Below are 72,089 nucleotides of genomic sequence, written 5' to 3'. Positions count from 1 at the left end.
TTAGGGGGGTGTGGGGGCCATGGGGCATAGTGTTTGGTTGGAGGTGAGGGACAGGGGGCATAGTGTTTGGTTGGGGGTGAGGGAGCCATGGGGCCTGGTGTTTGGTTGGGGGTGAGGGGGCCATGGGGCATAGTGTTTGGTTGGGGGTGGGAGCCATGGGGCATAGTGTTTGGTTGGCGGTGAGAGACAGGGGGCATAGTGTATGCTTGGGGGGGTGAGGGACAGGGGGCATAGTGTTTGGTTGGAGGTGGGAGTCATGGGGCATAGTGTTTGGTTGGGGGATAGGGGGGCGAGGGGGCCATGGGGCATAGTGTTTGGTTGGCGGTGAGAGACAGGGGGCATAGTGTATGCTTGGGGGGTGAGGGACAGGGGGCATAGTGTTTGGTTGGAGGTGGGAGCCATGGGGCATAGTGTTTGGTTGGGGGTTAGGGGGGGTGAGGGGGCCATGGGGCATAGTGTTTGGTTGGGGGTGAGGGGGCCATGGGGCATAGTGTTTGGTTGGGGGTGAGGGACAGGGGGCATAGTGTTTGCTTGGGGGGTGGGGGACAGGGGGCATAGTGTTTGGTTGGGGGTGGGGGCCATGGGGCATAGTGTTTGGTTGGGGTGGGAGCCATGGGGGAATAGTGTTTGGTTGGGGGTGAGGGGCCCATGGGGCATAGTGTTTGGTTGGGGGTGAGGGGGCCATGGGGCATAGTGTTTGGTTGGCGGTGAGAGACAGGGGGCATAGTGTTTGGTTGGGGGGTGAGGGACAGGGGGCATAGTGTTTGGTTGGAGGTGGGAGCCATGAGGCATAGTGTTTGGTTGGGGGTTAGGGGGGTGAGGGGGCCTATGGGCATAGTGTTTGGTTGGGGGTGAGGGGGCCATGGGGCATAGTGTTTGGTTGGCGGTGAGAGACAGGGGGCATAGTGTTTGCTTGGGGGTGAGGGACAGGGGGCATAGTGTTTGGTTGGAGGTGGGAGCCATGGGGCATAGTGTTTGGTTGGGGGTTGGGGGGTGAGGGGGCCATGGGGCATAGTGTTTGGTTGGGGGTGAGGGGGCCATGGGGCATAGTGTTTGGTTGGGGGTGAGGGACAGGGGGCATAGTGTTTGCTTGGGGGGGTGAGGGACAGGGGGCATAGTGTTTGGTTGGGGGTGGGGGCCATGGGGCATAGTGTTTGGTTGGGGTGGGAGCCATGGGGCATAGTGTTTGGTTGGGGGTGAGGGGCCCATGGGGCATAGTGTTTGGTTGGGGATGGGAGCCATGGGGCATAGTGTTTGGTTGGGGATGAGGGGGCCATGGGGCATAGTGTTTGGTTGGGGATGGGAGCCATGGGGCATAGTGTTTAGTTGGGGATGGGAGCCATGGGGCATAGTGTTGCTCTCCAAGAATGAACTCAATAATAAAGCTAAAACAGGCACAGTTAGGAGATGTACATCCTTTGCTTTTTTGAGGAAACCTGACTCAACGAAGGCCATACTCCTCTTGGTTAACCCAAACAGCAAACTATAGCAGTCCAAAATAACGGAATGTCCAATCAAGGGTCAATAAAATATATATAATTTAATTAAACAGACGATATACAATAACTAAATCGAAATAAATGATAGCAATGGAAAATGTGTAGTACAAAATGTAAGGTTGAAATGCAATAAAAATCGTTACCCCTCAAAAACATATCTTTTTCCATGTGTTTAATACAAATTGGGGGTTGAAAAAGCCTCCTGACATGTCCCGCCTACCGCCCCGCCCACTTTTCGGTCCACTATAGCCCTCATGTAAGGTACTTTCGGCCCTCTGTCAAAATCAGTTGTGCACCCCTGTACTATATAGATAACAACCCTTCTACCCTTTAAGTGCCAAGGGATGCCAAGGTAGAAAGCTACTAGGTACATGGAAGGGCAGAAGAGTCCCAAGGGTGTGATACACAGCCGCCGGGCGGTAGACCCAAAAGAGCAGTGCTGAAGGGAGCAATGGGAGGACTGGTGTCAACTAGATATAGGGCCTGGAACCTGTAAGGTTCATGAGGACCAGGCCACCAGTCTCAGTGGCAGTGGTATGAGTTACCAGGGAAGGGATTAAGTGAAACAGGAACACAAAATCAGAGTTTTCATAAATTTCCGGAACTTAAGGAAGTCCAGCTCAAGTATAAGAGGAGCAGGAACGCTGTTCGAAAGAGAGGCACCAGCCAAAGACAGAGACATGCCTCTCATTCATTGTTTCAAAAAGCATTTGAGAATCACAGTATGGGAGTTACAGCAGCAGAGGGCTTTAGCAGGGCAGTATTTTGGCAAACAAAGTCCTACATAGTGTAGTCCTTGCAATTAGCAGAAGCCAATGTACACATTGTAGGGGTGCAGCAATACGATCCCTAGGCTTTAGGCCAAGGTTAAGTCTTGCAGCCCTATTCTAGATTAGCCGCAGGGGGCATAGACAACAAATGTGGAGGTTAAGGAAAGGCTGTAGTCCAGCCTACACAGGACCCCAGCCACTACATACGTTCAGCTTCTAGGGGAAGGTGAGGAACGGTACAATGCCTGCAAGGAGAGCAAGCTGAAAGCATGGCCTTTTTTTTTACAAGCTTCAAAATGTAAGTAGCAAAAGAGAGAAAGGACTTAAAGATGACCCCAAGGTTTTTGCCTTCACAGGATGGTGAGCGTAGAGGGGCCCAAAGACAAAGGCCATAGGATAGGAGAAAAACAGGACACAGGTATCACAATAAGAAAGATCGCCATCGTCCTGGCATTCAGACAGAGATTGTTAGCTGCACACAATGCCTATGTGGCGATCAAACAATCAGGGATACAAAACAAGGACAACAAATTAGTTCACTGAAGTTTAAGGAAAGCTGCGTTTTACTGAAATTACACTGGAAATGAGAAAAAAAGAAAAAACATCATGTGAACCAGAGGGACGAAATAGATATGGAAAAGCCACATTTATAGGATAAAACCCTGGGGTACTCTGCAGGTACACAGTAAGGTGGTGCAGTAGAAACAGCCCAGTTGCAGCTGGCAAGGGTGGTTAGTGAGGAAAACAAATCAGCCTGTCCATGATGCTAAAGGTATCATATAACCATTTCATAAGGATGCAATGGTTCACTGTATGAAAGGCAGAGGCGACATCAAGGAGCACTATCCTCAATTGTACTACAATCATAAATACCATATACAGTTCAATTATATAATTCCACAATATTACAAATACTGTATACTCCCCCTACAGTATCTATAATTACTATACACATATTACTGTAGTGTGTGAGGCCAGTGGCCAGAATCACGACAATATAATTAAACCGTATAACGTACAATACACCTTCAAAAAATAAAACTCGCCCTGACCCCGCTGCAATTGAAATACTGTCCACGGACACCAAAGTTGACTGTGTACTCAGCGGCATCTTTAAACCCATTTTTCACCTATAAAAACAACTCCATATCCTCTTTATTCCACTCCCCTACCCTTTCCACGCCCTCTTTCAGCCATCAAATAACCCCAAATGTGTTTTCCAAACTGTTCGTTCGTAGTCTTGTCCGCAGACTACTGCAGTGTCTGCGGACAGGGCAGCGCCCGCATCCACTTTTTTCACCTAGGAAAACCGCTCCATGTCATCTTTATTTCACCCCCTGCCCCAACATCTCCATCCCCTCTATTAGCCACCAAATAACCAAAATGTGTTTTTCAGACTTTTTTCCCACCGCGATGTGCGCGGACAATGGTGGCTGTCCGCGGGTCCAACCTGGCGTCCGTTTAAAAGAATATGACACACAACACGCTTTTCAGCATCCAATCAGTGGGCACGTTCAATGTCCGTGGACATCATGCCACCCCCTGATTGGTCCAGAGGAGTGCCCGCAGATCGAATAGGGAAGTGTGTCCGCGGACCGGACCCAGATATCACTAATAATATTTTACCTACTTTTGGGCCGTTTTAAAAGAAACTACCGGATGGATTTACACCAAATTTACAAAAGCACGCTTTCGGGACCAATCCACCACCACTGCCTCAAATTTGGTGAAAATCCATCCTCCAGTTTCGGCTATAGGTGTGAGCAAAATAATGTTTCCATTGTGTCTATGAGGATTTCCACAGGCTGTGTAACATATATATATAGTCAATGAAAAAACGTTGTTAAAGCGACGTTATGGTTAAGTTGCACTAATAAAAACCTATCAAATTCAATGAAAAAACATTGTTAAATGGACGCTATGGTTACAAGTAAAACCAAAAAACCTCAGAAATTTGCCGGTTATGGTAAGCTAAGCAACCATAACTTGCGCCACCACTGTGCACTGCTAAGACTAACACCCAGGACATCAAAGATGACATCACAAATGTGAAATTCATTTTGATGAAAAGTCCCTACAAGGAGTTATGTTTATAACGTTGGTTGCATGATGTCAGTGGTGATTGTGTGATGTTAAACATGTAATAACTAGCTAACAATTCAAGACTTACTACACACTTGTGCTAGTACAAACAATACATATGAAGACCCACAATGCATACAAATCAGAGGCACATACAGGGAAACTAAAGTAAGGAAGAAAGAAACAGCATCATCAGAAAATGTTAATAGAATTAAAGTTTATCTTCATGTATACAAATGAATTGTGTGTTTGAGCCCTACTTATTGCCCCATGAACGTGCACCATGAGCTGAGACCAAACCCTAAGGAAAGTACTTTAAGAACATATGACATGGTTAAAGTCTAGATATACAGGACCTTTTGAATTTTTTTATATTCTGACTGTCAGTGAACAAAACCACCTGGCCTAGATATTTCAGTGAACACAAACAAGTGGGCCAGATATGTGATGTCATCAGTGATGTCATCATTGACATTTGTGATGTCATCTTTGATGTCCTAGTTGTTAGTCTTAGCAGTGCACAGTGTTGGCACAAGGTATGGTTGCTTAGCATACCATAACTGGCGAATTTATGTGGTTTTTCGGTTTTACTTGTAACCATAACGTCCCTTTAACAAAGGTTTTTCAGTGAATTTTATAGGTTTTTATTAGTGCAACTTAATCATAAAGTCCCTTTAAGAAAGTTTTTTTCAGAGAATTCAATGGGTTTTTACCAGTGCATGTTATTTTCCTACAACTTACTAATATCATACTCACCCCAATATATCAACGTTTTTGTCCAACGTTTCACCTTAAAACTCTGCAATTTCCAACATTCTAGCATCATTTGCAACACTTGTATACTTTTTCCACTGTTTTTGGTTCCGTCGACATCCGCGAACGCCTGACGTCATTGTGGACCTTCTGGACAGTGCCACGTGACCAAGTGCTTGCGCGCGGCATGATGACATGTCCATGAACGCACTTGCACTTCGCGTTTGGGTCCCTGCTTCAAGGACAGGTCGGAACTGCATTTTCTACTGATCTAGGAACTTTCAAGCCCAAAATTTACCCTTGCACAGCTCCTACACCTATTTCTACTCATTATCCATTAACAATCTAGTACAAAGCACATACTTGGAACAATATTAGCAAAACTGCTATTTATCTTAAGAATGGCATCAGCTATTGCCATTCCTCCTCCCCAAGACCCACCAGCCGGAGGACCCACACAACAAAAAAAGCACAGTATTTCGAAAGACAATGAAGAGGACCAAGAAGATGAGGTAGAGGAAGTGCCTGCCTCTAGCACCCAGAGAGAATCAAGGGTGTGGCAGTTCTTTACCACTGTTGGGAATGTGCCAAAGACTAAAGCTACAAAAGTGAAATGCAGTGAGTGCAACTTTGTACTCAGTTGCGGACTACCTGGACATTACTCCTACAGGACCACCTCCATGCCCCGCCACACCAAATCCAACTACTGCAATGCTCTCAGAAAGATTTTTCCTTTCTTGTCAAGTAGTAGGCTGCCTTCCTCTACATCCTCTTCCGCAATCAATACTGTAACCACACAGCCTACTTCTGCGGGACACAAAATCCCACCAGCTACCCTGCAAGCAATACAAGAGGCTGTTCATCCATATCTTTGGAAGACAACAGTCCTCTGTATGCACTTCAACACACCACTCTGCAGGGAGAAGCAGTTAGCGAGTGTGTAGTTATGGCTAAGTTGCTAAACTCATAGGAAGACCACTTTTTCAGCGGCTTATAACTTCGCTCCCCCTGGAGGAATCCTCACCACACTTTGCAAAACTTTGACAAAAAAGTATATGGCATGCTCTGAATTTTCTTCGGCAATTATGGTGAGGTTTCGTACAGGGGGGGCAAAGTTATAGAGGGGGTCCTAACTTTCCATAGACTGAATGGGGAGAAACTTTGCTGCATGGATTTGCACCAAATTTATGGCAGAGGCTTGGGTCAGAAAGCGTGCTTTTGTGCGTTTGGTGGCAATCCAACCAGTACTTTTGTTGCAAAGAACTGAAATGTACATCTAAAAAAGGCTCATTGGCTTGCAGTACGCCATGCTGTCAATGAACTTTGGACGCGGCTGGTGGTTGGCTGGAGAGAAGAGTGCTGTGCGTCAAAGTTTTTGGGAAACGCTGCCATGGTGTATCGGAGTATGGTGTTATGGTCTGTGTGCCTAGCCCCTAAGGCATTGTGTTCATGGCTGGCCTCTTGTATCTAACAGTGTGGCAACTAAAAGTAGTCATATCTGCCTCCGCTCTGGTGTCCCATTTCCCTGTTCGCCGCGCGGCCAACATTTTGATTGCACTGCAGTGTGCTGTGACGTGTTGAGCGTCAATAGTTGTCGATAAAGCTGGCATGTTGTATCCGAGGACAATGCAGCGGCGAAAGGGCCTGGAAAACATAGTTCACTACATCTGGTGGTGGGAAGAAGGGATGGTAAGGGTGGGGGAGTGAGTAGTGCTTCATGTGATATGTCTCATTAGAAGAAGACGGTAGTGTGTCAGCGGTCTCCGTGCATATTATGTCAATTCACGGTTACCTCAGCAGGCAACAACCTTGTGTGGTGATTGCAGGCAGCCTTTGTTACGACGTGACAGCTCCAGCGGCAATCTCTTTCTGTGATGAGTGGTGGCAGGCTGAATTTCAGAAGGGGAGTTCATTCCACATGACATGAACCTTTAAACATAGCGTCTACTATGGTGCGTTGTGTGTGGTAAATCCGTAGCCCCTTCGAAGCATGGCTGGAGTCCTTGCACAGAAAAATATGTCCACTGGTTGAAAAGCTATGTCCACTGGTTCCAAGTAGGTGCCACGTTGTTCCTTTGTGTGTGAGATTTGGCTGCATTGCAGCCATTGCTGGTTGCATGGGTGTGGTGATTGTTAGCACATCATACAGTTGTCGGTGTATGGGTGGAGATGCTGCAGTGAGCAGTTGTGCAGTGTGTCCACTGGGTGCACTATTGGAATAGTGTACATATAGACAAAGCTACGGTTGAACTGGTTCTCATATGTACTTGGGTAGTCTGCATAGTGCAGATTAGTAAGTGTTGCAGTGCACTATGCAGTATTGCTTCTATGCACGTAGTAGAGTGTTGGGAGTAGGACCAATGTTTTGAAGATTGTGTTGCTTGGTTGGCATTATTACAATGCTTTCTGAATGGAAGTGGGTAGCGGTGCCAAACACTGTGGTATGTTTGTGCATAATGGTAAGTGGAACATGCATGCTTGCATCCCTGCTTTAGGGTGTGGAGGTTGGGGAGATGTTCTGGTGCTATGGTGCCTTTCTGAACTGTGGCATATGCCTACATGTTCGCCTGCATGGCTCTATTATGTTGTGGTGGGTGTGGGAGTGGGCAAGGCCTAGACTGTTGGGTGCATGGCCGAGACCGTAGGCCATGCACCCAACAACCTAGGCCTTCATAACAGCCACCACAACATAATACAGCCATGCAGTTGTCACCCTGCATGCTTTTGAGGTTGGTGACTTTTACGCAATGGTTGGGGAGGACATTGTAGACTTGGTAGAATAGCAGAAGTGAGCTGCTATGCGTACATTATCATACGTTGTACATCATTGCCCCTGTTGCACAATAGGGAACCACATGTCACCATTTGCGTTTGCTACGGTTAGGCCCTTAACAGACCCTTGCTTTAGGAAGTGCTGTAAGATATTGCAGCATGAAAGGACGTGCTCAGCAGCACGCATGTAAAATATGGCCAATGTGCACAGCCTCCTACATACCGTTCAGCCCACCTGCACCCAACAGCCTAGGCCTTCCTCACAGCCCCACATCATAATGCAGCCATGCAGTTGTCACTCTGCATGCATTTGAAGTTGGTGACTTTTACACAATGGTTGTGGAGGACTTTGTAGACTTGGTAGACCATCAGAAGGGAGCTGCTATGCGTACATTAGCATACGCTGTACATCATTGCCGCTGTTCAACAATAGGGTGCCACATGTCACCATTTGCATTTCCTATGGTTTGGCCGTTATAAGCCCCTTGCTTTAGTGAGTGCTTTAAGATAATGCAGCATGAAAGCACGTGCTCAGCAGCAAACATGTAAACTATGGCTAATGTACACAGCCTCCTACATACCGTTTAGCACACCCAACACAACTTTATGCAGCCATGCATACAAATATGTGCCCAGGGTGAAAGCTGGCAGGCTTTTGCAGATGGGGAGTTCAGTGCACATTACATGAGCATTTAAACATAGCGTGTAGTATAGTGTGTTCTCTGTGGTGAGGGCTAGCGCTTTGCATGCATGGCTGGAGTGGAAAGGGGAAAAGGACTGTCCCTGCTTTACTGGGGCGTGGCACTCACTGTAGCTGGAAACGTGCACATGCCACATCCTGCCCTTTTAAGGATGGTGGGACATGGAAATGGAATTGTGAGATTTACCCAATCAGGTGTCGAGGGTGTGGTTGACAGGATGGGGCAGTGATATCATTCCCCAATAGTTGATGCAGTGAGGATGGTAGAGATGGAGAGATGCAGAGTGCTCATCATGGGTGATACCTTTGTGCAAGGTCTACACAGGTATGCCGCGGAAAGAGGCATTGCTGCTAACTTTCAGTTGGAAGGAGTGGAGGCTTTTTGGGGCACAGTGTATGAGTGGGGTTTTGGTGCCATGGTTCTCCTTTGTACAGGTGTGGCCTCTGTCGTACTGTTGATGTAGTCGTTGTGCATTATGGATCACTACATTTGGGGTACATGTCGTGCTCACGTTTGCTCTGTCACCTCAAAAAGTTGACAGCAGTGATGCAGATTTTTCTCACTGCCGAGGCGATTTTCTCAGCCATACCACGAAGAGGAGCGTGGGACCATGCCGGTGTAATTTGTCCACACCCAGAGGTCGGGAGGTGTTTCATAAACAGAAGCGTGTGTGATTTTGTGTGCAGTGCTGGGATGTTCTGCACCGACTATGACATAATTAATAAGCAAGATTTGCAGTGGTTTCAAGGAAATGGCATTTATTTTTACCTCCATTGGCAATGCTGTTTTGTTTGCCACTATGCACGAAGCGTTGCAGAGAATCCTGTAGAAATGTAAGAGAAGGGTTCACCTTCAGTCGGTAGAAATGTCAGGAGGATAAGCAAACAGATATGCATCGAAAGAGATCAAAAGAAATGGTATGCAAGCACGTACATACCGAAAACAGGAAAAAAAAGCACATCTTTTCAGACACAGTACTAAAGACCCAAACCCCTACCCTGTTTCACCCTCCCCACACCCCTTGGGACAAAAACTCTGCGGATTCTGCAGTAGTTTCAGAATTACATGTGCCACATCTGGCCATTGGCAGGATAGGAGCCATGGAAATGGGACTGTAGAGCCTAAGGCATTGCTCAATAAGGTTTGCGGTTGTGGTGTGTAAGCAAAAACTGTAGCAGAAGGTCTCTTTGTACAAAGAAGTGCAAAGGCATATGGTGTAAGTGTGAAAGGTAAGGGGCAGGCATCCTCTTTGTATGCATGCACTGCATGTACTTGTTTGAACTTGGTAACATGCATTCAGTGGTGCTTTTGTGCAATCATTTTTGAAATGATTGCTGCAAGTGGGGTACTGCAGGAAAAAAAACTATGAAGTGCACAAGGTAAGTGGCAGGCATCCTGTTGTCATGAATGCAATGTGGGTATGATATGATATAAAATTGTATGATATGGCATTTACAATGCACCTATACACTAGTTGTGCAAGCCGCAATGAGGCAAGGGAGGGGAAACAGAGGGGAGACAGAGAGAACAAACCTACTAGGCCAGTTGGCACTCAGATCGCCCAAGTGCATGGAGAGGGGGAGGCGAAAGTGCAGTACATGGGAAGTAGAAAAAATGACAAGAAGTGAGAATACGGCCTGATGGTGGCAAGTGCAAGGATAAGTGCAGACATCAGGAGGTGGTGGAACTGTTAGGGATACAGCAAACAGTCCCCAAGTGAGGGGTTTGCCAGAAAGGCAGTGCAGGGGTGCAACTGGTAGAGGGAGGTGGACCTGGGCCAAGATCAGATGGTGGACAGGTAACCAGTGCCGAATCAGTTTCAGGCAGTAAGTCAGCAGGGAAGATGAGATTTTCAGTTGCTACCAGAACTGCGATGGTTCTCCTCAAGTTTCAGGGAGGTAGGGAAGCTATTGCAGAGGAAGGCCCCAGCCAAAGAAAGAGATCTACCACCAAGTGGTTGCTTGCAGAAGCGAGTGACCCTGAGGGAGTTGCAGGCAGATGAGGGAAGAGCTCGAGCATGCACATATTTACGAAGTGACAGTTTCAGGTATTGAATCCCCAGAGCCCAGAAGGCCTTGTGCATAATGAATAGGATTTTCACCTTATTCCTCGCAGGTATTCGGAGCCAATGCAGACATTTCAGTCCCGGAGAGATACCACCCCTGGGCTTGTGGGCAAGGATGAGGTGCACAGTCCTCTCCTGGATGAGTTGCAGAGGACGTGGTGTACAGAAGTGACAGTGTAAGATGCTAACGTCTTGAATGTCATTGGTGGATGCATAGCTGACTATTTAACAGTCCCCAATGAGGTAGTGATGGCCAATAAATAGTGCACAGGGAAGAAGGACTCATCCTGCTTTACTGGGGTGCGGTCCTCGCAGTAGTTGGGGAAGCGTACGTGCCACATTCTGCGCTTCTCACCATGCTGGCCAATGGAAATGGGACTGTGGGCATTGTCCAATCAGCTGCTCAGGGTATGTGTCACAGGCGAGTGCACCAATAGGGAGAAGGACTCCTCCTCCTGCACTGGGGCGTGGCCCTCACGGTACTTGGGGAAGGGAGCATGTCACATTCTGCGCTTCTCACCATGCTGGCCAATGGAAATGGGACTGTGGGCATTGTCCAATCAGCTGCTCAGGGTACGCGTCACAGGCGAGTGCACCAATAGGGAGAAGGACTCCTCCTCCTGCACTGGAGCGTGGCCCTCGCGGTACTTGGGGAAGGGAGCATGCCACATTCTGCGCTTCTCACCATGCTGGCCAATGGAAATGGGACTGTGGGCATTGTCCAATCAGCTGCTCAGGGTACGCGTCACAGGCGAGTGCACCAATAGGGAGAAGGACTCCTCCTCCTGCACTGGGGCGTGGCCCTCGCGGTACTTGGGGAAGGGAGCATGCCACATTCTGCGCTTCTCACCATGCTGGCCAATGGAAATGGGACTGTGGGGATTGTCCAATCAGGTGCTCAGGGTGTGTGTCACAGGAAAGGGTGGCAATACCTTTTTTCATTACTTTGTGTAGTGCGTCTGGCAAACATGGCAAGACGCACAGTTTTCGTCATGGGTGATGCCTTTGTGGAGGATCTGTTCCTGTATGCCCTCCAAAAAGGCTTTTCTGCCAATTTCGATTTGGAGGGAGTGGAGGCTTTGTCGTGCAGTGTGGAAGCATGCTATTCCGGTAGTGTGCTTGCAAAATGTTGACGCATGGCTACTTCTGCAACTGTACATGTTGTAGTCGTGCACATTGGAGCCTTCTTTTTGGGTTCCATGCCTTGTTCACGTGTGTACCGTCAACTGAAGAAGATGATGGAAGTAGTGCAGCACATTTTTCCCACTGCCAAGGTGCTTTTCTCATTTATACCACCGAGAATAGCATCTGACTATTCCAATGATTCCTGTCGCCAGCCAGAGGTCAGAAGGAGTCTCATCAACAGAAGCATGTGTGACTTCTTGAGTGCTGCTGGGATGTTCTCCTGTGAGAATAAGAACATTGGTTTTCGAAATATACATCTTTTCGATGCAAATGGCATGTCTTTGTCGACCAGTGGCAATGATATTTTGTTTTACAATCTACAGGCTGCACTGAAGACCCTATTGTAAGAATGTGAGCTGATGTACAAAACACAAAAATACGTATAGAAACCGGAAAAAAAGGTGTTTCTATGGAAGCACCTTTAAAATAAAAAAACAAAACAAGGCTCTTTTCAAAGCCACCACAACTAACAACATCCCCTACCCTGGTTGAAATGTATTCCCCCACTCGAAAAGCACAGCACAAAAAAGTCTGCAGACATTGTGATAGTTGCAGGGTTGCACGTGTTACATATGCCCCTTTTGCAGCTGACGGCCATAGAAATGGGCCAGTAGAGGCTACAGGATTGGTCAATAAGGTTTCTGGTACACAGTGTACTTGTTGATAGAAATAGAAATGTATAGGGTGCGGTTATGGCTGTGTGTTTCACAAGCCACAGCGTATGGGTTTTGGGGGAGTTCTAAATAAATTGATTGAAAGTGAATGGAAAACACTGCAGTGGCTGCTGATTTTGGAGTCTATCATGTGGATGTATACTGCTATGGAGTACCTACAATCAAGTGACTGATTTTGGTTTGTCTGTGTGACACTTTGGTGACGCGCGATCATGCTGACATTATTGTTCTTCATTGTGGAGGGAAAATTGCACCGCATGTTACACGAGTTTCAGTGCCGTTTGCGATGAAGGAGGCACTTGTCCAGGGCATGCGTCTGTTTCTGATCTCCTGCATAACTTTATATCACATTACGCAGACACAGATGTGGCTGCGTTATTTTTCATTTGGTCCACAAATGGAGAAAGCTCAGTACATTGTGAAGAAGTCTATTTGTGCCTTTCTATGACATGTGCCAATGGCGTACTTCACACATGGGAATATGACGTTTCACAGCACAAACAGTTTTCCCCACCAATAACGTTCATCTTACTCTTCCTGCCATCCCGATTTCTGCCTTGCTGCCCTTCTTGAAAGTCGTGGGAGAATTTTTGAAGTAAGTGTTGTGCACTTACTGTCAGGAAGGGCCTGAGGGTAGAGGCGTGCCCACTAAGCTAAAGGGAGAAAGGCACAAGAAGCTGGACTACAAGAAGTCCTGTAGACAAGAAAGGATAGGCAACAGAGGCTGTGAACAAAAAGGGGCAGGGAATACAAAGATACAAACACGCTGGGTTCCCTCTTGGGATGTACGCAGAATGGGGAAAGAGTGTTCCACAGACCTTTGGAAACTCCAGCCTTCTGCACAGATTGCTATTACAGGGGCACACTCTGAATGCTCATGGCTGGGAGCAACAGCAGTGGGTGTCTGTACCTGAACCCTAAGGCACAAACAAGGTAACAGTACTCACAAGACTGAAGCCTGTACAGGTCCAGCAGGAACCGAACAATGACTGCTTCCTGAAACAGGAACCAGTACACTGTAAACAATGACACGAAGTACAACACTGAAATGCGACAAGGGAAGGGGCCGAGATTGCCTGCTGGAATCCAACAGTCAAACTCTATACATAGGATTTACATAAAACACAAGTGAAGACAAGAACAGAAATATCCAGTGAAAAGGAAGTCAAAGAGAGCAAAGTTCAGAACAGAGAACCGGAAGAAAGGAAGGGCAGAAACCTAGTATCTAAATGCAGGGAATGGCGACCGGAAACTGTACACGGGAATCAAGAACAGTAACTCAGGGCTGGAAAGACAAGAGGAAGCTAGCAGAGAGAAATTAAGGAAACAGTATAACTGAAGTTGATAACCAAAGGGGAGGACTCAAGACTCAAGGAAGACCAGGACAGAAATTATGAACAGAGGGCTGCAGGCAAGGAAGAGAGCAAGGGAGCAGTAGCCAGGAAACCGAGGGCTTTAAATAAGAAAGGGAGCAAGGGGGCTGTAGCCAGGGAACAGAGGGCTGCAAACAAGGAAGCAGGGCTGCAGTATGGAAGGCACAGGGGTGCAGGCAAAAGGCAGGGGAGAGAGGGCTGAGAAGCAGGGCAGCAAGGCAGGAAGCACAGGGCTCTGGAACAAGAGCAGGAACTGGAAGCCACAGGGCACAGCAAATATCCAAGGAACAGGGCAACAAAGGTCTGGTAGAAAGCTCAATGCAAGAGGACTGTGCTCCTGCAGGCAGCTGCTTAAATACTGAGCTGCCCTGTGCAGAAGTAGCACCTGGAGCAGCACACCTGAATGTAATTGGCCTCCGCCCTCTCTAGTCCTGGGAAAACGAAAGCTGCACTGTTCTCTAAGGCTTCTGGGGATTGTAGTGCTAGAACTGCTGTATAGGAATAGCCAGGAAATGGGAACTGCCACAAGGTGCATTATGGGACATGTAGTTTGTAACAGTAAATACGAAAGGTCCAAAGCCTTGTAAACGGAAAGTAAAGACAATAATATGAATAGGTGTTGTCCAGGGAGTATTACGGAAACAATTGAGTCCCAAATAGTCCACGATGGGCACCAATTGGTGCACCAGTGGCACAATCGTGACACTACACTCTTCAAAACGCTCTGCAACACGTAAAGAAAGCTTTTTCTACAGTGAACCCCTTTCTATCCGATTGCACTACAGCGTTTTGCACAGTGCCATGCCTCCCTTTATTTTGCGCACATTGTGTGGAGTGCATACGGTGCCCCCGCCGCGTCCTGCATCTGTTCCTTGGCAATTCCATTTTTCAACTTGGAGCTTTCTTTATTTCCCTTTTTTCCTTTCCCAGTTCCTTTATATTTATTTTGGTCTTCTCAGACACGCCACAGAAGGAACGGCAGGCAAGGCCCATTACGGAAGGGGCATCACCTACATGAATAACCTAGGGGACATGCAGAGAGAGGGAAATATTGGGCGGTCCTCACCTACATAGGCACTGGTCATTGTCATGACCCTTCCAACGCACTTCCGAGTAACTTCCCTCTGTAGAGTAGCACATTGCAGTACATGCACAATGCAATGCCCTTTGCCGGGTAAGGGTCTGTAGCGCGGCATATGCTCTGCAAGGATGTTTTAGAGCTACGCTGCCCTACAGGAGTGCCCCTGTTGTTGGTGGCAGCAGATGTGGAAAATGCTGTACATGAAATTACCCTATTGCATTGTTCGAAGGGCAGTACCCTGCCCACTGGTCCCTTGTGCTTTCATTTCAGTTGTCGTGACATACATTACAAACACTACATGCTATGCTATTATCAGTAGGACTAGCATTCACGGAGATGCATACATTCTGAAATACAACAAATGCTTACAACAACATGAAACACAGCTTCATTACGTTGAGCAGGAAGATAATTATTCAGCGCGACCCATGCGACTACAGTACTTTTCTAACCACCACTGACATTGTTTGCACTCTGAAGATTCTGCTGTTTGCTTACTTGCCTTTACATGCACTAGTGTGTGCGTGACCAAGCCGCACCAGCTTTGCCATTTTGCAGACTCACTACAAACTGTCGCACCTGCAGTTCCATGTTTTCTTCAACTGTACGACCCGCAGGCGACCCATTGACACTTTCCGTCACAGTGCTCAGTGCAGAGTCGGTGTGTCTATTTCCAGGGTCATGGAAAGGCAAGCAGCGCATCAATCAAATCAATGCAACATTTAACACGCCCACGTTACACTGGAGGTTGCTGGTCAATGTTTACCAGTGGGCCTCATGCAGCCAGGCATGCTGCAGCCATACATTGGTAGGTTTGCACAGCCACCCACGTAGTTGGCAGGAGTACTTGAAATGTGGTAGCCTACCGTATGAATCCGTAGGGCTGGCGATAGGGAAAGTGTTACCAGCACACAGAGCATGCCCTACGCATGGGTATAGCTGTACAACGGATACACATGCTCTCCCACAACTAATTAAAAGTGCATTAGAAGAGGCGGCCATGCAGCCACTAATGGAGTCCTGCGGATACCTGCAGTGTGATTGCACATACTCCACCCAGGTGCAGTCTCCTTAGGAAATGTCCATATTGCTCACCTGCAGTCATCTCGGACAGTACTGTGCGGTACAGATCCACCATGCAATGTTAAAACAAAAAGAGAAACCACTCAAACACTCTCCAACACTTATCATGTACATCTGTAATTGCTAAGATACACCAACACTGTTAGGAAAAGGAAGGGGTAGCACAAATGGATACATACACCAGAGAATTTGGCCTTTCCTCAAGTTCATCATGAGGGCAGCCAAGGAATCAGTGACAACCCGTTGTTAACAGGACCTTATGGTTCAGTTGCAGTAACAAACACCTATCATCTTTACAGAAAACACTATGTTAAAGTAACATTTCCGGTTAGAGTGCCCTACTAAAAACCTATGAAATGCACTAACAAAAAACATTGTTAAATGGATGTTATGGTTAATTTGCACTACTACAAACCTATCCCTTTTACTGAAAAAACTATGCTAAAGGAAGGGTCTGCTTACAGTGGCCTACTAAAAACCTATCAAATTCAGTGAAAAAACGTTGGTGAAGGGACGTTATGCTTCAGTTGCTCTAAAAACAACCTAGCAACTTCAGTGCAAAATCTTTTGTTACAGGAACGTTAAAGTTACTTTGCACGGCAGCTGGGGAGCAGGTGTGAGTGGATCCAGGTCACCTGGCCTAAGCTCCAGCCACTTGGTGCCTTCCTGGTTGCTGCTCTTTTTCACCACTTAGCAAGCCCCGCCCACCTGGTGCCTTCCTGGTTGCCACTCCTTTTCACCACTTAGCAAGCCCTGCCCACCTGGTGCCTTCCTGGTTGCCGCTCCTTTTCACCACTTAGCAAGCCCTGCCCACCTAGTGCCTTCCTGCTTGCCGCTCTTTTCCCTACTTAAGAAGTCCTCCAGCCTCTTTTCCTTTGCAGCTGGGGAGCAGGTGTAAGTGGATCTAGGTCACCTGGCCTGAGCACCACCCACCTTCTTTGCCCTGCCTCTTCCTTCCTGCTCTTAACTCTTAGATCAAGGGCGTCTCTCACCTGGGCGTCCAAAGTGAAGGGCAGTCAAAGAAAAGGGCAATTCCTGTTTGGACCTGTTCGGACCAGGAGGACCTAGGACCCGAACCCCTGCTAAGACAGCAGGTAAGCATGCACCAACATGTGTTTACACCCTCTATCCCCACAGGCCATCCCCAACCTCTATGGTCCCCCCGTGTTGTTCCCTTGTGCCCCCCCCTTCCAGCACACAGGAGTCTGTCCTGATACATTCTGGTTTCACCATCACCATCTTGTGGCCAATGCTGGATTTGACTTTTATGGACTTCATTGATTCATGGTGCTTCACCCTTTCTCAACTCTATGCTGGACTTCCTTTGCATCTTGTACTCATGAGGGCCCTGAATCATGCTGTTCCCATGTTCATCTTGTATCCAGACTTGCAACATTATGTGTTACTACTGACTTCTGCAATTGTATTTGCTCTCCCCTCTTGCTTCTCCACTCTTTTTGACTGCTTACTCTCTGTTCTATACCCTGCTCTCCCTTTTCCTATCTCCTCCCTTCCTTCCCTTACTTTATCTGTGCGCTTACTCTATCAGAATTGTCCTTGGACCTAGTATGATAGCAACCTCGTCTGTCACTCCCCCATCCCCTTACTGTCCCCCCCTCCAGCACTATCTGAAACATTGTCAGGCCTAGTACGATAGTTGCTTATTTTGTTCCTCCCCTACCTTTCTGCACCCCTCTCCCTCACCTTTTGTTTTCCTCCTGCTCTACCAGAAATGTTGTCAGGCCTAGTACAGCACTCGCCTGTCTGTTTCCATTTCCTTCCCACTCTCCCCCTCCCTTCCTTATCTATGTATTAGTACTCGCACTATCTGAAATGTCGTCAGGCGAGTACGATAGTCAACTTCACATCCTTACTGTTCATGGCCTGTAAGACTGTACTGTATTTTCCCTTGTTCCCTCCCTTGCCTTGAAGCACTTTGAAACACATTGTTTTATAGGCGCTATATAAATAAGCTATCATATCATATCATATCATATCACTAACAACTTCCTATCCATACTATGATTACAAGTAAAACTGAAAACCCCCAGAAATTCGCCAGTTATGGTAAGCTAAGCAACCATAACTCACGCCACCTCTGTTCACTGCTAAGACTAATACCCATGACAAGAAAGATGACATCACAAACAAAACAACAAACTGTAACCATGAGTACCTTGGCTATATGTAGTCCTTTATAGCTGTGAAAAACAGCTGGAAAAAAAATGCTTTGCCCTCACCAAGGTACCCCCTCATCTGTGCCCACTCCCCCCTACCTCCCATAACACATGCTGTTTCTGGGCTAGCCCAGGCTATAGACAGCTTTGTGTTGCAAATTCAGTCCCTAAACCTCTTTCAACTCCAACATTTCACTTGGCGCCCTCCCCCACCTCTAGCCTGATAGCATTTGCATCTTTTTTTTTTACCTGAAAATGACTTTTTTCCTACATTTCATTTTCTCATGACTTCAGGTATAACCTCGAATATCTCTCACACCGAGAGAAAAATAAGATGGTGGCTGTTTAATTTCTAAAAACACCCAGTTTTGGGTACATCCTGGGATATAGCTATCTATTTTTGAGAAGGGGGCATCCCCTCCTCCATCAAATATTTTAAAAACTACTGCATGGAATACCCCAAACCAAGCATGTACGCGAGTTAACGCCTCGTGCCCAAGTTGGACCTGGTCCAAACCCAACCAGCGCTTTGTGCTGTGCGCTTTGGCAAACATTTACCTTGTTTGTCTATGGGAAAATTAATGAGAAGTAGGCCGCAACTTTAGAAAAAAATATGTGTTGCCTTCTTAATAACCTTTTTTTTTTTTTTTAAATATGGTTAATGTGATCAACATAGGGTAAAAGCAAATACAATGCAGTATTTTCTCATATTGTTATCGCAGAGCATGATCAACAAAAATAGGTTTTAACTGTTTTATGAACAACCAACCCCCCTCCCTCTCCCTCCTTGTTACCCACCTCCCTCCCTGGTCCACTTGGTTCATGTGATCGGGAAACTTTACCCAAGACTACGCATTGTGTTGTTTTCCCTACTGTATGCATGTCCGTAGCTCAACAGTTCTGACTTCAGAGAGAGGTCAACAGAGTGAAGTTAGAAAAAAGAGCTGATAGAAACAGAGCATGTCTTGCCGGGCATAGGTGAACTTGTGTGCTGCTGAGCGCTGGTTCCTGGCGTGGGGATTGCTTCCCTTAGAAATTCGAGAAAAGGGAGCCACTGAGCATCAATGTGTGTGTGGGATTCCATGAGCAAGGCAGTGAAACTCTCCATGTCATAGATTTCTTTGGCTTTTCGTAGCCAGTCAGTTTTGGTGGGGAGAGCGTTTGCTTTCTATTTTTTGGTAACGCAGACATGGGTCGCCAAGAGGAGGTTTCTGGGCATGTGGGGGAGAACTTGATACTGCCCTTCGTCCTGCTCCACCCCGAATAGGACTCTGAGAGTGGAGAACTCCCTGTGGATGCCCTCTATCCGATAAATCCACCCAAGGATCTCTTTCCAAAGCAGTTGAATGTGGGGACATTCCCACCATTGCGCCAATAACCTTTTAACGGATCGTTCCAAAACTTTGCAGTCTGGAGAGGCACCAATTACTAGGACGTTATGGTTAAGTTGCACTAATAAAAACCTATGAAATTCAAAGAAAATAAGGTTATAGAGTCCATCTACTTTACATTTTTCAGTTAAGCAGTTAAATTCAATAAGATTCTCAAACATTCCCATTAGCATTTTCTACTATGCTAATGGAAATAATAGACAATTGTCAGGGCTTTAAGTGGGGTAAGAAATCGAGGGGGGGCCCTCATTTGGGGGCATGGCTTGTGGGACGGGCGTGGCCTAAAAAGTACGCAAATCGTAGGGTATACACACAAATATATATAAATGTTATATATTTGTGCGCGTACCTTACTATGGTTTGTGTACTATGCAAGCCATCTTTTCTAAACATAGAAATATGTAACATATTTCTACGTTTATACAAGATGGCTTGCAAAGTACACAAACCATAGTAAGGTACGCACACAAATATATAACATTTATATATATTTGTGTGCATACCCTTCGTTTGACTAGTTTTCAGGCCATCTTTTTTAAACATTTCGTTTTTATAAAAGATGGCTTTGAAAGTACACAATTCAAGCCATCTTTTATAAAGCTTTGACTACGGACAAAATTGTCCGTCGGCAAAGCTTTATAAAAGATGGCTTGAAATGTGTACTTTCAAAGCCATCTTTCATAAACTTAGAAAAATGTCGAGGAATCCCCAGGTTCGCCGAGGGTTAAAGACGCCTCGGCGACCTGGGGAAACAAAGGGACAGTAACTGCCTCTGGTGACCTCTCTCGCAAGAGGGGTCACCAGATGCAGTTACTATGACTGACGGAAGTGGCAGCCAGGCACAGCATCGCTGTGGCTGGCTGGCACTTCTGTCAGCTTGCCTGACTTCATTGCAGGCGCATCTCCCGTCGCGGCTGCGGCCGTGACGGGATAATGCATCCCGCTATTCCCGCCAATGTAGCGGGAGGACGGGGGCCCCGGCAGGGCCCCGGCTCAGTCCCACTTTTTGGAGACTGCCGGGGCCGGCCCCGGCAGGCCCCGGCCCACTTTAAGCACTGACAATTGTATACTACAGAAAAAGAAAAAAGCACAGAAACGATTCTGTCCAAAATTCTTCTTTCTAGTATACAATAAACACCATAATCCATTGCCGTTTATAGCTATCCACAGTCTCTGCATTCAATGTGGGAAACATAAGAAACATCCTGTGCTAAAATAGAAAAGCAGCTAATATGTCCACTCTTTTGCAGCAATTGGCCAATGTTTTGAACAACCACTGGCAAATAATAAATGATGCCACCTAAATATGGTAAAATTGTTTAACAACAACTCTGACTAGATGCAGGAAATTGTGGTTGCCTGTGCATACCCAAATGAAAATGATGTGAATTTGATGAAATTACACTCATTGCAGCACACCCAATACTAACCCCACATGGCTTGACTACTTCCCAATTCGTTTTTTTTGTCCTTTGTTGTATGAGAAAAAGCGATACACCTTTTTACTTGTTTGTTATATGCATGTGACTTTGGTTATTGTTATCACGGATTACATTAATTTTGTATGATGAAATGTAATGAATAAAACTGTTTTTAATAGAAAAAGACAAGCAAGGCATAATGCAGTATTTACTCCATATCTGCACAAAGTTAGAGGTCACACTAGGTCTGGACCCATGCAGGAGGGGTAGCTGTATACTCTCGTCTAGTTAAATATGTATTGTCCCCACTTATGAGTGTAAGCCCCCCCGGTAACAAAGAATTCAGGGGACACCCCTTGTTTTTCCATTCAGTACAACATTTCAGGCTGTAGCCGAAGCAAAATATTTCTTCCCATTCAAACCCAGGGACGTCATTTCACCAAAATCTCAGGGGTAGCGGAAGTGACATACCACACCCCCACGAGTGACATCACAGGAAGTGATGTAATTTGGCCCCACCGTGTGTGACATCACAGGAAGTGATGTACTTTGACCCCACCCCCCATGTGACATCACAGGGGGTGACATCATAAAGAATTATCCCTCAGTACGCGCAGAAAAATATGGTTATGATATCACTGTATTGTGACATTTCATACAAGAATGGATCATCATAGTAGCAGTGTGTCAAGGCACATATTGCCATGGGAAGTGTATGAACCCAAATCCTCTCTTCATGTGGATCCGCCCTGTTATTTCAACAGGACTACAGAGCAGAATCACATTCTGGAGGGACAGGGGCGTATAGGCGGGTATAGGGATAGGGGAAAGCCGGGATAAAAGGGGAAAGGGAGAATATTTCACCAGAGAACATGTATTCTTCTAGTCGATGGCATCCAGTCATCAATGATTTTGGCACTTAGCCCATTTTCTTATGAGTCGACAAGTTACTTTCAGTGTTGTTTTGTGTTGTACTGTTTGCAGTTGTTTCATGGACTTCACAAAACAGCCAGACGTCTCTGATTTTCATCTCGTTCAGAACCTACGGTCCATAGCTGGGACAATAGACATAGCACAGGACTGCTTGATAGTTCAGTAGCACCTGTAGGTGGAGGCAGGAATGCATTAATGAAAGGTGCAACATGCCTACAATAAAAACTAGGATGTAATCCAGTCACTCCGGGATGCTCTCTGCCATGAACATTTCCTTCAAGCCTAGTTGGAGTGGGTGTCGTCCGGTCAAAGGATCGACACCAAAGGATCAAAAACCAAAGGATCGATTTTTTTTTTAAATTATATATTTTTTGGGGGTTTTCGTTTAGTGAAAAAAATTTGGTTTTACCACAAAAACAGGAGTTGGGGGGGGGGACACCCCCAAAAAAAAAAATGTAAAAAAAAAAAAAAAAAGAAATTCGATCCTTTGACCATTCAACCCTTTGGTTGTTGATCCTTTGACCTACAACCGTTGGAGTGCCTTTTCGCGATCCCAGAAGAGACTAGACTACTGGTGATTGACACAATAATTATACCGCTGCTGCAAACGTGCATCACACTGTAAAAAGGCCTCTGTTTGCCAACCAAAACTACTCGCTTCAATCCTGGTAGAGTTTAAGAACCCGACAACCCTCAGTTATGCAATGCTCCCGCTTCTTAGGGATTTTAGAAAACAGGAGCAAACAGATTTCTTAGCTCACGAAGTTCTAAGCAAATTGCTGGAAGGCATCTCACATGGCATTTCACAAACATAGAGCCATCGTAAAGCCTTGCAGTCTGGTGCGATGAGCTAATCCAAACAAGAGAGAGCCCAATGGATAAAAACAGGCCACCACTGGCCTAGGACTATGGAACGACCCCCCTAAGCATTAATCTCACACTAGAACCCAACCAATGGGATGCCGGGAAACACCTAAAACCCTCTTCTGAAAGGCTCGGCCCCTGGTTGAATGGGGTTTCCAGGAGATACTGGATTAAATATGCACATGTTATTATTGACCAGGATATATGAAACTGCATCAGATTGGAATTCTGCAGCCCCCGTGGTTTTTATTAACGCATCTCATTTTTCAAAACCTGCTCAGGACGCAGTTTGTGTTTCTTTGTGCTTTTCTTAGTGCTACCAGCACTCTGGTTTGCATGTAGCATAAAATAAGAAAGAAAGGACAGGAAAATGTGTCCTGCGAACCACCTTGTCCTTTTAAAGAGGACATTTATCAGCTGCATACGGCGCTTGCCGTTCATGGTGGCAATGAATGGACTGCAACTAGAAGTGCAGAACTGCAGAAAATTAACTAGAGACGAATTTGTTGGGTATTTGGGCTAATCCGCTCAATTAAATGTGCAAGCTCCAGATGGGTCGAGCGTTCCGGTTCCAGAGTGGCGGTGTAACTGGGGATAGCAAGCACAGCAAAACGCGAACAGTAATTTATCTACTTGAACTCCAAAACACTGTGAACACGCGTTACACACCAGATCAACAGCGCTTGCTTGCTGCAGACACGCTGCCCGGGCAGGCCCCCACCCTCGGATATACACCCAAAAAGGCTGGCGTGGTGGCAGCCTGTCTCTGCGATATATGCCCGCTGTCAGTGCCCACACGATGGATCCAGGCTCCTGCAGATGCACTTGCGCATGGTCAGCAGAGGGAAATACTCAGCAGCAGTATTACTTTTTGAACAGACAAGAAAGACCCAGCTAATGCTCTGTGGCTAAGACCTCAATGCTCGCTGAAAGCCTCCCTCTGCCCCATGAATTTCGGACATTTCCAAAGCTGGAGTCATTACCTGTCACCCGCCAGGTCCAGCGCCACCCATGTATGCAGAAAAAGGAGGCACACTGCGACAGGAGGAGAACGTCTGATCGGTATCTCACGGAATGACAAACCGGAGTAATACTACACATGAGCAGGTTAGAGCCACTCAGCTTTCTTGTCAAGCTCAGGGATGTCTGACTCAAGCACACCGTAACACCCGAAGCACAAACTGGCACCGCGGCCCGGGGCCGGGCGGGCTGGTATACACCACTGCCCCCTGCCAGGCCGCAGGCGCACCTGGCGCAGCATTATGTAACGCTCACCTGATTCCCGCAGAGGCGCCGGTCTTGACTGGGTGAATGCCTTATCTTCAAAGGTGATGTGTAACACACGGTTGGCTCTTTGGGCTGGACCTCTGTGCACTGTATGTCTGACTCGAAGAGTAAGATGTCTGCAGATAGAAAATATGGGATTAATGAACTTGGGTTATTGGGTGCTGCTCTCCTCTTCCCTTTCTCTTCTCCTGTAGAACCCCAAACGTTAACGCCCTCACCTTAGGTAAGTGAACGCCGAGCTCTCCATCTGCCTCGGGGCAGGGTGCCGTAACCAGTTCCTTCACTGGATAAGGGTGCAGGCCTCTTGATCTCAGAGGACTGCTGTCCGTCGTTAACTGCACGAACGGTAAGTTCTGGGCGCTTCAAATGTCTTAAAAGTCTTTTGTAATGATATCTCTTGTTTTGCAGAGTTCCGGCGATGGCGGATGGCGGGCTGATGAGAGTTGAGGATGGAACCCGCGTGAGGAATAGAAGCGCCTGGAAGCACGTAGGTAAGCGCTTGTAGCCTGCTTCACGATGCGCACTAACTGTCCCTTTTATCTTGCAGGTACAAGTTCGGAGCTTTAGAGAAGCTGAAGGGTGCTGGAATACCCACTGGATTCGGCGTGGGAAGGAGTAATGGCACGTGAGTAATAAAGTTGCCCAATGTCTTTAAACGCACCTTCTTTTGTCTTTCAGATGCGGGATGCAGCGCCGAAGGCCTCCGGAGCGTGCGAAGAGCTGGTAAGCTTTTGTCTTTCAGATGCCGGAATGCAGTGCGAAGACCTCCGGAACATGCGAAGAGTAGGTAAGCCTTTGTCTTTCAGATGCCGGAATGCAGCGCGAGGCGTTGGTGACAGCCGATGGACCAGGTAAGAGATGCGCTGCCACTGAAGACCGTAGTGCTAACCTGTTCTTTCTTTGTCTTTACAGGTGCTGCTGAAGACTGGATTCCAGGATGGTAAGCCTTTGTTTCCTTAGGCCCAGGATCAGAAGCAGAAGACACGATGAGCGTTCTGCTGCAGAGAATGCAGAATAACACAAAGCAAGATTCATCCATCGGGTGTGGTTTAGATAGCCTCCTGTAGTGCTTAGGTGTCTCCTTCCACAGCCACGCCTAGGTAAGAAAAGAGTTCCTGCTTTCCAGAAGAGTTCCAGTGTTCTGAACCTAGGGAGTGGCTTCTGCCCCACCCAACAGGAAAAGTAGTCCCAAACAGAAGACAATCCGGGGTTCAACTGGCAGATAAGTAAGCAGCATGGTCTGCTGCAGGTAAGTCCACCCAAGCATTATGAGCCCGGCGCTTCCAGCGCTGGGACTGGGCATCTTTATGAGCCTGGTGCCACTGGCACCAGGACAGGGTCCAAAAGGTCCCAATTGGGACTGGCTGGCACTCGGAACCGGGGTTATGGGTCTGCTTCCAAGGGAGTCGGGCAAGTCCTGATCTTTTGGAAGCAGAGATCATGACAGCACCCCCCCCTCAAGGCCCCTCCCAAACCGGGCTTCTCCGGGGGTTTGGGCTTGTTAGGAAATGTTCGAAGAAATCTTTTGATTAGACGAGGTGCGTGGACATATTCTGCAGGTTCCCAGGATCTTTCTTGGGGACCGTAGCCTTTCCAGTCAATCAGGTAAAATAGTTTAGATTTGGAGATCTTGGAATCCAGGATGCTTTTGACTTCAAACTCGAGTTCTCCATCAACTAGAATAGGTTTTGGAGATGTAGTTAGTCGGGTTTGAGGTTGCACGGGTTTTAATAGAGAGACGTGGAAGACCGGATGTATCTTCATGTGAGGGGGCAAGTCCAACTTGACCGCTACTGGATTTACTATGGTAGTGATGGAATAGGGACCAAGGTATCTTGGGTTGAATGTGCGTGGTCCTTTTAGAGGTAGATATTTGGTGGATAACCAGACTTGATCTCCTACTTGATATTGGGGGGCTTCATTCCGATGTTGGTCTGCTCCTTTCTTGTATTGTTCTTTAGCCCTTTGAAGGTGAGAAACGGCTTCCTTAAAGGCTTGGGTGATTGTAGAATGCAGGTGGTCTACTGCTGGTGTTCCAAGATCTTGGAGTGGATCCAACTCCGAGGTTCGAAGGTGACTACCGTATAAAAGAAAAAACGGGGTCTTCCCAGTTCCCGAGTGGACAGAGTTATTGTAGGCATATTCGGCTATCCAAAGGATATCTTTCCAAGTTTTTTCAGTTTGTTGTAGCATGCAGCGCAAATACTGTTCCAGAGTTTGATTGGTCCTCTCGGTTTGTCCGTCGGTTTGAGGGTGGTGGCTGGTCGAAAGTCTCACATCAATTTGAGCCGACCGACAGCAACTTCGCCAAAAATGAGAAATAAATTGACTACCTCGATCCGAAATTAGAACTGAAGGAAAACCGTGCAGTCGGACGATGTTTTCGAGAAATTCTCGGGCCAGAGTTGCTGCTGTTGGTAAGCCTTTGAGTGGAATGAAATGCGCCATCTTGGAGAATAGGTCCACGATTACTAGGATCGTATTGTATCCGGAGCACGGAGGTAGATCGGTGATGAAGTCCATAGAAAGCGTATGCCAAGGGCGAGGCGGGATGTCAATAGGGCGTAAGAGGCCGGCTGGTTTTTCCTTTTGACTCTTGTTTTGGGCGCATACTCCACAGGACATTATAAAGTCTCTGATATCTTTTTTCCAAGACGGCCACCAGAAGTAGCGCTTGATCTTTTCCGAGGTCTTGGTCATACCGGGATGTCCTTCCATTAAAGAATCGTGATAACAAGAGATTACCTTTTTCTGTAAATCTGTGCTGGGCAGGTATAACCGTTCTTGGAAATATAATAGGTTGTCCTTCACCGTAAAGTCCTTTCCCTGCAGATGCCAATTCTGTATGTCTGCTGGAGTTACCAGTAGCCTGGCTTTATCCTTAACTTCCTCTATGGATTGTGTGGCGATTACACCTAGAATTCTTTGTTCGGGAATGATAGGTACAGGTTTAGGATTGATCAAATGTTCTTCCACTCCCATCCGAGAAAGGGCATCAGCTTTACCGTTTTTTGTACCAGGTCGATAGGTAATTATGAAGTCAAACTCGGCAAAGAATAGTGCCCAACGGAGTTGCCTAGAGGATTGAGCTTTTGCGGTTTTCAAATATTGCAGGTTTCGGTGATCTGTAATCACAGTATCGGTGTGTCGGGCCCCCAGAAGATAATGCCGCCAAGCCTTAAAGGCGGACTTGATAGCTAGAAGTTCCTTATCAGTAATAGTGTAATTGATTTCAGGAGGCGAGAATTTGCGGGACCAAAATGCCACGGGATGCAACTGATTGGTTACTGGGTCCTTTTGTGATAGAACTGCCCCCATGGCAAGGCTCGAAGCATCAGTTTCAATGATGTAGGGGAGTTCTGGGCGAGGATGTTTTAAGATCGGTGCAGAGATAAATCTAGTCTTCAAATTCTGGAAAGCTTGTTCCGCCTCGGTAGACCATTCAAAACGTTTGTTTTTCTTTAACAAGGCGGTGATGGGCTGGACTATTCGAGAGAATTCGGGGATAAACCTGCGGTAAAAGTTAGCGAAGCCTAACATGCTTTGAACACCTTTTACGGAGGATGGCGATGGCCATTTGAGAATTGCATCGACCTTCTTTGAATCCATACGCACTCCGCTAGGTGATAATATGAATCCCAAGAATTCAACTTCAGTCACGTTGAAAACTAATTTTTCCAATTTAGCGAAAAGTTTGTGTTGACGCAATCTCTCGAGGACCATTTTCACGTGTTTCCGATGTTCAGTTTCCGATGAAGAATAAACGAGGATGTCGTCAATGTAAACAACAACACACACATCTATGAGCTCTCTGAGGACATCGTTCATAAAATATTGAAAGGCGGCCGGGGCATTGCAAAGTCCGAAGGGCATGACCTGATATTCAAATAGCCCATACTTGGTGCGGAAGGCCGTCTTCCATTCATCGCCCTCTTTTACTCGTACCAAGTGGTAGGCTCCTCTAAGATCCAGCTTTGTATATATGCATGCTTTTCTGACTTGGTCCAGGAGTTCAGGGATCAAAGGTAACGGATATCTATTCTTAACGGTGATCTGGTTCAGGGCGCGATAATCTATACAAGTTCTAAGGTCCCCTTCTTTTTTTGGAACGAAGAACAAAGCTGAGGAAGCAGGGGACTTGGAAGGACGAATAAACCCATTCGCTAGGTATTGATCCAGGTATTGTCGGAGGTGAAGATTCTCAGGCTCGGTGAGGGCATAAATTCTACTACAAGGAGGAGTAGATCCAGGTATCAGGTCTATCTGGCAGTCATAAGACCTATGAGGAGGTAGAGAGTTAGCCTGATCCTTCCGGAAAACATCTTGGAATTCTAGGTATTCAGGAGGTAACTGGGGAGCCTCCGAGGAAATTGCTGCCAGTGCAACACCAGGTCGAGGGTGACAAGTAGAGACACATTCTGGAAACTGAACCGTTCTTGCTCGCCAATCGATCTGAGGATTGTGCTTCTCTAACCAAGGAATTCCTAGAATAATCTGGAACTGAGGGGCCTTGATCACATCGAACACGATTTTCTCATGGTGTCCATCTTGATTTACTAGCGTCACTTCTTGGGTGGTATGCGTTACTGGTCCGGAGGCTATCTCCGTACCATCCACCGTAGTAATGACGTCCTTTACAGCCTTTGGGCAAAGAGTCAGATTCATCCTCAAAACCATTTCATGATCCACATAATTGCCAATGGCACCGCTGTCGACGTAAGCTTCAATCGCATGTAATCGATCCGGATGTTCAGGGCTAATGAGGACCATAGGTATCACGAAATGCGAGGTCACGGAACTGGTTTTAACGCTCGGCAAGAGGACCTCTATTCTTGTCGGGCGAGGTCGTTTCCCTGCTCAGAGTTTGTGACCCTGGTAACTGCAGCTCCTACTGCCTTCTTGGCTGGTTTCACCGGACAGTCTCGAAGAAAGTGCCCTGAGTTTCCGCAATAGAGGCATAATTGCAGCTGTTTTCTCCTTTCCCGCTCCTTTTGTGTTAGTGGTCCTTTCAGGCCCCCTATTTGCATGGGTTCCCCGGAGTCTACTCCTTTGGTAGGAGTTGGTGGTTTGGAAAATACTCGAGCATCAAACTTGGAACGATCGGCCTTCCTGTTCTGCAGTCTGTGGTCAATTTCAACGACTAAGTCAATATAATCCGAACAGTCTTGCGGGGGATTCACTACTTGGGCTAACACACCTTTGAGCTCTCCACGTAGACCTCTATTTTTTTTTTTTTCAAAGTATTTTATTAGTTTCGTGGTAAGGTGAAACAATACAAACTCGTGAATTAAACAAGTGAAGAAGAAGGAAAGAAAGAATGAGATGGGGAGAAAAAGAAAACAAAAGGAAACTTATCTTAAACAACGATAGTCTTCGTGTGATGTGGTAAGTGAAGTTCGTGATGGTGGTTCAGTCCAGAGTGTGGCTTCTCAGGAAGTGGAGGGGAACAGCTGCAGGAGGCATATACTTTGTGATGGTGGGAGCCTGTTACTGTGAACCGCAACAAGTGTTCAAGGGGGCTTATGGTCCGCATTGAAGAGCATGTTCGTCAGAAGGGCCCTCCAGGCGACCAGGGAGCCGCTTGTAGCTTCTCCGCTGGATGTAGTTCCTTCCTGCCAGGCTCTGGTCTCTGCAGCCGTCCACCTCGCCATTTCGTTTAACCAGCGCTCATGCCTGGGGCCCGCTGGTGTCTTCCAAGCCATCGCTATGGTCCTTTTGACAAGTATACATGAAATGTCCATTAGTTTCACGAGGTGTTTGAATTTGCTCGGTCTGGGGTATGTACCCAATAGGCACTCTCCTGGTGACCATTCGTATCGCTCCATGCCGGCGTCTCTGCAGGATTGCTTGGCTTTCGACCAGAGTGTCGTCACTTTGGTGCAGGACCAGAACATGTGGATCATGTCTGCCCTGTCGTTCCCGCACCATGGGCACACCGGTGGGACCTTCGCGTTGAACGAAGCAACTCTGTGGGGGGTCATGTAAGTTCGATATAGGACGTTCAGCTGTATCTGGCCAAATCTGGAATTTCTCGACACTTTCTTGGGGAATATTAGTGCTCTTTCCCATTCTTTATCAGTGAGCGGGGCTGCGAGGTCTGCTTCCCATTTTGCCCTCAGTGTCGGTCCCTTAGGGTTAGGTTTGTCGATGAGCCTGTTGTATAACCTGGAGACAGGTCTCCATCCATCAGAGAGGTCGTACATTTCTTGTAGTAGAGGGTCCGAGATTGGTTCCTCTGGCCAGGTGGGCCACTGATTCTTGGCGGTACGTTTGAGCCTATGGTACCAAAGGAACTGGCCTTTGGGTAGCCCTTCGATTTCTTGGATCGATTCGAAGTCCCTGAACAGTCCATCTTCAAACATATCTCCCCATGTGTATATTGCGGCTTCTTCCCACCTCCTTGCTATGGGGAGGTCTGCCTCCTTCTTGCACACATCTGCCATTATGGGATGGTCCGGAGAGTATGGGTGTTGCACCTTCCTGATGTGGCAAGTCCTGGTCCATATCTGTCTGCCAAGCTCGACAACCATGGGGGTTTCCGGAGAGCGGCAGATGGGAACCCATAGGATTTCCTTGGGAGTTAAGTTGGTGTGGTGTTGCTTCAGTAGCCCCAGTTCGGCTGAAGATTCGTCTGACAGCCATCTCGTGATGTGACTGAGCTGGGCGGCCAAGTAGTAGAACTGAAGATCTGGTAGTTTTATTCCACCTTCTCTGTGTGGGAGGGTCAGAGTGGCCAGTGACAGCTTATGCCTGTGAGGACCCCATATAAAGTCCTTGATAATAGCTTCCAGTTTCCTGAAGAAAGGGGGCCGTATGTAATGGCAAATATTCACAAAGAAGTATAAGAAGCGAGGGAGGATTATCATTTTGACGATCGCCGCTCTTCCCACCATCGCCAGTGGGAGTTTGGACCAGAATTTTATGGACCGTCGGAGGTTGGTGACGGCTGCTTCTGTGTTGTGCTCATGTGTGAGCTGTGGGGTGTGGCCGAGATTAATCCCCAGGTATCTGAACTTCTCGGGTTGCCATTTTATCCCTATGTTCGGAAGGTCCTCCGCTGAGACGTCTCTCAATCCGGCCAGGGGGAATGCTGAGGATTTGCGTCTACTAAATTGGATTCCGGAGTATCTCGCGTAGTTGTCGAGTACCTCCAGTGCCGTCGGTGCATTGAGCTCTGGGTCTGTTAGGTACAGGAGAACATCATCAGCGTACAATGATATTATGTTATGAACGTTGCCCACCTTGATGCCGGCGTCAAAGAGTTGCTGACGAAAGTATAAAGCAATCGGTTCCAGTCCCAGTATGTACAGCATGGGCGAGAGTGGGCATCCTTGTCTCGTGCCCCTCTGTATTTTCCAAGGTTCTGAAATTGTTCCGCCTGTCTTGACCCTGGCCACTGGGGAGTTGTAGAGAACCTGGACCCATCTGATGAAACCATTTCCGAAGCCAAAAGCCCGCAGGGCCTCCACCAGCCACTCCCAGTAGATGGAGTCAAAGGCCTTAATGGCGTCAAGTGACAGTATCGCTAGATCTTCCTCCGAGTCATGAGTTTCGGCCATGATGTGTTGAAGCCTCCTCAAATTGGCTGTGGTGTTGCGACCTGGGACAAATCCGTTCTGATCCTCATGGATTATGGACCCTAGCACTTTAGCAAGTCTGCTGGCCAGTATTGAGGTGAGGATCTTGCTATCATAATTGAGCATGGCCAGGGGTCGGTATGAGTCGCAGTCAGTAGGTGGTTTGTGGGGCTTGAGCATGGGGATGATTATAGTTTCTCTCATGGTGTTGGGGAGGATCCCGTTTGTGTAAGCTTCCTGATAGACTTCGTGTAGGATGGGGGTGAGGATGGGTTCGTATGCTTTATAGAATTCCGGCGTGAGTCCGTCGCTACCTGGGGTCTTGGAGGTGGCGAGCGACTTGATGGCCCATCTTACATCGTCGGGAGTAATGTCCATGTCTAGTTCAGTTCTCTGTTCGCTGGATATTTGGGGCATATCGATCTCATCCAGGGTGTCTGTTATTTCGGTGGTGGGGATCCGGGCTTCATGAGCATATAGTTTTGAGTAGAACTCGGCAAATGCTTTGTTGATCCCCATCTGTGTCCTGTGGGATGCACCATCTGCATCTATTATTTCTGTTGGCAAGTGTTTAGGGTGCTCTCTTCTGCATAACCAGGCCAACAGCTTACCTGGTTTGTCTGATTCCCTGTGGGATCGAGCGGTGTATGTAGCGAAGTCAAATTTTTCCAGCCTGTCCCAGGAGAGCTGGCATTTTTCTCGGGCCGCTTTCAGTTCCGTTTCGACTCCTGGGGAGGTGTCAAGAGTGGACTCCAGGCGGGTGATCTCTGATTCTTGGGCCTCAAGTGATGTCTTTAGTTGTCTGCGGATGCCTCCAGCTCTAGATATGATTTCTCCTCTGGTGACCACCTTCATGGCTTCCCACAGTGTGCTCCAAGTGGAGACGGATCCTTTATTGATATCGACGTACTCCTCTAGCCTCTCGGCAAGGTCCTCTCTGAACTGTGGGTCCTCTAGTGTCGCGGAAGGCATTCTCCACATGGGAATCGGGGGTCTGGGTCCTCTCTGCCTCCATTGCATGATTAACGGGGAGTGATCAGAAATAGATCTCCCCAGATACTCTGTGGTTATCGCCAGCGGGGCTTCGTCACGATCAATAAACAAGTAATCTATCCTTGTGTGGACGTTGTGTGGGGCTGAGTAATGGGAATAACTCCTATCGGCTGGGTGCTGTATCCCCCAGATGTCCACTAGGTTGAGTTGGTCTAGTGTTTCTGCCAAGGCACGGGTTGCAGGGTTGCTAGATTGGGGGGGAGGAAGCGATCTGTCCATAGTTGTGTCCATAACACAGTTAAAGTCTCCTCCCCACAGGAAGGTTTGGCCTCGGTGGTGTGCCAGCTTGGAGCTCAGTGTGCTGAGGTACGACGGGATTCCATGTTGCGGGAAATATGTGTTAGCTAAGCAGATCGGGGTCTGCTCTATAGTTCCCCACATTATTACATATCTGCCGTCCCTGTCAGATTCGCATCCATGTAATTGGAAGGGCACATTAGGGTTTATCCATATTAACACACCCCTTGCGTATTTGGAATATGGGGATCCTCTCACAGTTCCTTCCCATCGGTCTGCCAGTTTAGACAGAGCGTCCTCGGTGAGATGTGTCTCCTGTAACATCGCTATCGAGACTTTCTTCCTCCTGAGGTAGGACTGTATGCGGTTCCTCCTGAGGTACGAGCCCATTCCCCTTACGTTCCACGTCATAACATTGAGTTGTGATGCCATTGGTGTGGTGTTCTGAGTTTGGCGTGGGGGGCAGCCGCGGCGGCCCAGTGTGGCATCAGAGCGTGATTGATAAGTTGTAAGTGATAGGCCTCTGGTTCATCAATTTTTGAAGCGTATCTTGTGGCCATCACGGTATTTTCAAGCATCAGTGGAACGAAGACTATGGTACTAACTGAACTGATAACATAACTCAAACTGGTGCGCCCAGCGACTACAACTATGTCGCGGTGCTCAGGCGCTCTCGCGCCGTCTGTGCCCATCCGGGAGTCGGGCGCGAGTTGGGTCGGGCAGAAACTCGCCCGGTTGGTTCTTTCGCTGGGGGCGGGGTTGCTGCGAGGCGGCGAGGCCAAACGAGGGTCGTTTCCATATGATATACTGTTAATTGAGTTACCTGCTTGGGTCCGGCTGTTTATGCTTCATGTGTGGGTGGTGTGGGGGGTCCCTGGGGTCCAGCCCTGCTCCCCCAGGGTTCAGTCTTCCCCACCTGGGTTATCTGCACCGTCGGCAAGGTTATTGTCTTCTAGCCACATGTTGGCCGCTTCTGGATTTTCGAGAAAGATTGCTCGCCCTTTGTGGATAACTTTCAGGCGGGACGGGTACAGCAGTCTATATTTAAGGTTCAGTTGGCGAAGCCTCGCTTTGACCGGAACAAACGAGTTCCTCTCCCTTTGTACTTTCTGGGTGTAGTCCGGGTATATGGAAATCTTAGCTTCGCCCCGTGTGATAGGGCCTGTTTCCCTGGAATATCTTAATATGGTTTCCCTGTCCTGGAAATTTAGTATCTTGGCTATAATTGGCCGTGGGTGTGATCCAGGGGGGGGTCGTTTCTGTAGGGACCTGTGGGCCCTCTCCACCGAAAATCCCTGAGTCAATTTGCCGGCCCCAATTTCCTGTAGCAGCAGGGTTTCAACATAGGACGTGGTATTTAGGCCTTCATTCCCCTCCGGGATACCTAAGATTCTGATGTTCCCTCGTCTGGCCCGGCCCTCGGCCTCCTCCGCCCTTTCTTCTAGGAATGTGACCTTCCTTTTCAGGTCCGAAACTTCAGATTGTAGGGTCGCCGCGGCCGCGGACCCTGCCTCTGTGGTTTTCTCCATGGCCGTCACCCTTTCCGTTAAGTTGCGGGCATCTTGGCGAATGAGTTGTATGTCTATTTTAAACTCGTCTATCTTGGAGTCGATGTGGGTCTTTAATGAGGCAATAGCATCCATTATCTGGGAGTGGTTATCTTTGGGGTCCGTCTCTTGTGAGCGAATGGTTTCGGTGGAGCTGGCCCTGGCTTGGGTGGGAGTCTTCGCCCTGGCTGAGACAAAGGAGTCCATGGTGGCGGCCCTGGTTTTATTTTTGGCGGCCATGTTGGGGACGTAATAGTGGTTGCCCCGAAGTCTTGAGTCTGGAGGGGTGAAGTTCGGGGCCGCTCTCTTGTGTAGCCCGGAGCGGTGTTCTAGGGTGGGTTGTGCCCTGGGAAGTTGTTGTTTCAGTAGTTGGAGGCTGTCCAGGGCGCATGAGGTGGGGCGCTCCTCCGTACTTCCAGGTGCTCTATCCGCTATCCTAGCACCTGCGTCGCTGTCCCTGGGCTTAGGGGTGATAGTGTTGGGGCGCTTAGGGTAGAAGTTGTCCCCTCTTGGTGAGGGAGTCCTGCTGGGCCGCCCGACCACGGGGACAATGCAGGCTGTGGTTGGGGAGGGTAGTTGGGGCCGTACTCACAGTTGCTCCTTGGCTCGGCGCACCGTCACGGCTTTCCGGGTCGTTTCCGATTTCCAGGCCTGGTCAAAGTAACGGGCCACAGTGGCCCAGCGCCCCAGCAGCTCCTCCGGCTCAGCCACCGAGCGGTGGCCTCCCTGCAGTTGAATGTAGGCTCAGGAGGGGGAAGGCCGGAGTTGTCCCCCCCTGGTGGAGGAGTCCAGTTGGGCGGCCCGGCTGCATGGACGATGCAGGCTGTGGTTGGGGAGTGCAGCCGGGGCTGTGCTCACGATTGCTCCGTGGGTTGGCGCTTCGTCGCGGCCCTCCGGGCCATTCCTGATTCCGGGACACCGGGCGAAGCAACGGGCCACAGCGGCCCAGTGCCCCAGCAGCTCCTCCGGACCGGCCACCCGGCAGCGGCCTCCCTGCAGAAGATTGTAGGCCCAGTAGGGGGAGGCCGATGGTGTCGCCGCGTGCTCCTGACCCCGGAGCACGCGGCGTGTTCGTTTTCGGCTGGGTCTCCGGTAGAGGGGAGAAAGTTGGAGGCAGGTGAGCTCCCCACCGCCGTCTCCAAAATGCAGTTTGTGCCTCGGTGGAGCTCCGGAAATAGGGCAACTCCGGCACGTAGTGTCGACCGGGGCCTTCCGAAGTGGTGGTAGGGGAGTAGGGCGAGGATCGGGTGCCAGCCGCGGTCAGGTGTTGGGATGGGGGCCGCTCCGCTGTGATGCTCCTCCGCGGTGTTCCCCGCCTGGATGTGCTGGCGGGGGTGCTATGCGGAGGCTTCGCTAGACTCCGTGAGCCGCCATCTTGGATCCAGGCGCGGCGGGGGGAGGGAGTGCGTTCGGTGATCAGCGCCGGCGTCTGGGGGGCCGGAGAGTCCGACCCCTCGAGGAGGATTTATGTGGGATCGCCTCACACACCGCTGCGTTCTATTCAGGGGGCTGCTAACCCGCTGAAGCCGGAGATAAATGATTCGGAAACGGCGTCTCGGCCGGAGCTCGGCGAATCAGCCTCTGCTCGCCATCGACTCCAGGCCACGCCCGTAGACCTCTATAAAACAGCGTAATCCTTTTGTCCTCAGGCCATCGAGTTTCCACTATCAGTCTGTTGAAAGACGCAATATAAGCCAAAAGGTCTTGATTACCCTGTCGCAATGAAAGGAGCTCATTGTCCAAGGCCTGCCCCTGTGAATGTCTTGCAAACAGTTTTTCCATACTGAGCTGAAAAGCTTGAAAATCATGGAGAACCGGATCATCTTGATTAACTAGAGGGATCGACCAGTCTGCCGCATTGCCACTAAGGTACGAAAGCACGAAAGCTACCTTAGCTTGATCAGTTGGAAAGGCTGCTGGCCGGCATAAGAAGTGCAACCGGCACTGATTAATGAATACTGCAAACCTCATTGGGTCACCAGAAAATCGTTCGGGCGGAGCCAGAGGTACATTCCCAGGTAGGTTGATCTGCACTGGGTTCGTAGAGGATGTTGAAGGAAGATTTGCCCCTGATGCGGGTAACGGAGTTTGTCCGTCTTGTGACTGTAGCAATTGTCTAGCGAGATCGTCTGTTCGCTCCTTGGAAATAATCAGTTCCCGTCTTAGAGCATTCGTTTCCTGACGGGCTGCATGCACTTCTGCTCTTAGTTCCCCAAGTAACTGGGCTAGTTGGTCGGTATCCGAGGTTTCCATAGCGCCTGGGTGGGAGTTTTGCGGTAGGCTTTGTGTTCTGTAACGCTCACCTGATTCCCGCAGAGGCGCCGGTCTTGACTGGGTGAATGCCGGATCTTCAAAGGTGATGTGTAACACACGGTTGGCTCTTTGGGCTGGACCTCTGTGCACTGTATGTCTGACTCGAAGAGTAAGATGTCTGCAGATAGAAAATATGGGATTAATGAACTGGGGTTATTGGGTGCCTCTCTCCTCTTCCCTTTCTCTTCTCCTGTAGAACCCCAAAGGTTAACGCCCTCACCTTAGGTAAGTGAACGCCGAAGACCTCCGGTGCGAAGACCTCCAGTGCGAAGACCTCCGGAACATGCGAAGAGTAGGTAAGCCTTTGTCTTTCAGATGCCGGAATGCAGCGCGAGGCGTTGGTGACAGCCGATGGACCAGGTAAGAGATGCGCTGCCACTGAAGACCGTAGTGCTAACCTGTTCTTTCTTTGTCTTTACAGGTGCTGCTGAAGACTGGATTCCAGGATGGTAAGCCTTTGTTTCCTTAGGCCCAGGATCAGAAGCAGAAGACACGATGAGCGTTCTGCTGCAGAGAATGCAGAATAACACAAAGCAAGATTCATCCATCGGGTGTGGTTTAGATAGCCTCCTGTAGTGCTTAGGTGTCTCCTTCCACAGCCACGCTGTTATGTCCCAAAGTACTCCAGTACACAGGATTGCAGAGTAAAGTTATTTATTACTTCTTTTTAGTAATAAGGTCAACGACCCCCGGGAGGGTTTCAACCACCGTCCACCGTCTCTCTCTCAACTCACTCTCCTCTTGGAACCTCGAACCCCCGGGGTCGAGATCCACATTCCAAGCGCATGCTAACCATGACAGTGACAGCATGTTTGCTTACTTGCTTGTATGATACACTGATATCCTAACACCACCATGACAGTGACAGCATGTTTGCTTACTTGCTTGTATGATACACTAATATCCTAACACCTCCTTCCTTTCTGACATTTTTGAAAACCATAAATATTCTTATGATGACTAACAGATGTTATTGATTAGATTGTGATAAAATCTTAGAACATAGAACATAACTAAATTTGAATATTGATGTACAGATGTGAAGAATCTAAAATAAGTTAACTTCCAATAGTGAAATTGAACTTGTATGTCGAATGGTGGGGCGAATGACAGAACCTTATTTTTTCCATCATTCTCTTCCTCTGGAACATTTGATAATTGCTACTCTCTCCTTGTTCCAAATACCTCCACCTCTGACTAATACTGATGAACCTAAATCTTTTACCACTTGTTTGGGCTCAGAATACAACGATGCCCCTTTGCGTACCTTAGTCGGTAGCTTAATTTTTATCCAATCACCTTCATGAATCTTAAATTCTTTGCAACAGTTTTTTAGATCATACCTTACCTTGGATTTAACTCCTGCCTCAAACATTCTACTCCTCACTCTTCCCACATCCACATCAACCATCCTAGATTTTCCCATCCATCCGGGACATAAATGAGAATTGGGTTTCCTACCTCTCAACATCTCAAATGGTGTCAATCCTGTAACACTATGAGGCGTAATTCTGTACTGAAATGTCCTTTCCATTGCAGTTCTGAACCAATCCCCACCAGTTGCTACTGCAATTCTTATAGCTTCCATCAACGTCCTGTTGAAGCGTTCAACACATCCATTACTTTGGGGATGATAGAGAGACGTGTTTACCTGTTCAATACCATTCTTATCTAGAAAATCTTTGAACTCCTTGGATGTCAATTGAGACCCGTTATCCGATAAACATTTCCTGGGAAAACCTTCCCTCCAAAATAATTGTTCTAGAAATTTGGAAATACTGCTGCTAGATATATCTTTAAGTAAACAAATCTCTGGCCATTTGGACAATAAATCTATGACCACCAACAAGTAACTGTCACGAGTCCCTCCTATATTAAATGGTCCTAATAAATCTATTGCAATCTCATCCCATGGTACCCTCGGTGTTTCCCTAATGACCATGGGAGTTTTTTGTATTCTCAAGCCTTTGTTTCCCTCCAGACATTCTGTGCAATCCCTGACTTGCTCTTCAATCTCTTTGTCAATTCCAGGCCACCAGAACTCAGCTCTTATTATGCCTTTGGTCCTGGCTATACCTAAATGTCCTTCATGAGCTATCTCAATTACTTGTCTCCTCATACCCTGAGGAACTATCATCTGATGCCCTCTATATAGATACTTATCATTGATCCATAGATCTTCTTTAACTCTGGCAAATCCACCCATATCACCTCTGTAGTTCATCACTCCATTCTCTCTTACTAATGCTAATACTTTCTGATATTTTGAATCTTCACTACACGCTTTAACCCACTCATCTTCCTTTAAAGACTCATGCACCTGAAAAATTTCACATGTTTCTTCTTGATTTGTTTGCTCTACCCTGATGTGACCTTCTCTATGAACAGATCTTGACAAGGCATCTGCTACGACATTAACTTCACCTCTAATGTGAATCACTGTGAATTGCAAACCTTGAAGAGCTGTTACCCACTTCATTATGCGTCTTGATACACCTTCCAGTCCACCCTTAGTAAAAATGCCAACTAACGGTTTGTGATCAGTACAAATCTCAAATTTCCTTCCCCACAAAACCTTTTGAATTTCTCAACACCCCAAATACAAGCGAGAGCTTCTTTCTCCACCACTGAATATCTGACTTCAGGATCTTTAAGTGATCTTGAAGCAAACGCTATGGTATGCAGCCCCTCTGAATCTTCTTGCATAAGCACTGCACCTATGCCATAGTCACTGGCATCTACAAAAAGTAGTGTGGGCTTCCCTTCTTCAAATGTCTTTAGAATGGGAGCTTCAACCATGGCCTTTTTTATCCTTTCAAATTCACACTTACACTCTTCACTCCATTTAAATGTCACACCTTTGCGCGTGAGCTTCCTCATGTATCTTGACATGTCTGACAGATTCTTGATGAATTTGCCATAGAATTCAACTAACCCTAAGAATGATAACACTTCTGCTTTGGATTTGGGCTCTTCCATTTTCCTTATAGCTTCGATAGCCTCCTCTTTAGGTTTGACTCCCTCAGCAGTGATTTCGTGGCCTAAATAAACCACTTTACTTGCTTTGAATGTACATTTTTCTGACGCTATCGTTAAACCGGCTTCTCCTAATATGTTTAGCACCCTCTTTAACCGCCTGTCATGTTCCTCCTCATCTCTGCCACAAACTAGAACATCATCTTGGTAGTACATTACTCCTTTCTCTCCACCTAGTAACTTGTACATAATACTCTGAAATACACTCGCCGCCGACACCAAACCAAACGGCATTCGTACACACCTAAATAAACCGTTGGGGGTAATAAATGCGGTTAGATCTCTGGAATCTGGATGCAACTCAATTTGGTGGTAAGCTGATTTGAGATCCAAAATTGAAAATACTTTAGATCCGGAAACACCAACCAGTAGATCATCTATCCTGGGTAGTGGGAATCTATCTGCTACTACCATACTGTTAAGATGTCTTAAGTCAATGCATATTCTCAAAGACCCAGAGGCTTTCCGAACTACTACTATGGGGCTCACCCATTCTGAAGATTCAATTCTTTCAATGACCCCTTCATCTTCCATTCTTTTTAACTCACTTTCTACACCCTCCTTAAGTGCCAGGGGAATGGTGCGTAATTTCGCAATCTTGGGAACTGCCCCTTTTTTTAATCTTATTTTGTGAACAAATCCCTTCATACATCCAAGTTTGTTTCCTTTCTCACTCACACTCTCACTGTTTACTGTTAAGACTTGTTCCGGATGACTTGCTTCAAGTCTGATTTTTAGTTCAGCTTGGTCACTCCACGATAATAACTCTCCTCCTTTGTTGGCAACATAAATATTCGTGGTGGCTTCTCTATCTTTAAACTGCAATTTGGCCTCAAAGTATCCTATTATTTCTATGGGTTTGTCACCATATGCATTCACCTTAATTTTGTTTTCTCTCAATGTACAGCACTTAAATCTCTCCTTCCATACCCGTACTCCTATTAGTGTGTAGTCCGCCCCACTATCCATAAGCATCAATATTTGTATCCCATTAACCAAAACCATGGCGTATGGCTTTTTCTTCTTCACTTGCCCATCAATGGCATTCACCATGAAAACTACCTCTCTGCCATTCTCAACATACTCATCCTCCGCATTATTTACATTGACATCAAAAACTTGACCTGAATTGGAATTAACATTTCTACAACATCTAGCTATGTGTCCACGTATACCACAATTATTGCATATGACGTGTGTTGCAAAACATTCCTTGTCCGATGCTACATGTGAGAAACTCCCACACCGGAAACACCTTCTTGATGAAACATCTCTATTTGTCACTGCTTCTTTTGGAAATCGGGAAAAATTAGTCTCACGTGAGAAATTCTTATTGTCTTTGACCCACACTTGGCGATTCCAACTTTTCCCCGCTGGAAGTCTACTCTCCTGTCGCTCCTCGCCTTTTTTCTCATACTGTATCTGTCTTTTTGAAAAACTTGAGCCCATCCTCGCCTTAACTTTTGATACTTTCTGAACTGTGCCCTCTGTTTCTTCCAGCTTGGATTTATCTGTGTTCATCTGATTGTCTGCTTGTAGTAGCTTTATGCATTTATCAGTGTGTTCCACCATCTTTGCGATCTCTATTGCTCTATCTAATGTAGGATCCTTCTCCTTCCAAAGCTCTTTCCTAATATTGTCATTGTTGCATTTGATCATTAATTGATCCCGTATGTGTTCGTCTTGACAGTGAGTAAATCTACACTTCACTGCTAAGCCCCTCAATGCTGTGATAAAGTCTTCTATGTTCTCTCCGTTCTTTTGTTCTCTGGTGGCAAATTTGTATCTCTCTAAAATAATGTTCTCCTCTATTTTGTAATGTTTGTCCAACTTGGTTAGTGCCTTCTCATATGGACCTGTGTCTGGTGCATCTGTAGGCTCTGGTAATTTCCTTAGCACTTCCTGGCCTGCTGTTCCTAAACAATGAAACAATAAGGCTTCTTTCCTTTCATTTGAATAATTAGGGCCAAATACTGCTAACGCGTATTTATGAAAACCTTCCTTCCAATCTGACCATCGTACTCTGGGTTCTCCAGGTGAAGGCAAGAAAAATACTGGGGCCGGAACATTTGCCATTGTAATCTAATACCAGGACTTATATATGTTATGCTGTGGTACGGTTTAATATTTCCCTCATTACAACCATTTAAATATCTGCGTTGTGAAAGCTATGCTGAAGAACTGTTTTTCAAATTTCCCACTTCAACCGTGTGAAGCCTTGTGAAATATGACTCACCCGCAATTTGTGCAGCGTAGCGCTGTGGATCTGGTGTTGGGTCACGTTCTCATTCAGTGTCCTGCGGTATAATACACTGCTTCCTTCTCGCCGGGTCGGTGAGTTGCTTTTAGATTAATCTGTTTCCGTATTACGTTTGCGATCACTGGCCCGCCTCCGTGTTTCTCTTGTTGCGTGAGGACGTCGGTTGTGGCGTCCGTTACGCCGTAGGGTCCTTTTCTCAAATAATAGTTGCGTCCTTGAAATTGTATTCCGAACGCTATCAGTGCGTATTCCGGAATGGCGTTGGGGCGCGCCTGCAGATATTTGAAAGTAAACTTCTTTGCACAATGTCACTTAGTGTGCTTGATTGAAGTGTCGTCGATGTCTGCGTCAAGTTGATTCCTTTCTTTTTATAGTAGTCCTGGTTAATGTATCATAGCTTCCTTCCTTTCCTGAATCGTGGCTATAAAGTTGTAGCTTGATACTGTGCCGGGGGTCGTCTTTGAAAATCCTTTATCCTCGTCGCCAGTTGTTATGTCCCAAAGTACTCCAGTACACAGGATTGCAGAGTAAAGTTATTTATTACTTCTTTTTAGTAATAAGGTCAACGACCCCCGGGAGGGTTTCAACCACCGTCCACCGTCTCTCTCTCAACTCACTCTCCTCTTGGAACCTCGAACCCCCGGGGTCGAGATCCACATTCCAAGCGCATGCTAACCATGACAGTGACAGCATGTTTGCTTACTTGCTTGTATGATACACTGATATCCTAACACCACCATGACAGTGACAGCATGTTTGCTTACTTGCTTGTATGATACACTAATATCCTAACACACGCCTAGGTAAGAAAATAGTTCCTGCTTTCCAGAAGAGTTCCAGTGTTCTGAACCTAGGGAGTGGCTCCTGCCCCACCCAACAGGAAAAGTAGTCCCAAACAGAAGAGGATTCCGGGTTCAACTGGCAGATAAGTAAGCAGCATGGTCTGCTGCAGGTAAGTCCACCCAAGCATTATGAGCCCGGCGCTTCCAGCGCTGGGACTGGGCATCTTTATGAGCCTGGTGCCACTGGCACCAGGACAGGGTCCAAAAGGTCCCAATTGGGACTGGCTGGCACTCGGAACCGGGGTTATGGGTCTGCTTCCAAGGGAGTCGGGCAAGTCCTGATCTTTTGGAAGCAGAGATCATGACAGCACCCCCCCTCAAGGCCCCTCCCAAACCGGGCTTCTCCGGGGGTTTGGGCTTGTTAGGAAATGTTCGATGAAATCTTTTGATTAGACGAGGTGCGTGGACATATTCTGCAGGTTCCCAGGATCTTTGTTGGGGACCGTAGCCTTTCCAGTCAATCAGGTAAAATAGTTTAGATTTGGAGATCTTGGAATCCAGGATGCTTTTGACTTCAAACTCGAGTTCTCCATCAACTAGAATAGGTTTTGGAGATGTAGTTAGTCGGGTTTGAGGTTGCACAGGTTTTAATAGAGAGACGTGGAAGACCGGATGTATCTTCATGTGAGGGGGCAAGTCCAACTTGACCGCTACTGGATTTACTATGGTAGTGATGGAATAGGGACCAAGGTATCTTGGGTTGAATGTGCGTGGTCCTTTTAGAGGTAGATATTTGGTGGATAACCAGACTTGATCTCCTACTTGATATTGGGGGGCTTCCTTCCGATGTTGGTCTGCTCCTTTCTTGTATTGTTCTTTAGCCCTTTGAAGGTGAGAAACGGCTTCCTTAAAGGCTTGGGTGATTGTAGAATGCAGGTGGTCTACTGCTGGTGTTCCAAGATCTTGGAGTGGATCCAACTCCGAGGTTCGAAGGTGACTACCGTATAAAAGAAAAAACGGGGTCTTCCCAGTTCCCGAGTGGACAGAGTTATTGTAGGCATATTCGGCTATCCAAAGGAAATCTTTCCAAGTTTTTTCAGTTTGTTGTAGCATGCAGCGCAAATACTGTTCCAGAGTTTGATTGGTCCTCTCGGTTTGTCCGTCGGTTTGAGGGTGGTGGCTGGTCGAAAGTCTCACATCAATTTGAGCCGACCGAAAGCAACTTCGCCAAAAATGAGAAATAAATTGACTACCTCGATCCGAAATTAGAACTGAAGGAAAACCGTGCAGTCGGACGATGTTTTCGAGAAATTCTCGGGCCAGAGTTGCTGCTGTTGGTAAGCCTTTGAGTGGAATGAAATGCGCCATCTTGGAGAATAGGTCCACGATTACTAGGATCGTATTGTATCCGGAGCACGGAGGTAGATCGGTGATGAAGTCCATAGAAAGCGTATGCCAAGGGCGAGGCGGGATGTCAATAGGGCGTAAGAGGCCGGCTGGTTTTTCCTTTTGACTCTTCTTTTGGGCGCATACTCCACAGGACATTATAAAGTCTCTGATATCTTTTTTCCAAGACGGCCACCAGAAGTAGCGCTTGATCTTTTCCGAGGTCTTGGTCATACCGGGATGTCCTTCCATTAAAGAATCGTGATAACAAGAGATTACCTTTTTCTGTAAATCTGTGCTGGGCAGGTATAACCGTTCTTGGAAATATAATAGGTTGTCCTTCACCGTAAAGTCCTTTCCCTGCAGATGCCAATTCTGTATGTCTGCTGGAGTTACCAGTAGCCTGGCTTTATCCTTAACTTCCTCTATGGATTGTGTGGCGATTACACCTAGAATTCTTTGTTCGGGAATGATAGGTACAGGTTTAGGATTGATCAAATGTTCTTCCACTCCCATCCGAGAAAGGGCATCAGCTTTACCATTTTTTGTACCAGGTCGATAGGTAATTATGAAGTCAAACTCGGCAAAGAATAGTGCCCAACGGAGTTGCCTAGAGGATTGAGCTTTTGCGGTTTTCAAATATTGCAGGTTTCGGTGATCTGTAATCACAGTAACGGTGTGTCGGGCCCCCAGAAGATAATGCCGCCAAGCCTTAAAGGCGGACTTGATAGCTAGAAGTTCCTTATCAGTAATAGTGTAATTGATTTCAGGAGGCGAGAATTTGCGGGACCAAAATGCCACGGGATGCAACTGATTGGTTACTGGGTCCTTTTGTGATAGAACTGCCCCCATGGCAAGGCTCGAAGCATCAGTTTCAACGATGTAGGGGAGTTCTGGGCGAGGATGTTTTAAGATCGGTGCAGAGATAAATCTAGTCTTCAAATTCTGGAAAGCTTGTTCCGCCTCGGTAGACCATTCAAAACGTTTGTTTTTCTTTAACAAGGCGGTGATGGGCTGGACTATTCGAGAGAATTCGGGGATAAACCTGCGGTAAAAGTTAGCGAAGCCTAACATGCTTTGAACACCTTTTACGGAGGATGGCGATGGCCATTTGAGAATTGCATCGACCTTCTTTGAATCCATACGCACTCCGCTAGGTGATAATATGAATCCCAAGAATTCAACTTCAGTCACGTTGAAAACACATTTTTCCAATTTAGCGAAAAGTTTGTGTTGACGCAATCTCTCGAGGACCATTTTCACGTGTTTCCGATGTTCAGTTTCCAATGAAGAATAAACGAGGATGTCGTCAATGTAAACAACAACACACACATCTATGAGCTCTCTGAGGACATCGTTCATAAAATATTGAAAGGCGGCCGGGGCATTGCAAAGTCCGAAGGGCATGACCTGATATTCAAATAGCCCATACTTGGTGCGGAAGGCCGTCTTCCATTCATCGCCCTCTTTTACTCGTACCAAGTGGTAGGCTCCTCTAAGATCCAGCTTTGTATATATGCATGCTTTTCTGACTTGGTCCAGGAGTTCAGGGATCAAAGGTAACGGATATCTATTCTTAACGGTGATCTGGTTCAGGGCACGATAATCTATACAAGTTCTAAGGTCCCCTTCTTTTTTTGGAACGAAGAACAAAGCTGAGGAAGCAGGGGACTTGGAAGGACGAATAAACCCATTCGCTAGGTATTGATCCAGGTATTGTCGGAGGTGAAGATTCTCAGGCTCGGTGAGGGCATAAATTCTACTACAAGGAGGAGTAGATCTAGGTATCAGGTCTATCTGGCAGTCATAAGACCTATGAGGGGGTAGAGAGTTAGCCTGATCCTTCCGGAAAACATCTTGGAATTCTAGGTATTCAGGAGGTAACTGGGGAGCCTCCGAGGAAATTGCTGCCAGTGCAACACCAGGTCGAGGGTGACAAGTAGAGACACATTCTGGAAACTGAACCGTTCTTGCTCGCCAATCGATCTGAGGATTGTGCTTCTCTAACCAAGGAATTCCTAGAATAATCTGGAACTGAGGGGCCTTGATCACATCGAACACGATCTTCTCATGGTGTCCATCTTGATTTACTAGCGTCACTTCTTGGGTGGTATGCGTTACTGGTCCGGAGGCTATCTCCGTACCATCCACCGTAGTAATGACGTCCTTTACAGCCTTTGGGCAAAGAGTCAGATTCATCCTCAAAACCATTTCATGATCCACATAATTGCCAATGGCACCGCTGTCGACGTAAGCTTCAATCGCATGTAATCGATCCGGATGTTCAGGGCTAATGAGGACCATAGGTATCACGAAATGCGAGGTCACGGAACTGGTTTTAACGCTCGGCAAGAGGACCTCTATTCTTGTCGGGCGAGGTCGTTTCCCTGCTCAGAGTTTGTGACCCTGGTAACTGCAGCTCCTACTGCCTTCTTGGCTGGTTTCACCGGACAGTCTCGAAGAAAGTGCCCTGAGTTTCCGCAATAGAGGCATAATTGCAGCTGTTTTCTCCTTTCCCGCTCCTTTTGTGTTAGTGGTCCTTTCAGGCCCCCTATTTGCATGGGTTCCCCGGAGTCTACTCCTTTGGTAGGAGTTGGTGGTTTGGAAAATACTCGAGCATCAAACTTGGAACGATCGGCCTTCCTGTTCTGCAGTCTGTGGTCAATTTCAACGACTAAGTCAATATAATCCGAACAGTCTTGCGGGGGATTCACTACTTGGGCTAACACATCTTTGAGCTCTCCACGTAGACCTCTATAAAACAGCGTAATCCTTTTGTCCTCAGGCCATCGAGTTTCCACTATCAGTCTGTTGAAAGACGCAATATAAACCAAAAGGTCTTGATTACCCTGTCGCAATGAAAGGAGCTCATTGTCCAAGGCCTGCCCCTGTGAATGTCTTGCAAACAGTTTTTCCATACTGAGCTGAAAAGCTTGAAAATCATGGAGAACCGGATCATCTTGATTAACTAGAGGGATCGACCAGTCTGCCGCATTGCCACTAAGGTACAAAAGCACGAAAGCTACCTTAGCTTGATCAGTTGGAAAGGCTGCTGGCCGGCATAAGAAGTGCAACCGGCACTGATTAATGAATACTGCAAACCTCATTGGGTCACCAGAAAATCGTTCGGGCGGAGCCAGAGGTACATTCCCAGGTAGGTTGATCTGCACTGGGTTCGTAGAGGATGTTGAAGGAAGATTTGCCCCTGATGCGGGTAACGGAGTTTGTCCGTCTTGTGACTGTAGCAATTGTCTAGCGAGATCGTCTGTTCGCTCCTTGGAAATAATCAGTTCCCTTCTTAGAGCATTCGTTTCCTGACGGGCTGCATGCACTTCTGCTCTTAGTTCCCCAAGTAACTGGGCTAGTTGGTCGGTATCCGAGGTTTCCATAGCGCCTGGGTGGGAGTTTTGAGGTAGGCTTTGTGTTCTGTAACGCTCACCTGATTCCCGCAGAGGCGCCGGTCTTGACTGGGTGAATGCCGTATCTTCAAAGGTGATGTGTAACACACGGTTGGCTCTTTGGGCTGGACCTCTGTGCACTGTATGTCTGACTCGAAGAGTAAGATGTCTGCAGATAGAAAATATGGGATTAATGAACTGGGGTTATTGGGTGCCTCTCTCCTCTTCCCTTTCTCTTCTCCTGTAGAACCCCAAAGGTTAACGCCCTCACCTTAGGTAAGTGAACGCCGAGCTCTCCATCTGCCTCGGGGCAGGGTGCCGTAACCAGTTCCTTCACTGGATAAGGGTGCAGGCCTCTTGACCTCAGAGGACTGCTGTCCGTCGTTAACTGCACGAACGGTAAGTTCTGGGCGCTTCAAATGTCTTAAAAGTCTTTTGTAATGATATCTCTTGTTTTGCAGAGTTCCGGCGATGGCGGATGGTGGGCTGATGAGAGTTGAGGATCGAACCCGCGTGAGGAATAGAAGCGCCTGGAAGCACGTAAGTAAGCGCTTGTAGCCTGCTTCACAATGCGCACTAACTGTCCCTTTTATCTTGCAGGTACAAGTTCGGAGCTTTAGAGAAGCTGAAGGGTGCTGGAATACCCACTGGATTCGGCGTGGGAAGGAGTAATGGCACGTGAGTAATAAAGTTGCCCAATGTCTTTAAACGCACCTTCTTTTGTCTTTCAGATGCGGGATGCAGCGCCGAAGGCCTCCGGAGCGTGCGAAGAGCTGGTAAGCTTTTGTCTTTCAGAAGCCGGAATGCAGTGCGAAGACCTCCGGAACATGCGACGAGTAGGTAAGCCTTTGTCTTTCAGATGCCAGAATGCAGCGCGAGGCGTTGGTGACAGCCGATGGACCAGGTAAGAGATGCGCTGCCACTGAAGACCGTAGTGCTAACCTGTTCTTTCTTTGTCTTTACAGATGCTGCTGAAGACTGGATTCCAGGATGGTAAGCCTTTGTTTCCTTAGGCCCAGGATCAGAAGCAGAAGACACGATGAGCGTTCTGCTGCAGAGAATGCAGAATAACACAAAGCAAGATTCATCCATCGGGTGTGGTTTAAATAGCCTCCTGTAGTGCTTAGGTGTCTCCTTCCACAGCCACGCCTAGGTAAGAAAAGAGTTCCTGCTTTCCAGAAGAGTTCCAGTGTTCTGAACCTAGGGAGTGGCTCCTGCCCCACCCAACAGGAAAAGTAGTCCCAAACAGAAGAGGATCCGGGGTTCAACTGGCAGGTAAGTAAGCAGCATGGTCTGCTGCAGGTAAGTCCACCCAAGCATTATGAGCCCGGCGCTTCCAGCGCTGGGACTGGGCATCTTTATGAGCCTGGTGCCACTGGCGCCAGGACAGGGTCCAAAAGGTCCCAATTGGGACTGGCTGGCACTCGGAACCGGGGTTATGGGTCTGCTTCCAAGGGAGTCAGGCAAGTCCTGATCTTTTGGAAGCAGAGATCATGACACATTATGAGCACAGCACACATGACAACTGGGACCCACTGGCAACCGTTCCACACCCAGGCCAGCACACTCACTCACCCCCCACGTGACGTAGTATCACTCCTACTTTAACTTACTGTGATTCAGTGAGAGCAGCCCAGGACCTTGATGGCACATGCGCCACACAGAGGACTGGAGTACCACACACGCGCTGCTGTGAAACAATGAGACAAAATGGAGGAACCCGGCACCCAGCACTTTGCTTGCGAGCTGTGGCCACGCCCTCTGCATTCCGATTGGAGGAAATGCAGAGGTCACAAGAGATTGACAGAGGTCGCAAGCCAATCAGCAGAGGTCGCCATGTGACTCAATTGCTATCCAGGTCTCCCATTCATGCAGTAACCAGGACAGACTCTGCTTAGATTGAAAGTGAGGAAGGGGACAGCCTCCTCGGGGAATGTTGCCTGATAAATGAGCTAAACTTACAAGACCACTTAGAGAAATGGGCTGGCTCTTTTCTTGCTTTGAAGCTAAGAAGGGTCAGCCCTGCCTTAAAGTTAAGCAGAGTCAGTTCTGGTTACTGAATGGGTGGGTGACCGAATGGACATCTGAATTATTTATTTATTTTAAACCGTGTTACTGTCAATCCTTGAAGGTTTTGCACTCAAAGACAATTTCTTGCCGTTTGCTGAATTGCATTCTGGTATTTGTAGTCTCCCAGTCAATAATACAAAATAAAAAAATAGGTATTTTTACAGCAACAGTGGTTTTCCCATCCCTACAGTAACTAGGACAAGCCCTGCTTAGGTTCAAATTAAGAAAGCGGTCAGCCCACTAAGGTTATGTTGCCTAATATTTTGGCCCCTTTAGAGGAACACTTAGAGAAACATGGCCTAAGTGGGCTGGATCATTCCTCGCTTTGAAACTAAGCAGGGTGGTCCTGGTTACTGCACGGTCCTGAATGCTGTGTGTTTTCTTAGTTTTAAATATCTCATAACACACAGCATCCACATTTTCATAAACCAGAAAAAATGTAATTAATGAAAAACCCCTTTAAGCTGAACACTTCTATCAGAGAACCCTGGCCTTAAGGAGTTAACTATAATGCTACAATTATGTTTTTGTTTGGATTTTCACAAGTTTCATACACAGCCTTTTATCATTGAACATATTTTATTTATTTAGTTGATTTAATCAAGTTAATGATTTTTACAAACAAATCGAAATCAAAACGAAGTGAAGAACAAAGAGTAGAGCTGAGGGCTGAAAGCTGAGAAGGAAAGGGAAAGGGGAAAAAAAATAAAAAAATGAATGTTGAGTAGAACTTAAGTTTTCAGAGAGATAGAATAAACTTCAGAGTCTGTGTAGTAGCGATAGTCCAGGTATTTCTTTCTCCGCTCATCAGACGTGTCCACCACATTTCTTCTTCCCTGGTATATGATGCAGAAAGGTGTGGTAGCAGAAATTTCTCACCTACGGCTCTGGTTCCTGGGCAATTTAAAAGGAGATGGCGTATGGTTTCTACGTGTGTCTCGTTTTTACAAAAACGACACGTGTTCAAGTTACTTTGTCCTCTGAGTTTTAAGATCTCATTTGTCGGCAGTAGGTTCAGACGCGCTCTCAAGAACAAGTTTCTAGCAGCTTTATTTGGGAACTTGCTCAAGTAGTTCGGAACAATGTTTAGTTTGCTCTGATAGGAAGGCAAATGGCTGACTGATTTTGCTTTAGATGCAATGTTCAAGGTTTCAATCCAGTCGAGCTCACTGATTTTCCTTTTTATTTTTAGCGAATTGCCGATGAGATCCTGCTCCTAAGAGTTTATTTCCACAAGCTTCTTTTTACGAGCCATTTCCCAAGATTTTAGCACAGAGGGGGAAGATGTCAATAGTTCCGTGCGTACGATAGCTAGCACATGAGGACAGTCCAAAAGCAACAACTTCCTATACAGTATCATCGATTTAATTTCCATGGTCCCTTCCAACGATAATAGGCCAAGCTCTCTTCTGATCAAAGGGGCCGATGTTGACTTGGGGAGGCCTAGAACAGTGCGCCAAAATAGACCCTCTAGCTTCAGCCACAAGTTTGTAGGTGTGTGAGGGAGGGCTTCTGCAGCATAGGTGAGGGATGGCACCACCTTCATCTTGTAAAATTTAATCAAAGGTAACAGGGAAAAACCACCGAACTTGTTGTCCAAAGCCCTGCCTTGTGCCGCTAGGTTTTTTACTTTGGTCATTAAGCAGCTTTGGAGGGTTGCGTTTATACTCGAGCAGTCCAGTGCTACTCCCAAGTATGTGATATTTGCGACTTTTTCCAGTGCTACCCCATCCAAGTACCAGGCAAGTTTTTCCTTAGGTCGTTTGTATTTTTCCATTATCAGGATCTTGGTTTTGGCTGTATTTATAGTTAGATCATTTGTTTGAATATATGTCGCCAGATGGTCAAGTTGATGCTGGAGACCAATAGGAGTCAAATCCATTAAGATTAGGTCATCAGCATAGAGTAGTCTCGATGTTTTCGACTTGCCCATAGTTGGTGGAAAGGAGCGGATCGTTTGCTCCGAGGCTTTGAAATCGCCGAGATAGGCAATGAAGAGTGACGGAGCAAGGGGGCAACCCCGTTTCACTCCGCGGTCAACTGGGATTTCAGATGATAACAAACCAGCCTGAGTTAGTCTCACTCGCACCCTTGTTTCTTGATGTAATGCTTGAATCGGTTGGAGGAGTTCGTCCGGGCATTTCCAAAGACTCAGTTTTCTCCACAGGCGCTCACGGTTTACTTGATCGAAAGCTTGCACCAGATCTATGAACGCTAAAAACACTCGTGGGCCTCCTCCCAACACCTTACTTTTGAGTGCGCTGAGAAACATGATGTTAGTGGTTGTACCGCTGTTTTTTGTAAATCCCGTTTGAAACGGGTCCGCGCATTCGGCCTCCCTCGCCCAATCCTGAAATTTTTGTAGTAATAGAGAACCAAACACCTTACCGACCGTATCCAGAAGTGCGATAGGGCGTTAGTTTTTTGGATCTTCTTTTCCGCCCTTTTTGAATATCGGGACTATGATAGATGTTGTCCATGAAGACGGAATTTGCCTTGCCTGTTTGCAGCGTTTGAAGATTTCACTTATCAACACAGCCCACTGACTTGGATATTTCTTTAGATCAAGGTTTGTTATTCCGTCCGGGCCGGGTGCTCGCGATGGTTTCAGTCTATGCAGGATTTTGAGAATCTCAGATTCACTGCTCAAATCTATCCATGGCGCCAGTTTTGTAGTAAATTCGAAGAGGCTTGACGGTGCAGGCGCTTTAAACAGATTTGAATAGAATGTTATCCAAGTTATTTCCCCAATAGGGTTAGATGGTAGAATCTCGTGAGGCGACAAAGAAGATTTTAAGAGTGCCCAGAACTCTCGGGGGTGGTGGCCGCTGACAAGCTTCAACATGGCTTCGGCATCTTGTTGGTAAAAATTGCTACGGTGGTGCTTGAGCCATGATTTGTACGATTTCTTTTCTTGATTCAAGGTTGTCTGATTTTCAGGTGAGGGAAAAACACTGAATTTTCTTCTGGCTCGCCTTACTGATCTCCGTTTTAGGACCAGTTCTTTGCTGTATTGATGTCTAGCACAATCGTTATTTTGTCTGAGGCCAGCAAGTTTAGCTCTAAAAGGAACCAGAAGTGGTTGATAGTCTGGTAATTGCGGGTCACTCAGTAGGTTGTGCTCATTTTCAATTGCCAAATATTGAGCCTGTATCTTTAAGATCGAGGATTCTGAGAGTCTTAGACGATTTTGCTGGTTATTTAACTCCACTTGTGCTGGCGTAACTGAGTTCACAGGCCTTGTAGTCTTCCATTCCAATACAAGCAGGTTATGGTCGCTAGCCGAGGACCTACGTACCTCGAACAAAGTGGTCAACGCTGCCAAAAGCCTGCTTACGAAGATGTGGTCAAGGTCTGCTGAGGAGTTACCTCTTTCCCAGGTGGGCGGCCTCTCACCTCTGGGGAATAAATCCTCAGCACAGAGCAGATCACGAGATGACATCAACGACAACCAAGCCACGCCACGTTTGCTTCTTAAGGTCGAAAAAAGAGGTAGGTCACCGGCTGAGTCATGTGGTAACCAGGTGGCATTTAGATCTCCGCAGATGATCAGCAGGGCCTCAGGACACCCTACTCGTGCTTCATCGATTGAGTCCTCAATCAGTGCTATGAAGAGTGAATCAGTCATAACCGCGGGATTCCAATAGACATTGAAGATGATTAAAGATTGTGTTTTGGGCGTTCCCTTTTTCACCTCGGCCTCAATCCAAATAACTTCTGTGGCCAATAAGTGAGTTGTCGCTCTCAGAGTGTTCTTTAAGTGTAGGCCGGATCCACAGCGAATTGCAGTTATAAGGCCTGATGACGGTCGGCCAAAAGGTCCTTTAACAGCTGGAGCGAATGTCAAATCGTATCCGTCTATGGAGGGGCGTTCTATCATCCAAGTTTCTTGCAAGCAGATGATATCTAAACACCCCAAGTTTAGGTCTCCTTGTTTCGTTAGATGCTGGAATCCACGAGTATTCCATGACCCCAAAGAGAGATCTGGTTTACCAGTTAGTAGTGTAGAGGCAAGTGGTGCGGACAGACGCTCAACGAATTGCTATTTGTTCTTGTTTATCGTCAGTGCGTTGGGCAACCATGCCCATTGTTCCGCTGGTGGAACTTGTTGTTGAAGTTCATGAGTGCCGGTCTCTTTGCCCCCCGGTAATTGATGTATGGTCCTTACGATTCTCGACCTGGGTCCCTGAGGACATCTTCCTATACCCAAAGGATCCTTAAGGGCAATTCTGTCTATCTTTGTGGCCATTTTGGGACACTGACTCTCCTCTTTGCCACTGGGGTTCCAAAGAGAAGACCGGGGGGAGGCATTCTGTAAAGCTGGTTCATTGTGTGTAGAAGTTTGTCTGGATCCTCTCTCCTTGCCAGGTCTTGAGTGCGATTGTGGTTTATTACTCCTCGTAGCTGCGATACGAGGTGTAACTGGATTAGTTGATTCTGATGGTTTCCTGGGGGGGGGGTAAATAGAGCACTCTCTTCCAATTCAAACAGGTCAAAGCCCATTTTTAATAGATGTTCCGCCGCCTCGGAGATCCTCACTTTGGCCCAGTTCGTTTGCACGTGCAAGTAAGCGCATGCCATTTTTCCTTGGTGAAAAGGTTCGACCCTGGTAAGGTCATTTGATTCGACTTTTCTGAGCGATGGTACGCATTTAAGAAGTTGTAGCAGGTAGCTTCTATTCAATATCACGTACTTTCTGTTATTTGGCAACTTTGAAGTTTCGTTTTGATTTAGAAGCATATGCCGTTGACCCTCGCCCTTTGTTTTCACCAGATTTAGAGTGGTGCAGCTTTTGCTTATCTTTCGTATTTGTAGCTGGGGAAAGTCGATTTTCCGAAAACCATTTGTCCCGGGTGGCGTGCACCCATTTAGTTACAGAAGGGGAACTTGATCTTAAAGGAGAATCGTTTCTTCTAACCCCCGGTCTTAAGCGAGGATTTTCGGAATTGAGCTCTCCCCTTTCCGCTTCTTGGAAGTTAGTATGGTGCCATTTGGGGCTACTGTCTTTCAAAGGACCCACCCCCCAGCTACACTTTTTTTGAAGCTTCTTACAGCGACTTTCCAAAGTACAAAAGGGCGAGGGCTCCTTGTCCATATGACGAGAGTTATTAGTTAATTCCTGATCATCAGATAGTGTGTAAACACTACAATTCAGTAAGTTCTCATCTATCGCATGCTCAGATTCCTTATTTACAGGAACGCTATCTAGTACATTGGACCCCGACTTCAGACTTCGAATTTCCCGTTCAGCCACTGATTTTGGTGTTTCGCAATTAAGGGGGGTCTCAGACCCGCGGTTCCTTTCGCCTTGGTCTTTCGCCGACTGTACTTTGTTAATAGTCGGTTGAGGAGAAAAGAACTTAATAGTCAATTGCTTTTGGGTCGTAAGATGACCTTTCGTTACAAGAGTAGCCTCCTTTGCTTTACTGTCCGGAACAGACCCCTGGTCTATAGTGATTACATTCGGTTCATCACATATTGCTCCATTTCCCTTGGCCTTGGTGGACTGTGGCTTGGTCTTTATCGGACCCTCACACAGGGGCACGTGGCTGACAGTTGTTCTTAGTTCATCAAGTTGGAATTGCGAACTTGGGGCCAGGGTCTGGGAACTAGCATCCACCAAGAGGCCTTTCGTTGATTGTGTTGAGGACTGACCGAACTCCTCGTCTTTGGTGCCCTTTTCCATTTTGTTGTTCAGTGCGTTGATATAGCCTTCCAAAAAAATTAGACGGCTATTCATCATCGCTATAATGGAGGTATGATCTCTCATTGAGTCGTTTATTGACTCATATAGTTTGCAAAAAGGAGCCATGGCCAGGGTTACAGTTGACACAATGAGTCTTAGATCAGTCTTTTTAGACAAGGTGTCTTTTGTATGCTTTCCTCCATTCTCGTTAGAACGTATGGGGCTCGTTGAGCTAGATACCGTTTGGGTGCTCCCAAACAGCGGGCCAATGGAAGGACTGGGGATCCCATGACTTGTTTGTGCCACCACTGCAGGGCCCTTTTCTTGCATAAAAGGCTCAATTGGGACCGGGACTTTCCCTTGCGTAGCTAAACAGGGCACCTCGATAGACCCCTGATCAAATTGATCCGGAGTCGTAGGTGCTGAGACGCTGATTTCTGTTTCGTTTACATGAGAGGAAGTGAAAGCGGGATCTTCGACACCACTTAAGTCGATGATAGTGGATACCGGAGATGTTAAGCATGTCTGTTTTTGCAATAAAGACTTGGCTGTCGATGGTGTCGCTGCTGAAACCACCGACCCAACCGGCAGTGGCCTGGCAAGGGGGCCCGTTGCCTCAAGGGCCGTACAAACAGCCGATGGTGATTGGGAGTTTGAAAAGTTAGTAGCTCTCTCCAGGTCGGTTGTAGGCTTGGTAGGTGGAATTTGCGGGGGTGGTACACCAGTTCGGGGAGAGCCAAAATGCCACCTGATATTTGCTTCTTCCACAGTTCCTGCAAAAGAAAAGCGTGCTGGTTCCAGTGAAAAGGCTGGACGCAAGTCAGTAGAGCCTCCCATGACATTTATGGGAGCATTTTGATCCGCTGTTACTTCTAAAATCTCCGCATCCGAAAGTTCCTCTGAAAGTGAGACTTTCTTTTTTAGAAGATTTGCGAAGAATCTGTTGTTTACCGACAAATGTCTTATATCGTCCTTCTGCTGGTTATGCTGAAGATGTGACAGAGCGCAGGAATGTCTTGGGCGCTGTGTTTGCTGGGCTTTTAACCCCAACTTTTGATGTGAATGTGCACATCGTTTCCTGCGAACCGGTCCTCCTCTCTTTTTTGGATACGAGACATGTGTGGAGACCTGAGCTGATTTGATTACACTATCGGCTCTCGCAGCCCTTATCAAAGGGTCGAACAACCCCATGTCAGGAGGAGCCGCTTCAGTTGAAGCCGCTCGGTTCGCTCCCTCCAGCGCATCCACCTCTAGAGGATGCGCCCCTAATTGAGCTTCGCCAACATCTGGGGGGGAGGATGCAGGGTCGGTGCCACTATAAGGCGGTTTGCATCCAAACTTATCGGAACTGGCAGATCGTCCGCCAGCGCTGCCTCTCCACTGACCTCATCGCCCACCTGAAAACTAGGGCTACAAGCCCTTGGGCGTGATGAACACAGAGGGTCAGCGGGAGGTAGCTTGTCGCCCGCCGCCCCCTCTTCACCCACCAGACCCACCAGTCCCTCCTCACCTGCGACACACGGCGCTTCCTCTCCTCCGAGGGGGAACTCCGCATACGCTTCACACGGCGGGGGGTGACTGGCGGTCGCGGGGGACTTCTCCATTGGCTGGGGACAGGCAGGAAGACAAACAGGTGGGCAAGCAGACGGTAAAGACTCCCGGGCATCCAGCTGGCGTGCTCCCGGGTCCTGGTTCACTGCTACAGAGGGTCCGGGTATGATGAGGGCCAGCCTTGACACAGAAGAGTCTGCCTCGGAATCCGAGTGAGGCTGGTTGAGCGCAAGGATCATCTTTGATTTGGCGCTCCACAATCTGGGACCTAGGGTCTCGGGTTGCAGTAGTGTTGACTCCGGGTAAGTGGCGGAGATCGAAACGCCAGCCAAAGTCAAAGTCTTTTTGGTCGCCGCAGCGGCAGACAATTGGGACACTAGGGGAGTGCGGCTTTTTCTGCTGGCAAGCCGCCCTGCCCTAGCTGCCATAGACTGCAGAGACTGCCACTCTGCAGCCACTCCGCGGCCGCTCCGCGGGAAAGAGGGGTTTTGAATGGAAAGTTCAACCCTCTCAGTAGTAGACACTGGAAACAGACTCCAAAGCACAGGAATCCAACAGGAACTCGTAGAACGCTGCAGAGACTGCCACTCTGCAGCCACTCCGCGGCCGCTCCGCGGGAAAGAGGGGTTTTGAATGGAAAGTTCAACCCTCTCAGTAGTAGACACTGGAAACAGACTCCAAAGCACAGGAATCCAACAGGAACTCGTAGAACGCTGCAGAGACTGCCACTCTGCAGCCACTCCGCGGCCGCTCCGCGGGAAAGAGGGGTTTTGAATGGAAAGTTCAACCCTCTCAGTGGTAGACACTGGAAACAGACTCCAAAGCACAGGAATCCAACAGGAACTCGTAGAACGCTGCAGAGACTGCCACTCTGCAGCCACTCCGAACATATTAAGTTATAGGCAAAATATTAAATGTATGCCCCATGAAAGACTAAGCCATTGTGGCCTAGTGGTTAAATGCTGGGCATTGAGCTCTGGCACACCAAGGTTCAAGGCTATATATTTTGTTTTTTATTTAACTAATTTAATTTAATTAAAAGAAAAGCAACAGAAGTGGGAGGTGGCAAGGTTTGTTTCAGTGCAGTCCTGTAATCTTATTTAGCATGAGGGCATTTAGACGTAGCTGCAATGTCAGCTATGTCCAAACATCCCTTGCACCAAAATAATGGCAACAGAATGGCTTTCAAGCCAAAAATGGCGTGCTGAAATGGGTGCTGCCGTGGAATGCTCATGCCAAAATGATGCCACCGAAAGGGGGTGTACTGCTTGGGTATTTTCAGCTTTCTTGTTGCCGGATCCCGCATGAGCCTGAGGGAGGGGATGGGCACGGCCCCCCAGCTGCAGCACCAGTCGGGTGCAAGTAGCCAAAGGAAGGGTATGACTGCTGCAGTTCAAGATGTGCCTGTTATTGCTCCTGCTGCGAGTGTGCCTGATTTACCAAGTACTGTGTCTATCACTCCTATCGGTATGCCAAACGTCCCTGCGGTTGTATCCCACGTGCAACAAGGTGGCTACATGACTGACACCAGGAGTGCCAGCCTCGTGCAACCCATTGGACTTCCAGGCCCCCAAGGCGTGGAACAGATGCAGTCGAACCTTGGTCACCCTCAACCACAGGCCTTTGCCCAGATGGATGACGGGAGAAGATCCGAACCTCTAGCTCGGCCGCCACCTTCTTTTTCTGAACATGAAAATTTCCTGAAACCTGCTATTTTCTCACCTCCTTTGTGTCCGCTCTCGGCAGGGAGGCTACCAGAGCATCTACCATTGTCTAAAGCATGTTGCACCAGCCTGCCTCCCTCCTCAATGATGTATGAGTGTTCACTCCCAGTGTCTGAGCTTCCTGGACCTTCCAACTCTGCTTCGGGTCCTGCAAGTCCTTCATGCCTTTCTTCGACCCATGAGTCTCTTCCTCACCGAAAACCTGCCTATGGCTCTTCTAGACTGCGGCCTGATTCTATTCATTCCAGTCCCTCTGCTTTTGCCCACGGGTCATCGTTTCCGTCAGCGCCACCTCCAAAGACAAAGTGCTCCTGTCATGGAAGGAAGATGTTTTGTGCGGGTGACGGTCGCCTGGAGTCGGCCGGGGGAGGGGTATACTGTCACGGCTCGCTCCCTTCGCTCCCGTCACTTGGGGGCATGTTTTGGGGTTTATTCCCTACTGGACATTTCCTCCGAACCTTATGCTACAGTGCTGTGATGAATTGGGAGCGCTAAAACCTTATTTTCCAAGTTACTTCCCTTCCGGATCCATTCCAGGTTTTTGGCAGCCAGCATGCTACTTTAATCTAATGACTATGCTTCCCAGAATGCCTGGCTCACTGCTTCACCTCCTCCCTTGCAGGACAAGGTTGGGTGGAGGATAGGCAACACATGTGACTGCAGGTGCAGCAGGCGGCACACCTGAGGGGTGTGCTCGTTAAGCAGCTTTAAAAGCCTCAGTTTGGTTCAGTCCAGCGCTGGTCATTGTTGCAGTGTTCCTGTTGTGACTGGTCCCTTGTCCCTTTTCCCTTTTCCCTTGTCCCTTGTCCCTTGTCCCTTGTCCCTTGTCCCTAGCCTTTGTGCCTAGTTCCTAGTTCCTGTTTCTTGTTCCTCTGCCCTGGATTTCAGATTGTTGTGCTTAATTGATTTCTGCTTCCTGGATTTCCCTTTCTGTCTTCCTCTGTCTGCAGGCAGCCTTTCTCTGTGCTTTACCCTTTGATGCTGCCCAATTTGCCTGTGTTCTCTGTTTCTTTGATGCTGTCCTTTGCTACTGAAAAACTTGATGCATTAGTCTTTCCCTTTATAGATTTAGCTTCCTGCCTTTTCTCCTTGGATGGGTGGGAAAGGTTTCCTTTTGTGACATCTTTTTCCCTGCTCCTGATCCTTACTTTCTATTGGGATCCATTCCATGTTTTCCATTGCACTTCTGCATTTATTTCCCATTGATTATTAGGTGTGGGGTGCTGTTGTAACTAGTCCCTGTGTGTATGCCTTTTGTTTTCCTCACTATTCAATAATCACAATTCCTACTTGCCCCTTGACTTGGGTCTTATGTATTTAGTTATCCTCCACCCATTGCTGTTATAGCCTTCTGGGTCCCTGTTTGATCAACTGGGTTAGTGGGTTTACTGACATTCAAGTGGTCTTTCCGGTCCTCGTGAGTACTGTTTCTAAGTTCCTTATTCAGTATCATCCAGAGTGTCAGCTCACAGATCCTGTCCTTGCTTGCCCTCTACGTGGGTTTAGCGCTGTCAGTATCTGTAATAGCATAGTGGGTAAGGAGTTTGCCGACTTTCCTTTCAGTCATAAGGAGGTTCTATGTGCTTACCCCACATCCCTTTTCATATATTGGTATTATTGTTTCACTCTATTTGCACTCCTGGGTTTTAGTATACACAAGTCTTGGGTATTGTATGCATGTTGTTAGATTCAAAGTTGTTCACTGTGCGATTCCGTGCACATTTCCCTTGCCATATTCATTGCCTTCTTCCTTTCTTAACATAGTGAGAGCAAACCAAGAAAGAGATAGAGATTGAGAGAGACAGAGAGTAAGAGCAAAGGAGAAGGGGTGAGAAAGAGAGCGAGAGAGGGGGAGCATAAATAGTGAGAGAAGCAAAGTGAGAGCAAACCAAAAGAAATAGAGAGTGAGTGAGACAGAGAGTGAGAGCAAAAGAGGAGTGAGAACGAGCGAGAGAGGGGGAGCATAAAGAGTGAGAAAGGAAGAGTGAGAGCAAACCAAGAGAGAGAGAGAGAGAAAGAGTGACAGAGAGAGTGAGGGCAAAAGAGAAGGAGTGAGAAAGAGAGGGAGCAAAGTGAGTGAGAGAGGCAGAGTTTGAGCATACCAAAAGAGACAGAAGAAGAGAGACAGAGAGAGTGAGAGCAAAAGAGAAGGAGTGATAAAGAGAGTGACAGAGAGAGGGGAGCACAGAGAGTGAGAGAGATAGAGTGAGAACAAAAGAGAGGGAGAGAAGGAGGGGAGAGAGAGCACAGAGAGTGAGAAAGAGAGACAGGGAGACAAGGTTTGAGAAAAAGGGAGCAGGGGAGGGAGAACTACATCTGCACTTTATACAGCGAGTGCAACTAATATGTATAAGACAACCAGTGTTATACTAGAAAATGAAAGGATTTAGTCTTAGTCAGGGCTGGTGCTATCACTAGGCAAGGTTAGGTGATTTCCTATATGTGTAAAATGTTAGAGCCGCAAAATGTTGCTTTAACCTCCACACACTATGTTTAATTGTATGCTATCTTGCCTTGCCTGTGATAGCACCGGCCCTGCCCCTGTACACTGTCTGCAGGCTCGCATTGGCGTGACAGCAGCAACAGAGACCATGTGGCACCCTGAAGGTTGGGTTCGGGTCAGGCCAGGGTGTGACATCATGGGCGTGGCAGAGCTGAGCCGCTGGCTCCTGCGCAGTACGAACGGAGCAATGCCGCATGTACCCCTTCCTTGACCAACTGTCGTGATATTGTCAGTGAATGTTGTGCAGTACAGTGCAGCCTCAGCACTCACCCTGAGCCCCCTGAGCCTGTTAATGACTTCTTGTATAAATATTTTTTTATTGGTCTGAGTCCGACTCCCGAGACATGGCCTGTGCACCTTGCACTAGCTGCAGGCCTCCTGCGCAGTCTTTTGCTGTGCGGACGGTGCGCCAGCTGCCAGGCCAGTAAGCCACCCCCATTTCTGCCAGTGGCAGCCCCTGCTGAGCTGTACCTGTGAGAGTGGTCCAGACCCTGTGCTGAGAGAGTAACAGACTCGGCCCCCCGACACAGGTAAGGTGCTGTGCCTCAGCTGACATCATGGCGAATTTCCTCCAACCCTCTCTCTTGTCTTAATTAAATGTTATGCCTGTTGACTGGGTAGGAATAGGGTGGCACTGAGATCCCCTGAATCAGGAAGGATGGTGTCTATCAGAGAGCTCCTTCTCCTCTTCCTTGAGACAACTTTGGCCACTTCTCAAGGTTTATAGAGGGTCCCCAAACAGGCTCTGTTGCATGCCTCTCAGGGCACGTGCTACACAAAGCATGTTATACCGACGATTCTTTTTTTTTTCAAACTCTTTTTATTAGTGGAAACACAGGAATAAAGGCACTCCATCGTCTATAGCACACACTACAGAACAAATTATCGGTGTCATGATCATAGCATTTACACATATTTACATGGATTCGTCATCATCGGAGGACAGATTGCACAGATAGGTTTTGAAAGGGCCCCATATGTCCTTAGGTCTACAGGCTGTGGGTTGGGTCATTACATATTGTTCTTCTGATTCATTGACATAGGTCAGTTCACGTAGGAATTTGTTCATACTGGGTGGGCAAGCATTTTTCCACTTAAGAAGGATACACTTTTTAGCAACTGCACATGCAACATTTACAATCTTGTCAATTTCTCTGAACATTTTCCTATATCCCCAAACAAATAATTTTGAGGCTTCAGGTCAGGGGGAACCTGTGTGATTTCCTCAAGCATTTCTGCAACTTCTTTCCAAAAGTTCCTCACAACCCGACATTCCCAGTACATGTGAAAGTCTCCTGCCTGTGGCATATTACATTTAGGGCAGGTATCTGACACATTGGGGGTGAACTTCGCAATTTTAATTGGAGAGTAATGTAGCCTGTTAAGTACCTTGAATTGGATTAACCGCAACCCAGCATTCAGGGAGACCTTTTTAGTCAAAGAACAGTATCTATGAGATTTCGCGTCTTCAATGAGTGTCAGCAGGTCTCGTTCCCATTTTTCTTTCACCTGGTTGATTGGGGGGTGTGGGCTTGAACCTCTGTGTATAATTTAGATATACCTAGGTCTCCTGTTGCGGTTACCATCTGTACACATGGGTGTGGCTGGGGTTCATCCGGGAATAGTGGCCATTTCCTTTGGAATGCTGCTCGCATGCAGTAGTATTGAAGTGTTATGAGTGATCCACCCCCAAACGCTCTTGTTATTTCCCCCAGGGTTGCAAATTTACCATTTATAAACATATCACCAATTTTTATTTCCCTATTGGGGTCCCAGGCACCTTGTATTGTGCTATCGTGTGTTGGGGGTATACCAGGGTAGTTCCAAAGAGGTATCTCTGGATTGTACAGTGCCTCAATTTGCAATATTTTGTATATGGCCTGCCATGCTTTGACCGTGCAACTGCCCGGGTTGTACTCGCAGTTATCCTTGTACTGTGTATTGAATATGACAGATTGGATGTTGGTGGGGTGTGTGGTGTTTTCCTCTATTAGTGCATGAGGTGTCTTCAGTGCAGTATCATACCAGTGCTTTGCAAATTGTGCTTGGGCCACATAATAATAAAGCTCAAAGTCAGGAGCCGCTGTACCACCCGTGGAATAAGCCTCAGTCATCTTCTCCCAGCCAATCCTGGCCGTCTTCCCATTCCAAAGGAACGTCACCACCATGGAACGAAGCCTAGCGAAGAAGGGTCTACCCGGCCATATGGGGATATTGACAAACAAGTAGAGCAGTTTAGGGAGGATTACCATTTTCAGGACCGCCACTCTACCATGAAAGGACAACGGCAAGCGACCCCAAATCTGTAACTTTGTAGTGATAGACTGCAGTGTGGCCTCATGATTGTCCAGGTATAGTGTGGTTCTGTCCCTTGAAACCAGGATACCCAAATATCTAATATGTTGATCCGACCATTTGAGACCGTGTAGTGTCGCAGGGCACTCAGTGTTCGGCGTGAGTGGGAATATTTCAGATTTGGCTCTGTTGACTGTGTACCCCAAGTACTTAGCAAAATCCTGTATTTCCGCCATTATAGGAGCTATATTTGTGTTAGGCTCACGGATATATAATAAGGTGTCATCGGCATATAGCGAGATCAATTGGACGGATCCCTTTATGTTTATGCCTTTATCAGTGTGTCTCAGTCTAACCGCAGCAGCCATAGGCTCTATGGTCAATGCAAACAGCAGAGGCGAAAACGGGCAACCCTGCCTAGTGCTTCTACCCAACAACAAGAGTTCAGAGATGGACCTGTTGGTCAAAACATGGGCTCCCGGCTCTGCATATAGTAGCTTGACATACCTAATGAAACTGGGTCCCATCCCAAACGCCTCCAGCACCTTTAGGAGATAGACCCAAGAAACCGAATCGAAAGCTTTCTCAGCGTCTAGGGATATTGCGGCAGCGCTTCTCCTGGGGTCTATTTGCGCCATTAGTCCGAAGAGTCTACGGAGATTTAGGGCTGTTGACCTAGCGGGAATTAACCCATTTTGATTGGGGTGGACCAGTGAGCCTACCGCCGGTAAAAGTCTATTGGCCATTACTTTTGCGAATATTTTAGCATCTGTCTTAATTAGTGATAGTGGCCTGTAGGAGGACACATCTTGTGGCGGCCTCCTTGGTTTGGGGAGCACTGAGATCACAGCGTCTCTCATGGTCGGGGGCAGTATGTTACATTCAAGGGATTCCTCCCACACTTGAAGGAGTATCGGGACCAGTTCCTCATGGAATTCTTTGTAAAATTCTGCCCCTATCCCATCAGATCCCGGTGCCCTACCCATTGACAACCCTTTAATAGCTTCCACCAGCTCTTCTGCTGATATCGGTTGGTCCAGCGCCAAACGATCTACCTCTGCAAGTTGGGGGAGGTTGAGAGCAGCAAGGTAATTTACAATGTCTGTGGGCGATTTCTTGTCTTGGTTCGAGTACAGTCTGGTATAAAATTTAACAAATTCCTGGTTTATCTCCTCTTCCTGTAGAAGTATTTCCCCCCGTGTCGTCTGTATACTAGTTATTTGGTGTGGTTTCTTATCGTGTTTGAGGAGATTAGAGAGTGTCCTGCCAGCCTTGTTACCTTACCCGTACCTACGTGCCCGCATTGGGGCAGCCATGTTCTGCACTTCTCTAGCGGCCAGTTTATCAAACTTCTGTAAGTGTGTGTGTATATCTGCTAAAAGCTCCTTATTCTGTGTTCGAGTTTATCTCCCCACCAATACCGCCAGCTTATTTTCGATGTCCGCCAGTTCGGCGCGTGCGCTTTTCAGCATGCCAACCGACTTGGATAGCAACACCCCCCTGACCCACACTTTGAATGATTCCCACACAGTGGAGTATCCGTTCACCGTTCCCACATTGTTTGTGAAATATTCAGCTATCTCGACATGTAGTGTTTCCACCACCCCGGGGTCGCCCAACATCCCACTCGGCATTCTCCATCTACGAGCGGGACAGGGGGCATCCTTGATTTTAAATTCTATCATCACTGGGGAGTGGTCAGAGAACGTACGGGGCAAGATTGCACAGTTCTGCAGCGCAGAGGACATGTTCGATGTGACAAACCAGTAGTCTATTCTAGACTCAGAGTTGTGCACCGAGGAGTAGTAGGTGTATTTCCTGTCTCCAGGGTGCAACATGCGCCAGGAATCTACCATCGACAGCTGTGCAAGGATGCCACGTAGGGTGGAGGCTGTTTTACTGGGGGTTCTGGTGACCTTGGAGGACCTATCCAGTACAGGGTCTATTACCACATTGAAGTCCCCACCCCATATCACATTAGATAGCCCATTGTCAGCGATCAGTTGGTACATGTTTACATAGAACGAAGGGTCGTCTATATTGGGCCCATATGTATTAACTAGAAGCAGGTGCTGGCCGGCGAGCCTGCCCCATACAACCACATATCTTCCTTGCTGATCCACCTTATGTCCCTCTGGGCAGAACCCCAAGCCCGGATGAATAAGGGTGATTACACCCCTGGCCTGCGTGGAGTAGTCTGTGTAAAAATGCTGGGATCCCCATTTGGGCAGTACGTGTAAGTTGCTGTTCCCCATCATATGTGTCTCTTGCAGCATTAGTATCCGCGGGCCATGCCTGGTAACATAATTAGCAATTTTCCTGGCCTTTACCTGGTTGTTTAGACCTCTCACATTCCAAGTAAGTAGTTTTATTGTCACCCCATCACCAGTACTGTGCAGTGGAATATCTTTCCATTACCATGACCCTCAATGTCGTGCCGTGTGCGCCAGCCGACCAGCACCGCTTCCAATGCATCCACTTTTTTCATAACATTAAACAACTCGATAACCATAGTCAAGCCAGTTTTGACGTTGACCAAACATTCGGCCGAAGCCAACCTGACATCTGAATAAAACCTCTTCAAGTGGCCAAAACTTCCACAACAACACCACCCGTTTCCAACCCCTCTTACCTCCCCCCGCCCTCATCATCACCCCCAACTTGACGATGCACCCAAAGAAATTCGTGGAGCATTCCAGGGGTAGCCATGTTGCCTCACATGGCCGCCTGATTGTCTCCGATCTCCAATAATCCCATTGAATGGAGCCGCCTTATCTGTCGGATCCGTAGGGCTGCAGTAAATGCCGCCTGAAAATGGAAACCATTCCCGTCGCCGGGACTCCTTAGTCCTCAGGTCTAGGTCTATTGTTCTGTGCGGGCCTGTCACCCCTCGGGGGAAGAGGTATGGAAGTCTCAATGTACTGCGTGGCCTCAGCCGGGGATTCGAAAAAGTGCACCCTTCCCGCATGTTGGATCCTCATCTTAGCCAGGAACATCAGGGCATATGGAATCTGGCGGTCTCTGAGGAGTCTCTTGACTGGTTCGTAGGATCGTCTGCTTGCTTGAACCCCCGCAGAAAAGTCCGTATATATATGTATTCGGTTCCCCTCGTATTGGAGCGTTCCAGCCTCCCTAGCCAGCCGTAGGATTGCGTCCCTGTCTCTATAGTTGAGAAGCCTCGCAATTATTGTACGAGGGGGAGCGCTTGGTTTAGGGGCCGGGGCCAGCGTGCGGTGCGCTCTCTCCACCAAGAAATGCTCGGAGAATGCCTCGGGCCAAACACTGTTTTAAGTAGTTGTTCAAGTTGCTTGTCCATTTGGCCTTTCCCAAATGTCTCTGCCACGCCAACCACATGGATGTTATTGCGTCTTGATCTAGATTCAAGATCCTCGCATTTATTCTGCATTTTAGACATGGCTTCCTTGAGCTGGGCGATGTCACGACCATGATGTGCGATGGTGTCTTCGTTAGTACTAATTCTATTTTCTGCGTCAGTGACACGTATGCTCTCCTTTTCAACTCTAGCCTTTAGGGAACCAATGGTGGACACTATGTCATCTAGCTTCATGTTAACTGCTCGGAATCCATTTTGCACAATTATGGTCAACCTGTCTTCTTGTTCTTCATTCTCTGCATTTGGGGTTCCATTAGCGTCAACGTGTACTTCAGCTGCAGTGTTTGGCGCCTGGCTGCCAGTATATGCATCCATAGGGCCCTTCTTTTTGTAACCGGGGGTTTTGCCTCCTCTCCCAGTCTTGTGTGGCTCGCCCATGGTGCCGCCTCACAGTTCACAGTTTTTGTTACTCTTACTACCGGGTGCCCGAGCCACCACCCTCTGCCACGCCCTTCGGTTCCCAGGTCACTAGCGGATTTTCAGTGAAGACGCCAGTACCAGGGCAATAGGGTTCAATGCCCGGGCACCGGCAATGGATTGTACTCTCCCACGTAGTTTGTTACCGGATCATGGGGCACGCCTCAGTTTGTGATGGTGTGGGCTTGTATGGGTGCTAGGATGACCTCCAGCGCACAGGGCCGGTCAGGCCACCAACACAGGTTGTCCGGTGACAAGGTCTTCGTGCCAAAAGATCTCAGAGGCTATGCAACCCCTTGCGCATGGGTGCCCCGCCAAGCAGTCAGTTTGAGATGGGCACAAAGAGGTGGGCGCTCTGTAGCAGACTCCAGTGGTATCAGGCGTGCACAGAAATATTTCAGGACCAATGTTCACCGTTAGCAGGATTTTTCTTTTTTCCCCCCCGTTGCAGGAGGCCCCCCTGCTGCCGTATGAGGCCGTGGGCAGTGGCCGTCAGAGATTCGTGCTATATCCTGGCGGGCTGGGGCCCTGGAGCGCCGGACCAGATTGGGCCTCTCCCTCCTTTGACTCGTCTGCAGGTTCCCCGCCGTGCGCGGCCCGGAGCGTGTCACTGCTGCAATGGGCGCCCGCGTGGTAAGGTGCTGCCGCAGTGCCCTGTGGCGTCTCCAACGTGGATCGCGGGGTATGGGGGTCTCAAGGAGTAGTGGACGGTGTACCTAGGGGGGGTCCGTATCTCCTCACCTCCTCTGTCCGTTCCCAAACAGCAGCCGTCCCACACAGGCGCGAGTCGGGCGCGGGCCGGTGGCAATGGCCCCGCCCCCACGCGGCCTCCTCCTCACCCGAGTCCTCGGCCCCGCGTTGTTTCTCCTCAGATCTCCGAGCCGGATTGCGCCCGCAGCACGAGCCAACCAGAATCCAGATCGCCACAACTTCGGCGCCAGAGACCACCGCTTAACAGGATTTGCAGACGTTGGGGACCGGACCTTGGCCCGTCTGCACAGCCGTTTGTAGCTTCTTAGGCGGCTCCAAAACGGATATTTGCTGGTCGGATCTTGCATTGGAGCAGGAGCTCAAGATTCAGGCGGCCATCTTCACTGTGCGCAACAGCGCCCCCTATACCGACAATTCTAATTCCATCACCTTTTGGGTATATACGGGAAATGCTGTTGATGGGTGTACAGTAATGTGCTCGGGATATCGCAGTGTGGGCAAGTGATGTAGCCGAGATTATAACTCAGGACCACTCATTCCTCGACCAAAAATCCTTTGTTCATTTGAACAACACAACACAGACCACTAGAACTGTCCCCCCATACTTTGCCCAAATAATGGCAATGCAACTAGGGGCGATATTTCAAACGTGCGGGGGGCTTGTTTGTGTTATATGTGTGCTTGTGCCTTTCAAGAGATAACTGAGAAAGCTGGAATACCTTTCTGCAACGCATCACTAAGAAAAAGACAAAAGTCTTCACTTTTTTGGGGAGAGTGTGTGAATAAATGACATGTTTTCAAAGTTACTCTTGCTGACAAGGTTTTGCAATTTCGCAGCGTTGTAAATAAATGACGCTTATTACTTTTGACCAACTCAGCGGGTTCATCTAATCACAAGCGAAAATTATACATGGCTGCATCGTCCTACCAGGGTGTGGCTGGCTGACTGGCTGTGGTCACAACCGTCAGCTTCTCTAGCGTTATATTGACAAGCTCCAATGAGGAGAGTATTTTCGGGAATCACTATGCCCTTTCATAATAGTTGTTTCATAAAATAATTATTCTGTATTTATACGACGCTGGAACAAAACCAAGTCTGCATTTAAAAAACAAAATGACAGCAATTGCAACAGCGATTAACATATATTTACCACTCGGAAATGTAACTGAGTATGTTTGCTTGGTGGCTTCAATGCCTTAAAGCATGTGTAGAGAGTAAAAACACGAGGTGGCACCTGTGGAACATGATGAATTGGGTTATATGATATGATATTTTATTTGTATCGTGCTCGTACACAAATGTTTCAGAGCGCGACTAGGCAATGGAGGGGAACAGTGGAGAACACAACACAACAACAACAACGATCTTACTAGGCCCAAGTGCATGGGAATGGGAAAAGGGAAAAAGTGCATGGAAGGGGGAGAGTGGAAAGTGCGGCGCAGAGGAGAGCAGATAAATAATAATAAATAAAAATAAATAGAAAATGAAGGCAATAAACAGTGGTAGTGCGGCCAGCCAGTGGCAATTGCTCTGTTTAAGGCAGCAGACTGGGTAAGTCTGATACGTGCATAAAAAGAAGAATACTGGGGGAGGCTGTAAGGGTACAGATACAGTCCTCAGTGCAAGGGGTGGCCAGGAGGCAGTGCAGGAGGGTGGCAGGGTGAGCAGGTACCTGGGCCCAGGGGACAGAGGGTGGCCGGGTGCACAGTGCCAAGAGAGAGCAAATCAGCAGGGAAGAGGGGGAGTGAAGGCAGAAGCAAAGATGAAGGTCTTGAGGTTCTTCCGGAACCGGCGATGGTTCTCCTCAAGTTTTAGATTGGCAGGGAGGCTGTTCCAGAGGGAGGCCCCAGCTGAAGATAGAGACCTACCCCCAGCTCGTTTCTTTGAAAAACGATTGACCCGGAGGGAGTTAGAGGTAGAGGAGCGATGGGAGCTGGAGCAGTGCAAGACTGTGCTGCTGTGCTGTTGGAACTGGATGGATTGAGTGTTCAGGGAAAGCTTCTTGATCTTTTTTGGTGTGCAGTCTTTTCGGATGTGGCCTGGGTGTGCCCTAATGTGGAAAGGCATATTGTCTGTGTCTGTTATGGTATGTTTGAGCATTATGGTTGTGTGTGGTGAGGGTCTGTTGGTTAGGGTCTTTGCTTCAAGCTTCAGTTCAAGCTTCAGTTTGTGCAGTGAACAGCATCAGCTCATGAATGTCGGCCCTGTACTTTGTGGTGTTTCTGGTTGTCGCATTTGGTGCAGTGTGTTCAGTGGTGCGGTGAAGTGTGATGTCAGTTGTGGTGGGAGACTGGGCTAGTAAGGTGCAACGCGGATATAAGGGAACACATACCACATTGTGTTTTAGAAAATATCACAGTGTGAATCGCACTGCAGGGTGCAAATGTCAATGTGCTTTAATAAGGAGCACGTATAGCTGCTAGTCCTCTACTTCCCACATCTAATGAGGGCAGTTGGTTGAGAACGGTTAGGATCTGGAGTGGAGTGGGGGGGCGCCAATCTGACAGTTTGCCTAGGGTGGCAACAGTCCTTGCATCGGCTCTTACTCGACGTCTTGTGTGGGGGGAAATGCATCACTTGTCCCTCAAATATTACATGCAAAGTGAAACCATTTCTCATTAGTTAGTAACATTCTTTGACAGTGTAAACAGCCATTGGTAGTCTGAAATCTCCAAAAAGAATCAATCCAAAGTGATTCACAATTCTTTTTCTAACTTGTTTTGCTTACATCCAGATGTGCATTTTACTTGCTTCAAGCCCATTTCTTTTTTTTAAAAAAGATTCGATGATGTTCGATGAGCTGGACCATCTGGGTATCACCTACACTAACTATGCAGATGATGCACAGATCCTCCTCCTGCTTTCTGGGGATCATAGTAAGGACACGGAATTGGTGAATAGGGTATATCTTATCATCCAGGCATGAATGGCCACTCATGGCCTCTGCCTGAACGATGATAAGACTGAGTTGATAATTCTAGGCACCCACACTAACATTAAAAAACTAGGCCAGGAATGTTCCTCTTTTAACATTGATGGGAATATCATCCAAGTCTCCAAGGAAGTAAAAACCATTGGTTTCTACCTTGATTCCACTTTGTCACTTGATAAACAGGTAAAAACCCTGGCCTCCACCACGGCCTACAATTGCAAGCTGATAAGAGCTGGTAAGCCATTCCTCTCCAATGACAGCTGCATGATCCTGGCCAGAGCTTTAATACTCTTTAGAATTGTCTACTGCAATGCACTTTATATTGGAGCTAATAAAACCACCATCCATAGACTACAAACGCTACAAAATAATGCCTTGAGAGCAGCTCTTGGCATAAACAAAAGAACCCACATCTCCTCCATCAGACGCCAACATAAATGGCTGTCCTACTGGTAACAAAATACAGCTAAAGATGCTATCTCTGACCCCCAAAGCCCTCAACAACTCTGCCCCCAGTTACTTGATAGACAAAGTTCACAGGAGAATTGCCCACAGACCTACCAGAGCTGGCAACGCTAACTGCCTGGCAATACCTAGATACAGGCTTACCACGATCGGTGGAAATAGTTTCCCAGTAAAGGCTGCCACAATCTGGAACCTACTGCCACAAGACCTGAGAGTAAACCAACCCTACCTACACTTCAGAAAAAATGTAATTCAGCATTTCATCTCAACTGACCCCTAGTCGACCTCAGTCGCCCACCACCCACTGTAATTACTTAGCGTAATATCTGGCAAATTGTACTTTGTATATTGTATATTTTGTATCTATGCAAGATCTATATATGTTTATTGTATATTGTATACCGTTTTATTCTGTACCTATGTAAGCCTTGTATCTTCCTACTGCTGCGCCCTGCTGCCTACGGGTCTGGTGCGCATAAAAAGTGAATGAACAAACAAACAAACAAACAAACAAAGCTGCCTTGTCTATATTTTGTGCTTGTTACTGTGATTTCTCAATGCGGCGACATACATCACGACATAAATGTAGCAGCTTGATAACTGTGGAGGCCTCGACATTGGCACACAGCCAGGAGGTCCC

This window comes from Ambystoma mexicanum, chromosome 10 (assembly GCF_040938575.1).
Source record: "Ambystoma mexicanum isolate Mex_15411 chromosome 10, UKY_AmexF1_1, whole genome shotgun sequence".
Lineage (NCBI taxonomy): Eukaryota > Metazoa > Chordata > Amphibia > Caudata > Ambystomatidae > Ambystoma > Ambystoma mexicanum.
The sequence above is the reverse complement of the archived record's forward strand: the minus strand, read 5'-3'. Positions refer to the sequence as shown.